This window comes from Oryctolagus cuniculus, chromosome 8, assembly GCF_964237555.1.
Source record: "Oryctolagus cuniculus chromosome 8, mOryCun1.1, whole genome shotgun sequence".
Classification (NCBI taxonomy): Eukaryota; Metazoa; Chordata; class Mammalia; order Lagomorpha; family Leporidae; genus Oryctolagus; species Oryctolagus cuniculus.
Genome location: NC_091439.1, coordinates 100977624 through 101049712, shown reverse-complemented (window position 1 = coordinate 101049712; position 72089 = coordinate 100977624). Strand labels below are relative to the sequence as shown.

At 36.6% G+C, this 72089-nt stretch overlaps 1 long non-coding RNA gene across 1 annotated transcript; it reads left to right on the top strand.

Annotated features, from left to right (window-relative positions):
- Positions 1–15571: 15571 nt before the first annotated feature.
- LOC138843288 (uncharacterized) lies at positions 15572–37722 on the top strand. Its single transcript, XR_011377992.1, has 3 exons — positions 15572–15643; positions 20609–20780; positions 37390–37722. It is a non-coding gene; the product is annotated as an uncharacterized lncRNA (long non-coding RNA).
- The last annotated feature ends 34367 nt before the right edge of the window (positions 37723–72089 follow it).

Genomic DNA, 72089 nt, shown 5'->3' with positions numbered 1-72089 from the left:
ACAGGCACATGAAAAAATGTTCAAGGTCATTGGCAATCAGGGAAATGCAAATCAAAACCACAATGAGGTTTCACCTCACCCCGGTTAGAATGGCTCACATGCAGAAATCTACCAACAACAGATGCTGGCAATGATGTGGGGAAAAAGGAACACTAACCCACTGTTGGTGGGAATGCAAACTGGTCAAGCCACTATGGAAGTCAGTCCGGAGATTCCTCAGAAACCTGAAGATAACCCTACCGTTCGACCCAGCCATCCCACTCCTTGGAATTTACCCAAAGGAATTTAAATTGTCAAACAAAAAAGCGGTCTGCACCCTAATGTTTATTGCAGCTCAATTCACAATAGCCAAGACCTGGAACCAACCTAAATGCCCATCAACGGTAGACTGGATAAAGAAATTATGGGATATATACTCTTTAGAATACTATACCGCAGTAAGAAACAACGAAATCCAGTCATTTGCAACAAAATGGAGGATTCTGGAACACATCATGCTGAGTGAAATAAGCAAGTCCCAAAGGGACAAATACCATATGTTCTCCCTGATCGGTGACAACTGACTGAACACCAAAAAGGAAACCTGTTGAAGTGAAATGGACACTATGAGAAACGGTGACTTGATCAGCATAGCCCTGACTGTTAATGAACAACTTAATACATTATCCCTCTTAGTAGTTTTTTTGTCTGTTCTACTTAATATGACTGGTTTAATTCTGTAATTAATACACAGTTATTCTTAAGTGTTGAAAATTAACTGAAATGTGATCCCTGTTAAACATAAGAGTGGGAATAAGAGAGGGAAGAGATGTACAATTTGGGACATGCTCAAGCTGACTTGCCCCAATTGGTAGAGTTAGAAACATACCAGGGGATTCCAATTCAATCCCATCAAGTTGGCATGTACCAATGCCATCTCACTATTCCAAGTGATCAATTTCAGTTCACACTTGATCATAATGAAAGGACTAAGAGTCAAAGGGAGCACATAAACAAGTCTAGCACCTGCTAACACTAACCAATAGAATAAATAAAGGGGAGAGTGATCCAACATGGGAAGTGAGATACTCAGCAGACTCATAGAATGGCAGATGTCCTAAATAGCACTCTGGCCTCAGAATCAGCCCTAAAGGCATTCGGATCTGGCTGAAAAGCCCATAAGAGTATTTCAGGCATGGAAAGCCAAGACACGCTGGCAAAAGATCTCTGCGAGTGAGATCCCAGTGGAAAGAACAGGTCTTCAAAGAAGGAGGTACGTTTCTCTGAAGGGAGGAGAGAACCTCCACTTTGACTATGACCTTGTCTAAACAAGATAAGAGTCGGAGAACTCAAGGGGCTTCCATAGCCTTGGAAACTGATGACCGGAGCATAGGGAGATTACTGATGCCATAGACAGGAGTGTCAATTGGTAAAGTCAACAACAGGAGTCACTGTGCACTTACTCCTCATGTAGGATCTCTGTCCTTAATGTGCTGTGCGTTGAGATTTAATGCTATAACGAGTACTCAAACAATATATTTCACTTTGTGTTTCTATGGGGGTGCAAACTGTTGAAATCTTTACTTAATGCATACTAAACTGATCCTCAGTAAAAAAAGAGAAGAAATTAGCAATTCCCAACTTGACTCTCACTGGGATTAAACATGACAATAGGTCTGATCTGATTTCATCATCATTTAAAAAAATCATCTATTATTTTTCACTTTATGTTTCTGTGTGGGAGCAAACTGTTGAAATCCTTACTTAATGTATACTAAGCTGATCTTCTGTATATTAAGATAATCGAAAATGAATCTTGATGTGCATGAAAGGGGAGAGGCAGTGGGAAAGGGGAGGGTTGTGGGTGGGAGGGACGGTATGGGGGGGAAGCCATTGTAATCCATAAATGGTACTTTGGAAATTTATATTCATTAAATAAAAGTTAAAAAAAAAGAATAAACAGAAAAAAAAATAACATTTGGGATTGCATCAAATTGAGAAGTTTCTGTACTTCAAAAGAACAGTCAGGAAAATGAAGAGGTAACTGACAGAATGGGAAAAAGTATTTGCCAACTATGCAACAGATAAAGGCTTGATAACCAGAATCTACAAAGAAATCAAGAAACTCCACAACATCAAAACAAATAACCCACTGAAGAGATGGGCCAAGGACCTCAATAGACATTTTTCAAAAGAGGAAATCCAAATGCCCAACAGACACATGAAAAAATGTTCAAGATCACTAGCAATCAGGGAAATGCAAATCAAAACCACAATGAGGTTTCACCTCAACCCGGTTAGAATGGCTCACATGCAGAAATCTACCAACAACAGATGCTGGCGAGGATGTGGGGAAAAAGGGACACTAACCCACTGTTGGTGGGAATGCAAACTGGTCAAGCCACTATGGAAGTCAGTCTGGAGATTCCTCAGAAACCTGAAGATAACCCTACCTTTCGACCCAGCCATCCCACTCCTTGGAATTTACCCAAAGGAAATGAAATTGTCAAACAAACAAGCTGTCTGCACCCTAATGTTTATTGCAGCTCAATTCACAATAGCTAAGACCTGGAATCAACCCAAATGTCCATCAACAGTAGACTGGATAAAGAAATTATGGGTCTCTTGACTCTTCTCTCTCGGTTCTTCTCTCTAGCCTCCTCCTCTGGTGTTCTGGCTCTTGGTTTTTCTCTCTTGGCTCTGCTCTCCTCTCTCCTCTTCTCTGCTCTATCTTCTCTCCTTGCTAGCTCCTCTCCTCTCTGTCTCTCTTTCTTACAGTCTCCCTCTCTTTTTCCTTTGCCACCCCTTCACTCCAGTCTGTAGGGTGTTCCCCAAGAAACCCTTTCCCTTAAAAAAAAAGCAATTATGGGACATGTACTCTGTCGAATAATATACAGCAGTCAAAAACAATGAAATCCGGTCATTTGAAAAAAATTGGAGCAATCTGAAAAGCATTATGCTGAGTGAATTAAGCCAGTCCCAAAGGGACAAATATCATATGTTCTTCCTGATAGGTGACAACTAACTGAGCACCAAAGGGGAAACCTGTTGAAGTGAAATGGACGCTATGAGAAACAGTGACTTGATCAGCTCTTATCCTGACTGTTGATATACAATGTAATACTTTATCCCTTTTAGTATTTTTTTATTCTAGTATTATGGGTTGAACTCTTTAATTAACACACAATTATGCTTAGGTGTTTAAACTTTAACTGAAAAGTGATCCCTGTTAAATATAAGAGTGGGAATAAGAGAGGGAAGAGATGGATAATTTGGGACATGCTCAATCGGACTTTCCCCAAATGGTGGAGTTAGAAACGTGCCAGGGGATTCCAATACAATCCCATCAAGGTGGCATGTACCAATGCCATCTCACTAGTCCAAGTGATCAGTTTCAGTTCACAATTGATCACACTGATAGGTCTAAGAGTCAGAGGGAGCACACAAACAAGAATAATATCTGCGAATACTAACTGAATCAAAAAGGGAGAGAACGATCCAACATGGGAAGCGGGATACACAGCAGACTCATAGAATGGCAGATGTCCTAAATGGCACTCTGGTCTCAGAATCAGCCCTTAAGGCATTTGGATCTGGGTGAAGAGCCCATGAGAGTATTTTAGGCATGGAAAGCCATGAGACTCTGGAAAAAAAAAGAAAAAAAAAAAAACCTAAACGAAAGATCCATAGCCTTGGCAACTCATGACTAGAGCCTAGGGAGATTACTGACGCCATAAACAAGAGTGTCAAATTGTTAAGTCAACAACAGGAGTCACTGTGCACTTACTCCTCATGTAGGATCTCTGTCCTTAATGTGCTGTCCAATGTGAAGTAATGCTATAACTAGTACTGAAACAGTATTTTACACTCTGTGTTTCTGTGTGGGTGCAAACTGATGAAATCTTTACTTAATATATACTAAATTGATCTTCTGTATATAAAGATAATTGAAAATGAATCTTGATGTGAATGGAATAGGAGAGGGATCGGGAGATGGGAGTGGTGCGAGTGGGAGGGAAGTTATGGGTGGTGGAAATCCATTGTAATCCATTAAGTGTACTTTGGAAATTTGTATTTACCAAATAAACATTAAAAAATAATAAAAAAAATGCAAGTGGATTTTCTTGTAAAAATCATTTCCAAAATATGACAATTAATTCTAAAACTGTTGCTTTTAGGATGTTCTGCTTGCACATTTAAAATATACTCAAGTTACATTCTTTCATCCTTACACTTCAGTGACAAAATATAAAGATCCTTTAACATTACTTATCTCTGTAAGAGTGCTCCTAGTACAATAGCATCTGAAACCAAAAGTGTCTGAGTAAAACAGGAGAAAAATAAGTTGTGCCCAACATACTGTTTGCCAACTCACAAGTCATGCTTGGACATTAAGATATAATCAATTAATTGTGGCAAACTGGCTTTTGTAAAAAACTATTTTATTTATTTGAAATGCAGAATTGGAGGGGGTGGAGAGAGAGAGAGAGAGAGAGAGAGACATCTTCCATCCACTGGTTCTCTCCCCAAATGGCCACCATGGCCAGAGCTGGGCCAGTCTGAAGTCAGGAGCCAGGAGCTCCTTCAGGATTTTCCCTTCTTCCGCTGTTTTCCCAGGCACATTAGCAGGGAGCTGAATTGGAACTGGAGCAGCTGGGACTTGAACCAGCACTCATATGGGTTGTTGGCTCCACAGGGGGTGGCTTTATCTGTTATACCACAGCACCAGCCCCCAATTGGCAATATTTATACAACAGAGAGTGTTGTGGAATTCTACGACGTTAATGAATGATGTAAAGCAATCTTTATTAAGATTTATTTTCTTGAAAGGCAGAGAGTGAGAGAGAGAGAGGGAGATAGAGAGAAAGCATCTTTTATATAATGATTCACTCCTCAAATACCCACAAGAACACGAACTGGACCAGGCTGAATCCAGGAGTCCAGAATTCAATCCAAGTCTTCTACACAGGTGACAAAGAGGCAACAACTAGTTATCACCTACTGCCTCCAAGGGTACACATTAGCAAGAGATTAGAAAATGAAGTGGAATCAGACTGTAACCTATGCATTCTGATATTGGGTGTGAGCCTCCCAAGAAGCATCTTAACTGTGTGCCAAAAGCCCATTCCCTAAAACAATCTTTTCATTAAAGTGGATGCACTGAAATGCAATAAGACGATGTACAGAAATATTATCACTACTTATTTGAGTCATGTTTGGTATAATTACAAATTTATATTTAAGTAATTATATATGTATATATTTTTTTCAAACTAACAGAAACGTGAGAATAGTATAAGAATCTCCTTATTACATGTAATCATCCATTCACCAATAATTCCCATTTCCCCATCTTTTTACCTTATTAATTTTATGTCTTTGCCTATTTGTTTCTTTCTGTCTCTCTCCATCTCATTATCTGTGTCACTCTGTTGTTCTCTCATTACGGTAACAATTTGAATTTTAATAGTGACTAATAATGTTTAACATCTATTCTTTGGTTCACTTGCAATATTTTTTGTCCAAAAATCTTTTAGACATTATTTATTGTGTTGCTTCCTTTCTTCTAATATAATATAATTTTGAAATATTTTCACACATTCTTCACACAAATCTCTCAGTACCTCTAAAAGTAAAGCAATCAGATTGCTGAGTTTAAAAAAATTACATGAAGAATACTGTTAAATATTCTCTTGCTTAATATATTTTAATTAATATATCTATATTTTATGTTTCCTGCTTTTTTTCCACTTGATAGTCTATTTTAGTTTGATTTTTAGAAAAACTACTCATAAAGATTAATAACCTGAGACTTTGAAAAACAGAATAAGTATGAAATTAAAGTGGTCAGAATCTGTTTTAAAGTTTCAAACAGATTGAAGACTTTCTATAATTTTGAAGACTTTTATAATTTTGAAGACTTTCTATTTCTAAACTGTCAACATTTTATTGTATATTAACTATGTATTTATCAGAATAAATAAAGTAAATATAAGAAATGTACTTAAAAGCTATAATTGTTGAAGCATTTTTATTTTAATTAAATATTTTAACATATCTAGGAGCCTGGTGTGTAGCTTCTCAATTTAGGTTGTATAGCAAAATGGCCAATTTATTCATTCAGATAAACACATGCATTGTGTGTATTTTAGTATAAGAAATAGATATAGCTGAGGCATCATTCAATAAGTATTAATGAAAATCTACCACTGAGATATATTTGGAACAAATATTCATGATATATTTGGCTTGCCATTATAGATCATATTTCTCAAATTTACAATGTTTACATTATTATACAGTATTTTTCATGATGTCAATATCCCAACATAATAGGCATTTGTTTAGGATTTATGGAAAAACAATGGAATTATAAAATTTTTTTCTCTTTTCTCACACAAAGAAAGCTCTGACCACTTCACATGAAGATCCATAGAAAGCTCTTAGGTCAAAGATTTTTTTAAACATTTACCTTTTTTATTTTTTTAATATTTATCTGTCTTTTGAAAGGCAGGGTTACAGAGGGAGAAGGAGAGACAGAAAAGACGTAAAGATCTTCCATCTGCTGTTTCACTCCCCATATGGCCACAACTACCAAAGCTGGGCCTGTATGAAGCCAAGAGCCAGGAGCTTCATCCAGGTCTCCCACATAGGTGCCGGGGCCCATCAGCACATCAGGGCCATCTCCTGCTGTGTTCTCAGGCGCATTAGCAGGTAGCTGGATTGGACATGGAGCAGCCGGAACTGGAACTAGGGCCCATATAGAATGCTGACACTGCATTACCCACTCTGTCACAATGCCAGCTCAGCGTTTACCTTTTTATAATGAAACAACATGACATTTGATTTTAGATTCTAGGCTATGAATAAAATGCATTAATGAGACAATTGGAAAATTTGTAGGCTGTATATGTTAGTATAACATCGTGTCAATATTAACTTTTGATTCTATTAAGTGTTTTATGATTTTGTGAGATTTTCTTGTTTTAAAATATACTTATTGGAGATTAACAATGCAATTTAGGTCTATGTGTCTGAATGTTAATGCGACAGAAAAGTAAGGGAGAAAAGTGAGATGTGATAAATTATAAATCAATGCAGTAAATATATCACTTGGGGAATTTCTGTATAAAAGTTATATATAAACATTTGTATTTATTTTAAAACTATCAGGGCTAATTCAAAGATATGTTTTTAATGAATAACAAATATTTCAAACATTTTAACTGAAATGATAATGAAAATTAAAAAAAAAACCCTTCAAATTAAATCCCATCATAATTCAAGGACCAAAGCAAGATGCTTGTAGATGATATGTGACATGTGCATGCATATTCAATAAAAATATAAGAACCTACATTCTTTTTACAGCCTTCATATGCTCAATCCCCTAACTAACCTTTTCTCTCTTTCTCTAGTGTTAGTGGATTTTAAATTTATGTATCCTTTGATGTGCTTGCCCTGTACTAAATGTTCTCTGGCAAATTATTTACAAATGTTAATGTTCCACTTTAGATGAGGTGATGTTTTAATTTGTTTGATTTACTTTTTATTTATTTCAACAGTGCCTCTACATTCTTACCTCAGGGATCAGATCAAATTTTAAAAGCTAAACCAAGACAAACACATAACAGAAGGTGAAATATGAGCTAGTTCTCTAAACTAGTGAAGTGCTGTATTAAGAACGCATAGTTCATAACTGGCTACACTCAGTTGAATTTAGTTCATCTGATATTTTCCAGTTATTGCTCATCTGTGCTTGTAACATTCAATAAAAACAGTAAAACAATTATACAGTCATCATCAAAGAAAGTTGGAATAAAAAGGCAACTAATATTGATAAGGAAATTTTACCCTATTCCATTACAGCATGTTTTTAGAGATGAGGGGTAATTTTGATGCTAAAGAAAAGATAATTTACATTAATGCTCTGACTTATTTTGTAAGGGGTAAGTCTAAATTGCTGCATTCTCTTTTTCTGGAAGATTAGATATCCTTAAAATCCTAATTTCATACCAACAAGGAGTCCTGGGGTAAGTGAGGAAATTCTCTTATTACACTCAGGAAGGAAGTCTTTCTCATGAATCTTATTTTACTGTCGCTTCCATTCCTCTCAAATATAATTAAAGGTGTGACCATTTTTTTTGGTAATTTACTGAGATTACAATGGAATCACTGGCTTGCTGCTATATCGTTTTCAGAAGCCCAGTTCAATTACATTTAATATTGTTTACTAGGGATTAAATATACTACTTTATTTTCCCCATTTAACCTCTTCATTATTTATTTATTTATCTATGTATTCTGTTCTTTTGCTGAGTGCTATCCAGCCCCATTATTTGCTTAGAATTTATGTTTTCCTTTACAATTAAACTTTACAAAAGAAGTTACTAAATGTCTTCATATACATTGAATAAAAAAAAACTAACATAGTTTCTGAAAAATGAAGTTCTTAAGTAAAAATTGAAGATGAATATTGAAAATATTCAATAATAAAATATTAAGATTCAAATTCTATAATTTATAATAATTTTAGCTAATTGAAAAGTGTATTAGTATGCCCAAATGTGTCCTTATATTTTTGGCAACCACTCACAACGACATAAAAATCAATAACTTTGTAACCAACAGTGTAGCATTTAGACTGGAAAGGACAGCTGCAACCATCTGTTTACTGTTTATAGAAAGTGACCAGATGTTGAAGTATCAAGCATTACTGTTGGGCTCTCCAAGCATCATTCCAAAACACTGTCAGACTTTGAAGTCTCCCATATTTCTACCAGTGTCTCAGTGCCCCTGGCACCTGGTTGCTCTGAAGGTGATGAATTGGGTGTCCTCAATTAGAAATGACCTCAGAATTGAATGTTTGCCTAACACAGAAGAAATATGATCTGTAGAAGTAGCAATTTCGTGGTCAGTGGTCAACAGATGGCAGGATACTCAATTGTTTCTTTACATAAAATTGTTGAAGCCAAGTCTCTCTCCAAGGATATTTGTATAAAAGGCATGGGACTGGCAGATTCAGTCTTCCTCCAAGGGTGCACATCAATAGGAAGCTAGAATCAGGAGCAAAGCCAGGACTCAAACTCAGGAACTCCAATATGGGGTTTGGGCATTCCAACTGGCATCTTCACTATGAAGCCAAATACCAGCACCACATTTGCTCAAAAATTTTTGAAGATTTATTTATTTGTTTGAAACTCAGCATTAGAGAGAGAGAGAGAGAGAGAGAGAAAGAGAGAGAGAGAGAGAGAGAGATCTTCCATTTGCTGATTCACTCCCCAAATGGCTGCAAAGACTGGGATTGGGCCAGGTTGAAGACAATAGCCAGTAGCTTTTTCTATGGCTCCCCTGTGGGGACAGGGGCCCATGGACTTTGGCCATCACCCACTGCTTTAGCCGGATGCATTTGCAGAAAGCTGGATTAGAAGTGGAGCAGCTGGGACTAAATGGGATGCCACTACAGCAGGCAGTGGCTTAATCTGCTGTGCCATAGCACGGACCCCATAACTTTCTCAATTTTTAATGACTATGTTGAATCTAGGAAGAATATTGGAACAGAACTGAGATATTTCACAGTATTAGAAAATGTATATTGGGGCTGGCCTCATGGCTCACGTGGTTAATCCTCCACCTGAGGTGCCGGCATCCCATATGGGCACCGCGTTCTAGTCCCGTCTGCTCCTCTTCCAGTCCAGCTCTCTGCTGTGGCCCAGGAGGGCAGTGGAGAATGGCCCAAGTGCTTGGGCCCCTACACCCACGTGGGAGACCAGGAGGAAGCACCTGGCTCCTGGCTTCTGATCGGCACAGTTCTGACCATGGCAGCCATTTGGGGAATGAACCAATGGAAGGAAGAACTTTCTATCTCTCTCACTGTGTATAACTCTGTCAAAAATAAATAAATAATTTTCTCAAAGTCCTTTCTAAATGTTTATAAAAAAAAGAAAATGTATATTAAAATTGCATAATAAAGTGTAATGGGTCTCCTAATTCATGTACATGATAAGCCCCCTAATTTATTTGGTGTTTTTAAATTTGCTAAATAATACATTTATTTACTATGTAGAGTTATGGTGTATTTTTATATATTTATTTAAGAACATTTTTAATGATTCTATGACTATTGTGAAGGCCATATTCCAAAAACCTGTATTATAACTGCTCCCTGTTACTGGACATCAGTGAAATTTCTTTATACACTGTCTTTGTGTGGTATGAATTAAATTATATTTTCTGAAGTTCTATAATAAAATGACACTTTATATAATCAGAATATCTTATTCACTAAATTTTTAAACTTTTAAATTTATTTGATGTAATGATACTGGAAAATTATTTGATTATTGAACATTGAACTTGTGATACTACTTTTTTATTCTCAATTTTAAAAAGGTTGAGATATTGTGGAGTTTTGTAGATATGTTTCATTAGAAACTTCTATTATTTTTACAGTTTTCAAAGGATTTCTCATCATTGATCAGGTATTTTGATGTTTTTATATCTATTTAATAATCATAATACATGTGCTGATAGAATTAATTTTTGAAAAAATAATCAAGCAATTTTATTTCTCAATAAATTCCACTAATGTCTTACTTTATCTTGTATTAAAGTTAACTCTTTTGTGGTATAAAATAGGTACACCACCTGTCTTTGGCTATTTTGTGGTTTATATTGTGTCCATCCTTCCACTTGTACAGTGTTATTCTTACTTTTAGATTGTGTATTTATTAAAGCAGCAAACAGTCTCAAATACTGATTTCTTAATGGAACAACGTAGCATTCTTAAAATACAATGGAAAGTGTGTAGCATTTGGATTCAATTACTTAATCATTCATTTTCAATTTATCCTACTCTGTCCTTTTCCATTGACTCATCTTTTGGTCATCTAATAAATTAGTTACATTTGTATTATGTTACACACACAATATAATGTAATTTTACATTATTTTACTATTGTTTACTCAGTACCCTAGAAATTTTTATATACATCCTTTCATATTCTACTATAAATTATTATTTTACCATCCCTTGAATAATGCAAGAAAATGGTTACCTCAATAATCTTCCTCCAATCACTTTAGCAATGTTTGTTATATATATTTTATTCACATGCGTATTTAAATTCCAGAAGACAATATTACTATTGCGCTGGGCTATTTATATTAATATAAATTAACCCATACATTTTCCTTTTGCGAATGTGCTGCTTTCATTTCTAATTCACATTGTGTTTACTGAAAATCTAACTTTTCTCCTTGCTTTCACATTTATAATTTTTCTTTGTTTAGAGTTCCTAAGTTTTATATGTATAATATCCCAGGTGTTATTTCCTGCAAATTTGTCTCATTTGTAAAGCTTTCACAATCTGGCATACTGTCTTCTCAGAGTTTTGAAAAAAAAAAAACAACTCAATTTTTACTTACCTAGAATACATTTACTTAAGATGCACAAACCCCATGCATTTCATAAATACAAATTTAGAAACATAGTGATTCTTTCCACCCTGTGCTCCTGCCAACCTGACTTGCCATATTCTTCCTCCTCCCTCTCCTGTTCCTCTTCTTATTTTTTACAAAGATCTATTTTCAGTAAACCTTATACTCATAATTTGACCCTACTCTAAGTAAAGAATTCAGCAAATAGTATGGAAAAAAAAAAAAACACACTGTTCCTCAATATTCGAGACATGGGTTGTTCAAAATCATCACATCTCAAGAGTGTCACTTTCACTTCTATAGATTACCTTTTAGGTATTCTATTATTTAACTTGGATCAGGCAAAATATATGATATCTGTTTTTGGTACTTGCACATTTCACTAAATATAATGGTTTCCAGTTGTATTCATCTTGTTGCAAAAGAAAGGATTTCATATTTTATGCAGTTGAATAGAACTCCATAGTGTATATATACAATGACTTCTATATCCAGTCAACAGTTGATGAATATCTGGGTTGATTCCATTTCTTAGCTATTGTGCATTGTGCTGCAGTGAACATGGGGTAGATAACTTAAATATTCTGATTTCTTTTGGTTAAGATAAATTCTCAGGAATTGTAAGGCTGAATCATATAGTAGATCTATATTCAAATTTCTGAGGTGTCTCCATACTGTTTTCAACAGTGCATTTACCAGTTAACATTCCTACAAATAGTGGACCATGGCACCATTTTCCCCACATCCTCGCCAGCATTAGTTGTTTGTTGATTTCTGTATGTCAGCCATTCTAATTAGAGTAAAGTGAAACATCATTGTGGCTTTGATTTGCATTTTCCTGATTGCTAGTAATCTGAGCATTTCTCAAGTGATTGTTGGCCATTTTAATTTCCTCTATAGTGGATCTTTGGGATCTCTTGTGTTTCCATATGAAATCTGGCATCATTTTTTTTCTATATCTGAGAAGAATGTCATTGGTTTATTGATTGTAATCACATTGAATGTGTAAAGTGCTTTTCGTAATATGGATATTTATATGAGATTGATTCTTCCAATCCATGACCCTAGAAGATTTTTTTTTCATTTTAATGTCTTTTTCTCTTACTTTCTTTAATATTTTGTAATTTTAAATGCAGAAATATTTTACATCCTTGGTTCAATTTATTCTAAGCTATCTAATTTTTTGCTGTTGTAAATGGGATTGATCTTAGAAGTTCTTCCTCAGCCATGGCACTGTCTGAATATAATGGCTATTTATTTTAGTGTGTTACTTTTATATCCTGCCACTTTATCAAACTCTTTTATGAGTTCCAAATGGAGTCTTTTTTATCATCCAAATATAGAATATGTCATCTGTAAATAGGGACAATTTGACTTCCTCCTCCCCAATTTGTATCAGTTTGACTTATTATCTTTGCCTAATGGCTCTGGATAAAACTTCCAGGATTATATTGAATAGTAATGGTGAGAGTGGGCATTCTTTTCTAGTTCTGGATCTTAGTGGGAATGCTTTCAACATTTCCTCATTCAATAAGATGCTGGATGTGGGTTTGTCATAGATTGCTTTAATTTTGTTGGGGAATGTTCCTTCTGTACCAAATTTGCTTAAGGTTTTCATCATGAAAAGCTGTTGAATTTTATCAAATGCTTTCTCTGCATCTATTGAGATATCCATATGGATTTTGTTCTTCAGTTTGTTAATGTAATGTTTCACATTTATTAGTTTGCGAATGTTGAACCACCCTGAATACCTGGGATAAATCACACTTGGTCTGGATGAATAAGATTTCTTATGTGTTGTTGGATTCTGTTGGCCAGCATTTTATTGAGGGTTTTTGGGTATATGTTCTTCAGGGATATTAGTCTATAGTTCTCTTTCTGTGTTGTATCTTTTTCTGGTTTTGGAAATACATTGGTGTTAGCTTCATAGAAGGAGTTTGGGAGGATTCTCTCCCTTTCATTTGCTTAGAACAGCTTGAGAAGAATTGAAATTAATTTGTTCTTCTGTAAATGTATGTAGAAGTCAGCACTAAAACTGCCCCGTCTTACTTGTGTGTATTTTTAAATCTGTGTGTGTGTGTATTTTTTGGGGGGTGTCTTTATTACTGATTCAATCTCTATCTAGGGTATATGTGTCTGATTAGGTGTTCTATGTCTTCATGACTCAATTTTGTTAAGTTGTATGTTCCAGGAATCTTTCCATTTCTTCTAGGTTGCCCAATTTATTGGCATACAGTTCTTTGCAGCAATTCCTAAAGATTCTTTTTATTTGTGTGATATCTGTTGTTGAATTTCTTTGTTCATCCCTGATTTCATTGATTTGTGTCTTCTCCCTCTTTTTTTTTGTTAGATAGGCCAATGGTGTATCCATTTTGTTTATTTTTTTTTCAAACAAACAAACAAACAAACAAACAGGTCTTTATTTCACTGATCATTCGTATTGTTTTTTTGGTTTCAATTTTCATTATTTCTTTAATTTTTACTCTCCACTGTTCATTCCAGAGCATGCTGTTCAGTCTCAATGTGTTTGCATATGTTCTAGAGATTCTTGAATTGTTGATTTCTTGCTTCATTCCATTGTGGTCAGTGAAGATGTATGGTATGATTTTCATTTTTTTTTAATTTGCTGAGACTTCTCTTATAGTTTAGCATACAGTCTATCCTAGAGAAAATCCCATACACTGGTAAGAAAATGTGTATTCTGCAACTGTGGGGTAAAAAGTTCTGTAGATGTAAGTAATGTCTATTTGGTCAATAGTGTCAATTAACTTTCTTATTTCCTTTTTGATTTTCTGTCTGGTTAATCTGTCTATTGTTCAAAGTGGGGTATTGAAGTCCCTCATTACTATTGTTTTGGAGTCTATTCCTCCCTTCTGATCCATTAACATTTCTTTTACATAATCAAGTGCTCTGTAATTGGGTGCATATATGTTTATTATTGTCATATTTTCCTTTGAATTGATTCCTTAATCTTTACACAATGTACTTCTTTGTCTCTTTTAACAGTTTTTGTGTTAAATTATATTTTGTCTGATATTAGGATGGCTACACCTGCAATTTTTTTTTTGTTTCTGTTAGCACGGATTATCTTTTTTTCATCCTTTCACTTTCAGTCTGTAGGTGTCTTTGTTGGTGACATGTATTTCTTATAGGCAGTAAATATATGGGTCTTATTTCTTTAATCCATTCAGCCAGTCTGCATCCTTTTTTAAGTTTTTTTTTTTTTTATTTGAAAGATAAAGTTATAAAGAGAGAGAGGGAGAGGGAGGAGTTCTTCCATCCACTGACTCACTCCTAAAAAAGCCACAATGGCTGGAAATGAGCTGATCCAAAGCCAGAAACCAGGATCCAGGAGCTTCTTCTAGTCTGCCACATGGTTGCACAGGCTCAAGCAGTTGGGCCATCCTCCCCTGCTTTCCTAGTTGTATTAGCAGGGAGCTGGATCAAAAGTGGAACAGCTGGGAGTAGAACTTGAGCCCATATGTGATTCTGGAGCTACAGCAAATCCAAATGAAGTAATTTCTACTTCTTTCTCTGTGATGTTTATTATTATTATTATTATTGTGAGAGGCTGATAGAGAGGAAGAGAGAGAAAGAGAGAGAGAGAGAGAGAGAGAAATAGAGTGACAAACTCCTTCTGCTGATTCACACTTGAAATTCCCATAACAGCAGGGCCCAGGTTGAGTAAAAGTCAAGAGCTGACACTGAATTCTTGTATTGCATGCTGAGATCAGTAACCCAAAAACTTGAACTATCATCTAACATCTTCAAGGTTTACAATGACATGAAGCTTGTGTCAGGAGGCAGAATCAGAATCAAACCCAAGCACTCTGATTTGCTGTGGGGAACCGCAGGCTGGCCACCTGTGGGAACTTCCTCACTTTGCTGTTTGCATGGCCTGTTTTAACAACTTGTGCAAAACAAGTTAAGGAAGTGCTGGCTGCTGAGCAAAACAAGTCAAGGAAGTGCTAACCACAGGATGTCCTGAAGACACAAACAACCCCGATGGAGCAAGATGGACTTTCGTCCTGAGGCACTATGTGCCCTTTGACTTCATTGGACTGTGCCTGCATGGACTGCATGTGAACAGACTTGCCATTGGCTGGAAGCATCCTGCTAGGGGAACCTAGGGTATATAATGGGGATAGTATTGTGTAGGGAGATGAGGGCTTGGCTTCTTTTCTTTCGCTTTGCATCTGGATGAATAAAGTTCCATGAGAACTGAGTAAGCAGCAATCTGTCTTTACTACGCTGGACTCTCACGGGCGGGCGTCTGACAATTTGCAACATAAACACCTGCTCTCTTTTAATGCTTTCATATGAATATTTTCTTCTGTTTTATGAATTATATCTTATCACATTTTGTTTGCTATATATTGGTGTACAGCATGATGCTTTGTAAATTTAAAATAGTATTTGAATGCATTTGTTGAATTCTAATATGATTTATTGACTTTTTTCATTTCCACAATGGAATTTGATTTTAATAGTTTAAAGTTACATGATGAATCTCTCTATTGCTTTCTAATCTTTTGAATACATTACCGATTGTAAACACAAATCTTAATCATCAGTCTATTTTGTTTCTAGTGTTACTCTTATTCTCTTGAATTGTTATAAATACTTTGTCTTTTGGAAGTTCCATCATTTTTATTAAGTGACAAATGTTTTTCAAGAAAAATCCTATAAATAATTCGTGCTTCTGTTGTGGTTATCTTCTTCTAGAGGAACAGATTAATGCTGTCTCTGGAAGACAGTTAAATTATTGCTAGAATGTTCTAAAACAGTTGGACAGAGTTTAACAGAGATTGATTTTGCTGCTTGTGAAAGTTAATCTATTTCTGATTCATATTTATTGGTAAATACAGATTTTAAAGGATTAATCAACAAGAAGTTGAGCTGCTTAGCCAGGCTCCTCCTAAAGGATGACACTAGTTCCCAAATTTTATCACTGGCCGGTGAAACTTGGTGTAGCTCCCCTTAAAACACAAGATTCTCCTTAATGAAATTCTTCTCAGATTCCTACTATTTTAGTTGTACTTTTTGGACCAGCTATTGTCTTAAGAGGGAAACCAGTGTGCAAAATGGAGCTCATGTTAGTGGTTGCATTTCTCAATCTTTCATCTTATTCAACAGTATAACACTTTGGTAACCAGAAAAAAAAATGTGTTGTACACTAGTCAACAATAGCTAGAAGTAGAATTCTTCTTTATGGAGAAAAAGGAAAAACCATAACCTACTCTCACTGCTTCTGGAATCATCTTAAATAGAACATAGACAAATAGCTACATATATCCAAAATAAATATCACATGAATTTTCTTTTTTTACCTGAAGTTTCAAGGCATATGTGTGTTTGATATTCCAGATCAAATATATGATGTATGGAACAACACAACAGCAATGACAATAAAAAATGCATTTTAACACTCATGCAGCATTTCAGTTTGTACAGTTTTGTCATTGTGTCCCTTTAAATGATTTTTACTGTAGACCTACACTTCTTTCTGCTATGACTATAAATGTCACCACGTTTTGTTTTTCCTACAATATCCCTTATTAGAGAGTTAACAGAGCTTACATTTGTGTTCTCAAAGTGCTTAGCACACACCTCCAGCTCCATATCTATCATGTTGGATCATAGCTGTCTCTTTCCAGTCTGCTTTCTTTCTACCAGATTCAGAATTCCTCCAGAGTAAGCACTGTTTCTTATCTATCAGAACAGCACTGGCATCTATCATAGTGCAAAATCAGGCAATCAGTATAATCACTGACTCTATTTTTTTTAACTTTTATTTAATGAATATAAATTTCCAAAGTACGACTCATGGGTTACAATGGCTTCCCCCCCATACCGTCCCTCCCACCCACAACCCTCCCCTTTCCCACTCCCTCTCCCCTTCCATTCACATCAAGATTCATTTTCGATTATCTTAATATACAGATCAGCTTAGTATACATTAAGTAAGGATTTCAGCAGATTGCTCCCACACAGAAACATAAAGTGAAAAATAATAGATGATTTTTTTAAATGATGATGAAATCAGATCAGACCTATTGTCATGTTTAATCCCAGTGAGAGTCAAGTTGGGAGTTGATAATTTTTTTTTTTTTTTTTTTTTACAGAGGATCAGTTTAGTATACATTAAGTAAAGATTTCAACAGTTTGCACCCCCATAGAAACACAAAGTGAAATATATTGTTTGAGTACTCGTTATAGCATTAAATCTCAACGCACAGCACATTAAGGACAGAGATCCTACATGAGGAGTAAGTGCACAGTGACTCCTGTTGTTGACTTTACCAATTGACACTCCTGTCTATGGCATCAGTAATCTCCCTATGCTCCGGTCATCAGTTTCCAAGGCTATGGAAGCCCCTTGAGTTCTCCGACTCTTATCTTGTTTAGACAAGGTCATAGTCAAAGTGGAGGTTCTCTCCTCCCTTCAGAGAAAGGTACCTCCTTCTTTGAAGACCTGTTCTTTCCACTGGGATCTCACTCACAGAGATCTTTTTGCCAGAGTGTCTTGGCTTTCCATGCCTGAAATACTCTCATGGGCTTTTCAGCCAGATCCGAATGCCTTTAGGGCTGATTCTGAGGCCAGAGTGCTATTTAGGACATCTGCCATTCTATGAGTCTGCTGAGTATCTCACTTCCCATGTTGGATCACTCTCCCCCTTATTTATTCTATCGGTTAGTGTTAGCAGGTACTAGACTTGTTTATGTGCTCCCTTTGACTCTTAGTCCTTTCATTATGATCAAGTGTGAACTGAAATTGATCACTTGGAATAGTGAGATGGCATTGGTACATGCCACCTTGATGGGATTGAATTGGAATCCCCTGGTATGTTTCTAACTCTACCAATTGGGGCAAGTCAGCTTGAGCATGTCCCAAATTATACATCTCTTCCCTCTCTTATTCCCACTCTTATGTTTAACAGGGATCACATTTCAGTTAAATTTCAACACTTAAGAATAACTGTGTATTAATTACAGAATTAAACCAGTCATATTAAGTAGAACAGATATAAAAAAAAAAAAAAAACTACTAAGAGGGATAATGTATTAAGTTGTTGATTAACAGTCAGGGCTATGCTGATCAAGTCACCGTTTCCCATAGTGTCCATTTCACTTCAGGAGATTTCCTTTTAGGTGTTCAGTCAGTTGTCACCGATCAGGGAGAACATATGGTATTTGTCCCTTTGGGATTGGCTTATTTCACTCAGCATGATGTGTTCCAGATTCCACCATTTTGTTGCAAATGACTGGATTTCGTTGTTTCTTACTGCGGTATAGTATTCTAAAGAGTACATATCCCATAATTTCTTTATCCAGTCTACCGTTGATGGGCATTTAGGTTGGTTCCAGGTCTTAGCTATTGTGAATTGAGCTGCAATAAACATTAGGCTGCAGACCGCTTTTTTGTTTGCCAATTTAAATTCCTTTGGGTAAATTCCAAGGAGTGGGATGGCTGGGTCGAACGGTAGGGTTATCTTCAGGTTTCTGAGGAATCTCCAGACTGACTTCCATAGTGGCTTGACCAGATTGCATTCCCACCAACAGTGGGTTAGTGTCCCTTTTTCCCCACATCCTCGCCAGCATCTGTTGTTGGTAGATTTCTGAATGTGAGCCATTCTAACCGGGGTGAGGTGAAACCTCATTGTGGTTTTGATTTGCATTTCCCTGATTGCTAATGACCTTGAACATTTTTTCATGTGCCTGTTGGCCATTTGGATTTCCTCTTTTGAAAAATGTTTATTGAGGTCCTTGGCCCATCTCTTAATTGGGTTGTTGGTTTCGTTTTTGTGGAGTTTCTTGGTCTCTTTGTAGATTCTGGTTATTAACCCTTTATCTGTTGCATAGTTTGCAAATATTTTTTCCCATTCTGTCGGGTGTCTCTTCACTCTCCTGACTGTTTCTTTTGCAGTACAGAAACTTCTCAATTTGAGGCAATCCCAATAGTTGATTTTGGCTTTGACTGCCTGTGCCTCCCGGGTCTTTTCCAGAAATTCTTTGCCTGTGCCAATATCTTGAAGGGTTTCTCCAATGTTCTCTAATAACTTGATGGTGTCAGGTCGTAGATTTCGGTCTTTAATCCATGTTGAGTGGATTTTTGTGCAAGGTGTAAGGTAGGGGTCTTGCTTCATGATTCTGCACGTGGAAATCCAATTTTCCCAGCACCATTTATTGAATAGACTGTCCTTGCTCCGGGAATTAGTTTTAGATCCTTGATCAAATATAAGTTGGCTGTAGATGTTTGGGTTGATTTCTGGTATTTCAATTCTGTTCCATTGGTCTATCCATCTGTTTCTGTACCAGTACCATGCTGTTTTGATTACAACTGCCCTGTAGTATGTCCTGAAATCTGGTATTGTGATGCCTCTGGCTTCGTTTTCGTTGTACAAGATTGCTTTAGCTATTCGAGGTCTCTTGTGCCTCCATATGAATTTCAGCACCATTTTTTCCATGATCACTGACTCTTAACACAGGATTCACAGTGAGCATTCAAAAAATCTGGAGAACAGTGAATACATGATTTTGGTAAAAAAAAAATATATATATATATATAATTTTATATTTATTTGAAATCCAAAAGAAATTTAGCATTGTGTTTGACAGTATATTCAGTCAGCAAGCCACATTAGTGATAGCTATATCTAGTATTTGTGACTGTAATTATTAAAAATCTGAGAAAATTCCTTTGAAATTACAGTTTTTGTAGATATCTTGGAATTATATTTAAGGTTTTGGCTTTTTGTGATACTCATTAATTGACTCACTACAGTCTTTATTTACTACGTTAATAGAGAAGGTATATAGGTACAGATGATTGTACTTCAATAACTTTTTATAATCCTGACTAATACATTTCCCTTGCTTGAAAAAATGATTCTGAGAAGTTAATAACTTGAATTATCAAAAATGACAAAAAGACCTATGGCAGAAAATATTTAAGTGTGCCTGATAAACATCTCTCTCCCTCTCTCTTTCTCTCTCTCTCTCTCTCTCACTTTCTCTCTTTCAGACCTATTTCTTCATTTGAAAAGCAGTGTGAAAGAGAAAGATGGAAGGAATGGGGGTGGTGAAAAGGGAGAGATCTATCCACTGGTTCATTCCACAGATGGCACAATGGCTGGGGCTGGGCCAGGCTGAAGTCGGGAGTCTGAACTCCATCTGATCTCCCACATAGGTGACAGGCCCCAAGTACCTGGACCATCGCTCACTGCTTTCCCTGGAGCATTCATTAGTAGGAAGCTTTATTAGAAGTAGAGCAGCTGTGATTGATCTGAACCTGCACTTCCATATGGGATGCTGGCTTATCAAGCAATGGCTTTACTCACTGGGCCACAACACTCACTCAGGTAAACATCTCTTTGAAGGAGAAGAATGTAGTAAGTATATTATTAATGCTAGAAAATATTTTACAGTTAAATTTTATTTTTATGAGTTTTGAATTTACATCTTAGCAGACTGCTTAATTTGGACAAATAAAAGTTGACTCTAACATCTCAGTTTTTCTTGTTTTAAAGGCAGAAAACTTGGGCACTAGCATTTATTTTCTTAAGAATGGTATGATTGAATATTTAAAATGGCAACTTTAAGCAAAGTTCCAGAAAGTTTCATTTGCATGTTTATTCATTTTTTTCTAATTTTGAAGAAATATTAACCCGATGGTGAAAATCTCTCTCTCAAAGTATACCATTTATAAAACTAGAAAAGGAAGAAACTAAAAGCAACATATCAGAAATACTGTCCCTATCTTTCTCTTTTTATGATATTATTGATAGTGTTACTTCAGATCTTTTACCATATTTAAAGAAATATTTAACCACAATAACAATTATCAACAAGCAAAAAAATATTCAGTGCATTCAAATTAAACCACAAAGAAAATGATCCAGAAAATAACTCACTTCTGAATGCAATATTCACTGAATATGCATACACAAACAAGAAGAGGAAGATGGAAAAAAGAACCGAGATAATAAAAAACAGAAAGAACGAAAACAAGAAAGAAGGAAAGGGAGAAAGAAGGGAAAAAAAAACCTACTGTAACTAATTGTTAATTATGTGTGATATATTGAAGTTCACTATCTGAATCCACCTTGGATGCCTTTCACTGTAAGAATAGAGAGCAGAGCCCTTTCCTAAATTCAGTTGTCTTTTATTAGTGGGTTAATAAGAAGCTTATTAACATTTTCTGTTCCTTGGAGGCATTCTTAAAAACTAAGACATAATAGTCAGAATGCATGCCCTAGGATGATGATGAAAAACTCTACTAAGTCAAAAAAGACAGGACTCAGATTTATAGGTAGCAAATATTTCCCGAAGATATTAGAATTCAAATGTACATTGTGCTTATAGGTAAGGCTGAAGGCTGAATTGTTACATGCGAAGTCCCTTTTTCCATTATAATATCTTATCTACAAATTGGATATGGTCATGTGTCACATAAATTTTGGAATAAGAAGCTAGAATGCCAGTTTTATCAAAGTTCCATCTGATCATAATGCAGAATAGCCTTAAGCAGAGGTCTTTGAGGGCCCTGCTTCAACTAATAGAGATATGGATAAATTATAAGCTTGCTGGCTGCTGAGCCCATAAGTTATGCTGCAGCCACTTCTGTAACTGAAGCAATGGAATGGAAATGAGATTTCATAAGCTGAACATTTTTTAAATATATCAAGGTCATTATACTATATATGAAACTCATGAAAAATTAATAATCAACTTGTAATCAAATCATTTATTCAATTAAACAATTGATTATATTTGAGGCAGTTGATATTAAGTTAAATATTATCAATGGGCATAAAATCATAAAGACAGTAATAAAATGGTTAGAGACTTTGATGTTGCTAATTTGAATTCACACTCCCATTCAAATCATTGGAGCAAAGTCTCCCTGAACAAAATTTTTACTTATTTATTTGAAAGGTAAAGTTAGAGAGAGACAGAGGCACAGAGAGAGAGAGAGAGAGAGAGAGAGAGAGAGAGAAAATATAGCTGGGCGGCAGGCCAGGCGGTGGCTCAGTAGAGAGGCAGAGGGCTGAGGGTGCAATCTGCTTGAGGCCAGGGGTTTCTAAGGGGATGGGTCTTGCCTTCTGCCTCTTCTCCTCCTGGAACAAAGGACTTTTGGATGTAAATATGAAAAATTCCTTTCTGAGTTTCCCCCCTGAAGTTATCAAACAGGAGGAAGCCTGGCTGGCAATGTCCCAGGTTAGAGGAAGGATGGTTATCAGGTAGAAGGGGCAAGAGAGATAGAGAGAGTCTTCCATTCCCTGGTACACTCCCCAAATGGTCACAATGGCAGGAATTAACCAATGTGAAGCAAGGAGCCAGGAGCTTCCTCCGGGTCTCCCACGTGGGTGTAGGGGCCCAAAGACTGGGGCCATCTTCTGCTGCTTTCCCAGTCCTATAGCAGAGAGCTGAATCAGAAGTGGAGCAGCCAGGACTCAGACAGGAACCTACACGGGATGCTGGTACTACAGGCTGTGGCTTTACCTTCCAGGTGATAGCACCAGACCCCATAATGTCTCTTTATTCTTTTCCAAGATCTATTTTAAAGACTTCACAGTTAGTAGAATAGTAAACACTTTCTTCTATACTCAAAGATTAAATAGAGTCAAGCCTAAAATTGAAAAAAGATCATTAATGTTTGAAGAGACTTGTGACTCCCTTATTCTAGTAAATGAATGTGTTTGGACCTGGCATTGTTCAGTAGCAGGTAAAGATGCAGCTGGCAATGCAAGCATCTTTTATGGGTGCTGGCTCGAGTCCCAACTGCTGTACTTCTGATCTAGCTCCCTGATACTGTCTTGAGAAAAGCAGCAGAAGATAGCCCAAGTGTTTGGAGACCAATCACCCACATGGGAGACCCAGATGTATTTCCTGGCTCCTGCCTTCAGCCTGGTCCTGCCCTGGCCATTGCAGACCTTCTAGGAGTGAACCAGCCAATGGAAGACCTCTCTGTGTTTTCCTCTCAATATATTACTCTCTCAAATAAATGAACTTTTAAAAAAATTTTAAAAGGTAAGGAATGTGTTTTATTGAGTCAAGTCATACGAAGAAACATAATTTTTATCCAATTCTTCAGTAATTGTCATAAATACAAAAAAACAAATAAAAGTATTTACTTTTTATATGATTCTAGAAAATATTAATCTGAAACCATAAACTGATATGTATCTAGTCTTTGTCTCATTTCCATACATTTGCCAAATTATATAGGAAATGACTATTTCAAAGAGGGATCACTAAAATTAAAACATTGATATTACAGCTACTGATAATAAGCTTTCTACTGAGTAGACAGCAGGTCTCTACAATATCAGTAAATCCTAGCCCAACAGGATCTAATTTTGCTTCCAGGAGTTATCAAAATCTCTTTGTCATAGGGTTGCTCCCTTCTGTTGCTGGAGCTATCGCCCTGGTAGGATGGTCAGTGTCTCATTACTCACTACAGGAATACAGAAAGACTTCCTTTAGAAAGTTCACACTGTCAGAAAATGCATTTTCATTATGAACCATATACCCTGTACTAAAATAACATCCTCAAAAAATTGTCCACTACTTTTAAATTAATAATATTTTAAATTGACATCTCATAATTACATATATTTATGTGGTACAATGTGATGTTTTGACATCTCATACTTCAAAGAATGAGCACATAAATCATAAACAGTATTTTTATTACGTTGTATGTGATAAATAATATGTATAACTCCGGCCGGCGCCACGGCTCAATAGGCTAATCCTCCGCCTAGCGGCACCGGCACACCGGGTTCTAGTCCCAGTCGGGGTGCCAGATACTGTCCCGGTTGCCCCTCTTCCAGGCCACCTCTCTGCTGTGGCCAGGGAGTGCAGTGGAAGATGGCCCAAGTGCTTGGGTCCTGCACCCCATGGGAGACCAAGATAAGCACCTGGCTCCTGCCATCGGATCAGTGCGGTGTGCCGGCAGCAGTGCTCCGGCTGCGGCTGCCATTGGAGGGTGAACCAACGGCAAAGGAAGATCTTTCTCTCTGTCTCTCTCTCTCTCACTGTCCACTCTGCCTGTAAAAAAAAAAAAAAAAGGAAAACTCCATACGATTTATTTCATTTGTTAATTTTATATTATCCATTTTAGGCTTTTTCTATTTTTTAATATTTATTGTGTTCATTTGTAAGGCACAGTGACACAGAAATTGAAATTTAAAACAGCAGAAAAAGAGATATTCCATCTGATGGTTCACTCTCCATATGACCATAACTGCCAGGGATGGGACAGGCCAAAGCCAAGAGCCTGGAACCCCATGCAAGTCTCCCACATAGTTGGCAGGGTCAAAGTACTTGAGCTATCTTCTGCTACTATCCCAGGCATATTAGCAATGAGTTGGATTGGAAGTAAAGCAACCTGGACTCCAATGAGCAACCATATGGTTTGTTAGCATTGTAGGTTCCTGCTTAACACACTGTGCAGAGTGCTCACGTCAGGACTCATGTGTGTGTGTGTAGGGGGGTGGCTAAAAATATATTTATTTTATTCATTCTTTTTACTTATACAAAGGGAACAAATTTTATATTTATAATTTTAAAAACATAATGATATTTCCACCATATATTCCCTAACTTTCTCAGCCCCACGCTCTCTCTTCATTTCTTTCTTATTTTTCTTTCCTTATAAATGACATGCTTTCAATTTGCTTTTATAGTCACAAGATTAACCTTCCTCTAAAAAATTCAACAAGTACAGTAGGTAGAAAAATGACTGTTCTTCAGGAGTATAGACAAGGGCTATAAACAGTAAATGAATCTGAAAATATCAATTTCTCTCATATGAATTATATTTTTTGTACTCTGTGTATTAGTTACCATAAATCAGGGAAAACATGATATTTGTTTTTTGAGGACTATCTTATTTCAGTAAGCATGATGGTCTCCAATTGCATTCATTTTGTTGCAAAAGACAGGATGCCATTCTTTTCATAGCTGAATAATATTCCATCTCATTTACATAGTAAAATTTCTTTACCCAGTCATCAATTATTGAACATCTGAGTTGATTTCATATCTTAGCTATTGTGAGTTGAACTTCATAATCGTGAGGTAGAGGTAACTGATATTTTGAACAAAGGAGAAGTTAACGCTTTTCATAATCAACTTATCATGTCCAGCAAACTATTAAAAATATGAGTCCTATTGGACTCATAACTGTCCCTTTGTTAAAAAAATCTGAGAATTTAACTATGGAGGCTTTATAAGACAGAAATGTAACAAAATAAAAGCAATTTTGATTCTCATAGTTAATATTACCCACACAACCTATCTGTAACCAATCCCTTTCAAATATGTCCAATCCCGTTGTTTTCCTCCCACAAGAAGCAATGCTCGGGGCTGACTGGGAAATCTGGAGGACTTTCCAACCAATAAAAGGAAAAGAGTTTGAATAAAGGCACCTTGAGCATTTCTGATTTATTCCTGGGAGAATTGTGAATGAAGGCTTAGTGAAATCATAGACTGCAGAAAAAGGTGAATAGATGTTTATACTAATGACAGGAGGACCTAGTTATTACATAGCGAGTTTGAGCTGCAATACCAGGTCTACATTGTTCTGTCCCTGGACTCATTATCGCATAATCAAAATAAAGTATTATCTGCTATTGGTATCCCTGGTGGATTACATACCTGACATTTGCTTTAAAGGTTCACTTTCATTTTTGCATGTAATAGATTTTCGTGTCAATTTTAATGAAAATCTAGTGAATTGCAAAATCACACAAATTATAATCATTAAATGTGAAAAATTGTGTTTACTACAACCATGTGATACCTCTAGTATAGCTTACATAAAATGACATAGCCATAATACTTTAAATTCTTTAACATAACACTTCCTGTCATTTTAACTGTCAGCAGTAGCAATTATCACATGGTAGCTTTTATATACAAAAATCATCAAATCACATAAATTACCATTTATTCATTTTAATATACTCAGATCCTCATTATACCAATATACTTTATTATTTTGTAACCAATAGACATGAAAAATATAAGAAGTTTAAATATATGGTACATTATTATTATAAATATTATAAAGCAATCAGTTCTATATTAATTGTTTAATCAAATAATATCTAAAATATTCAATGTGATGAATGATACTTCATAGAATTTTCAGGTAATTAAAAAATTGGCCAGCAGTTACAGAAGAATCTTATTCTTTATTTTGCTCCTGGACATTTTCATGAAACTGCCAGCACGTTGGGCTAAATCATTGGCAGCATTCGTGTTCATTCATCTTCGTCCTGCCACTCATCCTGTGGCAGCAAGGAGCACACTGTGTAATTGAATTTGGTTGAAATCTAATATAAGAGCAAACTGCAATATGGTAACTCTCATCGGTTTGATTCACAAATTTGAGCACACGTTTTTGATAGCTGCTGTCTGGTGTCCTATAATGGCCCACAAATGAGAGCTCTGGGGAAAAGGCTCACAAGCTGCTTTGGGACACACCAAGAGTTCATGGACTCTCAGCTGAGAAATTACCCGCAGTCAGAGAAAAGGCATAATGAGCACACTACAGTATTCACAGAAAGGGAATGAAGCCTAATGTCTAAAAATTTTTCTAGGTTATATAAACAAAATAGTGTCTTAATGTTTTCTTTCTCTGTAATGTATTGTCACTAGTCTGTAATATTTTCTATTTCTATAATATATTGTCATATTTTAAGGAAATGTATATAATTCAGTAAAATTGTGTTATAAATTTGAAGGATGTAAAATTATATATACATCCATGATCATCTATCTAAAATCTTTAGCTGTATCTCGAGCTACATATACGTAACTCAACAATAGGCAAGAAGTCATGAAAGGTAGTTAAGACTTAGGGCTATATTTTCCCCATAAAATGATGTTCGTCATCCCTTACATGGAACGCTGAAAGAGTCCAGTTCTTGTTTTTGATGCCACTGCAGGGACACTTTGTGTTATCAAAGGGGCCTGGTGCATCGCAAGACCAGTTCATCAAAGGCTTTTTATTTGTGTATTATAACTTGTTTCCTTTTATTTATTTGATAGGTGTAGAAACAGAGAGGTAGATAGACACAGATATCTCACTCTCTGGCTCTCTCTAGAGAGTAAAAGAAAAAGAGTTTACATTTGCCAGTTCACTCTTGACATGTCTGCAAAAGGTGGCAGTTGGACTGGGGCCAACGGTTGGGTACTCAAGCTCTCAGCCCAGGATTTCTGCATGGGTGACGAAATCCAATTCTGGGAGCCCTCACTGCTGCCTACCAGTAGCCTCATTGGTAGGAAGCTGTAGTCAGGAGCCAGAGAAGGGTATGTAACTGAAATATTCCTGGAAGATATATGGATATATGAGGGCTATTTTGTTAAGATTTATTTATTTATTTATTTATTTATTTATTTATTCTTAGAGAAGCTTTTCTTTTTTTAATTTTTATTTATCTATTTGAGTAATAGAGTTACAGAGAGAGAGGGAGAGAGAGAGAGAAAGGTCTTCCATCTCCTGGTTCACTCCCCAAATGGCTGCAATGGCCAGAGCTCAGCCAATCTGAAGCAAGGAGCCAGGAGCTTCTTCTGGGTCTCCCATGTGGATACAGGGGCCCAAGCACTTAGGCTATCTTCAACTGCTTTCCCAGGCCATAATCAAAGAGCTGAATTGGAAGAGGAGCAACTGGAACATGAATTGGTGCCCATATGGGATGCTGGTGTCACAAGCAGAGGCTTAGCCTTCTAGGCCTCAACATCAACCCCTTATTTATTTATTTAAAAGTCAAAGTTACAGAGAGAGAGAGAGAGAAATTCACTCCCCAGATAGCCTTATTGGTCAGGTCTGAGCCAGGCTGAAGCCGGTGGAGCTTCATCTGGGGCTCCCTCATATGTGGCAGGCACCCAAGTTCTTGGGCCATCCTCTGTTGCTTTCCCAAGCATTGGGAAAGAGCTGAGTTAGAAGTGGACCTGGGCCATGAACTGGCACCCACATGGGATGTAACGACTGCAGGTGGAAACTTTACCTACTAAAACACAATGTGGGCCCAATGAGAGGGTATTAACTCAAATGCTAACCACTATGCCCATGCCCGTGCCCTAAAGAGGCTTTATTAATTGTGATCAGGACACTCTTCCACAGCGTCAGTTCATCTAAAACAGGAGGGTTTCAGTTACCTCCCAGGATGCAGATGCTGGATCCTCACCCTGTGAACTGAAGTTTGCGTTTTGTTGGTGTGCACCATGGTATTAGGAATGTTGGCATAGTTTATCACGGACAATATATGAATGCCAATGTGTCAGCGTTCTCACTTTGTCAGGTGATCGGTGTTGGCTGTGGGTTGGGGGAGCCTAATGAAAGCATTGTGCTTGCTGGCATCAGCTGCCTTGCCCCGTGGAAAACCAAGCTCAACAGGTACCAGCACCACTCTCATTCATGCATGTAGCCCAGATGTTCCCTACCTATCACAACGGAGTTGAGCTAAGTTGGGATAGCAGTGCAATTGGTTTGTCCTGGTGCTAATGTTACTTACAAACCTACTGACACAAATTTCTGCCCTTGTTTGTTGATGCAGGTCTTTTGGCTCTAGTTATTAAGTTCAGAAAAGAAGTCACATCCTATACAAACTCCCCAACTTTGATACTTCTATCCTTCAGACTGTTAGAATCAGATGTGTGCAGTGCTACCAGAGGGATCTTAGCCCCCTAATATTCTTTGGTGCCATCCCTCACTCCTGTGGGAACACAGAGAGGGGAGGTGCTCAGAGAAATTATCTCCTCCAGATGAGAGCCAGGGGTTCTGTCTAGGTTAATATAGCACTGAGAAGGATGAAGAGATGGAGGGAGGGGGAAAGTAGGAGGAAGAGGGGGAGTGAGAGGGAGAGGGAGAGAGGGAGAGGGAGGGGAAGGAGAGGGAGGGGGGATAGGGATGGAGGGGGGAGAGGAAAGAAATGCCTATGTGATTCAGTTTTGCTGCAAATACAGTGTTTGACCAAACTTTGCTGTAAATCCTTGTGAAACAAATTTATAGGAATACTATACTACAATAGTTTTATTGGTTTTGTTACTATTTTGTAATTTATATGGGTGAATTTGAACATCTAATTTGATTATCATGTATAGAATCTTTGCCTATTTTTCTGTTTGACTAATGTCTTTTTGCTTTTTATTTGTTGATTTATTCATTTAGGAGAGCCATTATGCTTTTGAATATAATGGAAATTAAAAATATGCTGTCAAAATAAATGAAATATTAAGTTGAATTAAATAAAAATAAAGGGGTGGCACTGTGGCATAGCAAGCAAAACTGCCACTTATGATACTGGCAACCCATGTGGGCACTGGCTGATCCACTTCCAATCCAGCTCATTGATACTTTGCATGAAAAAGCAGCAGAAGATGGAACATGTTCTTGGGCTCCTGCATCGATTTGGAAGATGGGGAAGAAGCTCCTGACTCTTTGACTTTGACCGGGCCCAACACTGGCCATTGTTGTAGCTATATGGGGAGTAAATCAAAGGACGGAAGATCTCTCTCTCTCTCTCTCTCTCTCTCTCTCTCTCTCTCTTTCTCCCTCCCTCCCTCCCTCCCTCCCTCCCTCTCTATAACTGTGCCTTTCAAATCAATAAAAATAAATCTTTAAAAGTAAATTTCTAAAAAATAGAAAAGAGGAAAAATAATCGTTGGGAACACTAAGAGCATGATTGCTCAGGCCCTGCCAGTTCATGGAGTTTCCTCTTTAAATTCTACATTACTAGTGTTTCTCAATGCTCTGCAGCCACGCCCCCTTTGTGTTGGAGTGTGGTGTTTGTTTTCATATTGCCGTGATCAGAGGGGGTTGGAGGTAGCACCCCTCTAGCTGATCATCCTGAGTTTCATTTATCAGCTCCATTGTGAGTCAGAAGTTCTGTCCTTCAAAGGATCTTTTGGTCTGCAAAATATGAGGAATGCCATTGTGTTCCCTGAGAATGTGTCCTGTATGTTGCTTGGGCATGTTTCTTGATTACAGTAAAGTCTCATGGAGTATCCAAATAAATGATATGCTTCTTTCCATCATGACTATAGCAGTACTTGTTTACACATAAGTGACATAGTTTGTCCTATTGTGGCAAAGAGCCTTAGTTATAGTCCTTGTACGCACACAGGGGATCCCTTAATATTCCATTCATTCCACTGCCATTCTTCTAAACCAATGGCTAGGATATTGGCAATAAATATGAGTAAGTGAAAACATAACAAGATGTGATGCTACAGGTGCTACAGGTGTCACCACTACATATTACATTCATTGGAATTCTCAGTGAAAAGGTAGCTATCCACTGGGTAGTTGACACCCACAAACAGTGGAATCTGTCTTGCTTCTGAGTCTTTTGCTGCAGCAGCCAACATATTCCCTATAGATTGCATGGTACCTTCTGATAAACCAATCATTCATTCATTGGCCTATTGGTCCCTGGGTATCTTGGCTGTAAACAATCTTAATGGTACCAATTCTGGTTGATCACCCGACGCACAGCGCATTCTCTCCCTATACCAAGTTATCACATTCCCTGGAATGAGCATGAACAAGGCCTAGACTTTTGCAGGCAGTTTGACCTTAACTCAGGAGATTGCATTTCCTGGACATTCTAAAGTTAGTCTTGAGAACTACAAGCAAGGAAACAGGGAGAATTGCATTGGTCAAAGCCATCTGAAGAACTGTCCCGTGTTTCTCCATTCCACTTCCAGTCCATAGTAAAGAGTATTTCAGCATGTATGTTCTGCATTTTACTCAATAAATTGAGTGCACATTCTGGATTATATTTAATTTTTAATTTTAATTTTGAATATCATCTTATCACTATAAATTTCCTTTAAATAGACAATTTATTAATGTATTAATATTAAAATTATGAAGAACACACTCTGAAAAAGATACTCAGACAAGAAATATTTCTTGTGGCTGAGATTGAATAAAAATAATTTTATATGAATACTTCTCCCTTGATTGCCACCATTTATTAATAAAAATAGAATCTATGATATGAATCGATTTTCTTTAACTGTAGCCACTGACACTTTCTGTTAGTTCTTTCTTTCTTAAAATTATGCAAATCATCAAATTTTTAAATTATACAAAATAAAATTAAAATTTATAACATGTTAATCACCAAATTTTATTGTATACCTACTAAGAGTAAAATTTCATTGTTTTGTGAAAAGACATAATTTTAAGTGTCTCTCAGTCTTAACATTCTATGATACCATATCTATATAAAATAAATTACCTCATTTATTTCATAGTGATTACTTCTAGAAATTACTTGCTTTATAACTTAGCAATATTTATCTGAACATATTGTGGTAGATTTTTTATTTTATTTCTTTAAGTGTACGGAATAATTAGCTATTTATCAATGTCAAATAACTTTAATTCTAGTCATTCAGTTTTTTGTGTAGTACAATGGAAGAATAGAGCTTCCAAGTACATATTTGTTTTCCTTTCCTTTCTATAAAGAGCTATTAAATACAAGGTGTGTCTACCATCCCTACCTACTATCGCCTCTTACCCCACATACTGTGTGGTTAAAGATTGGAAGTGGAAAGGTAGACACACAAAGTTCTTTATCCCAGATGCTGGCACTGGACAAGACCTTGAGATAACTACTTAGACTCAGTAGATTGTGCTATTATGTTTGTTTTAGTCTATTGTGTTTTAATTTCCACTTGGATATGATGCAGAAATCTCCACTTTTATAAAACAAACAAAAATATTCTTCAGAATCTCATTAGATGACTCATATATTTTCAACACATCAACTTCTATCGGATTTTAAAATAGATTAGCATGGCAATTAATATTCTGAAATAAAACTTGTTGTGTAAAAAAAATACAAGAAGCTCTTGTTCCCAGAAAACAAGTGTAATGATAACTTTACATTAATAATGAGTTTATTTGTTGTACACTATATTATTTAATTCATTTCAGACATGGTTCAGTACAAATTTACTGATGTTTGTAAATTTGATTGGCAATGCTAAGGGATGTTCGCCAACTCTTGCCTATTTGTAGATTATTTTGACTTATAAAGGACTACATGGTGATTTTTTTCTGAACTTAGTCCAGATCTATCTGCAGTGATTGGATATGCACCACATGAAATTTATACTAAAATTTAACAAAAATGTTACTAATGTAACATTCTTACTTACTCCATTTCAAACTCATTAAAATAAATTGATTGAAGTATATTGTATTACTTCTTAGTCTTTTGACTGAAATCACATATTCTTATCAGTTTGAAACACACTGTAGGGAACTGTCTTTGGAAGGGAACTAGAACAGTGTGTAGAAGCTGATGTGTGAGGTATGAGGCATAAAAGCAAAAGCATGTGTAAGCTGAGCTCTGTGTAAATGCCCAGTATAATGGACCATAAAGGTAATTTGAATAAATATGAAAATCTAAAATCAAACAAATTACCTGATCACAACGGCACTAAATTATGAAACAATAATTATAAAACACACGAGAAAATCTTGGACACATGGAAATGAAAATACACAATTCAAAATAGTAGTTAAATAAATAAATGTTCCATTTCTTGGACCAAGTTGTAAGTAATGAGATTTTATAGTATATTTAAGCCATATCATGTGTAAATAAACTTGTACATTTTATATTTTTATTAAATTTTTTATAATGAGGTAAATTGGATTACTTTGTTTTAAAATTTCTATACTTAACAAAATATAATCAAATCCAGGCATATTTTACATAGTAGGATAGCTCAATGATATAAAGTTCAAAGAAGAATTTATGAAGGAACAAATTCTAGTTTGTGGCATAGTTTGTCACAATGCTTCACGCTGTTCCTCAGAACAGTGATGACAATTGGGTTTTCATGGTGAGAGAAAATTTCTAGAAAGCCAACTGAGACTCCATAGGTAGGTGAACTGAGAATATCATTGAACATTTTAAATACAAATCCTATAGTATACCACAGTTCAGAAGATTCTGTATGGTGCTGTAGCATCTCAAAGATACAAGGAATAGTCATAAGTATTGCTGTTTTCTGAAGACTATTTCCATCTACAAAAATACTCTGTATTATTGATATCATGTACTTAATGTACAGAAAAAGGAGAGGAAGCAAAGGGGAAATAGTAGAGATGGGAAGATGAAGATCCAAGGTGTATTAGTCAAATTTCTCTAGGGAGAAAAGAGCCAATAGGGTGAGTGTGTGCATATGTGTGTGTGTGTGTATGTTCATGTATATACACATTATACATATGTGCTTGTGCCCATACATATCTCATTTTGTTTTAGAGAGAGAAGGTTTGTTTTTAAAACTTGGTCACAGGATTGCAGGGCTGGCAAATCTGTAATATCCAGAACAAGCTGTCAAGCTGCCCTCCTGGGTGCCTTGACCCTGCTGGCTGTCAGCTAGCCCAGATCTGTGGCTGGTGGTTTGCAGTGAAATAAACTGGTCTTCCTACTTCCCAGTTCTACGCCTTCAACATATTTCCTAGACTTTCAGCCTTTGTCAATCGGGTTCATCAGCAAATGTGAAGATGAATCCTGAAGCAGCACACTCTTTCAAAGCCTTGTGTTCAGTTCGGGCCAGGTTTGGGTGTACCCACATCCCAGCACCTTTGTCCCTCCTGAGCTTGGTGCCATGCTGTTTAGGGTGGAGAGTTGCCACTGCTTCCCTTTGGGAGCCTGAAGGCTCATCTGGCCTTAGTCTCATGTTCTAGCCACCAGGAATTACTGGTCATTCACCCCTAAAAATGAAACTGCCTCCATCTTCCTGCTGGTGGATGATTCTACAGCACACCTTCATCCTTGCCCCACTCCCAAAAGTGAACTTGTTAGGTTAGTGGTCACGCAGTATCGGGGATGACTGCCATGACTAAAGATAATTATCCTCTGTGTTTTATTGGTACCTCTTTCCCGCCCATTGATCTTCAACTTCCTGATGCTGAGTCATGTGCTGCTCCGTGGTGGCCCACTTAAGAATCCCACATGTATTGTGAAGTTTGTTTCACTCTCTTTCCTACCCATTAAAAATAAAATTCAGTGTTCCACTAGATTATGAATCTGCAGTTCTTTTGTCTCACAGCACTAAAATACACGTATAAATTATTAAAATGTGGAGAGATAAGCTGGAATGGCTAAAGACAGGTTCAACATGTGGAAGACTGAGCTTGAGATACTCATGTACTTGGGTAAACATACGAGAGAAACGATGATCAGCCTGACTGTGAAAGGAAGCTGAGTTCAAGTGTGGAGACCAAATAAAGACATAACATTTGAAAAGCACATTAGGAGAAATGGAAGGAGTTGTTATCTTGACACATAATAAACTGTTCCAAATACAAGAGATGTATCTTTTAAGAACTTATCACTTGTGTGGTGTCAATCAGGAAAAAAATCAAAATCTGACAGCCAAATATCCAAGTCTTGATTGTATTCTTCATAAGTATTCAAGTTTGGGGACTCAAAATTCATATAGATTGCCTAGAGTTTTTACTTTGTGAATCTACAATAGAAAATGAATTTTTATGTGTGCTATTTCAACATTTGGGGAATATGTGAAATAAATCATTACCATACATTTCTTTTTGAACTTTATCTGTTATTATAAAATTACCTCTCAAATTTTTATTTTACAAAATAGTTACTATTATAGCCCTTAAGTTCAAAAGCTTTTAGAATAATGCTTTATAAATATTTATGTATTTATTTAAAAGTCAGAGTTACAGAGAGAGAGAGGAGAGGCAGAGAGAGAGAAGTCTTCCACCTGCTGGTTCACTCCCCAGATGGCCTCAAAGACTAGAGCTGTGCCAATCCGAAGCCAAGAGCCAGGAGCTTCTTCCAGATCTCCCATGCAGGTACAGGGGCCCAAGGACTTGAGCCATCTTATACGGCTTTCCTAGGCCATAGCAGAGAGCTGCATTGGAAGTGGAGCAGCTGCGACTTGAACTGAAGCCCATATGGGATACTGCCACTGCAGGCGGCGGCTTTACCCATGATGCTACAGCGCTGGCCCCAGAATAATTCTTTACAGAATCAAGTAACATGATCGTTATGGCTGTGATATAATGTTACATCAAATAGTTGTCAAAATAGTTGTCAGTCATAGATTTTAAAATACATCCTATATATATATATATATATATATAATATATATATATTATTTTGGGTATTGTTCGAAACATTTAGCTAATTAAAGATAGAAGGAAACAAAAAGAATAAGTTTACCAACCCTTTGTTTTGTCTTATATCACTGATTGGGATGCCATTCTAAAATTAAATTTATTTCATTATGACAATGCATTTGTAAATTGCAAAAGTACAGGCAGTAAAGAACAAAGCACCTGTGATGTGGGAACTAAAATAAAAAAAATAAAGAAAAGAAATCAAGAAACAAAAACAAAAAAAGAAGATTTTTATTAAACTGTTCTATACCTTTGTCAAAGATGTTTCTTTTTTTTTGCTACTATAATTTTTACTTTAGAATTTGCTGCATATGTGTGAAATGGTCATTTTTCCTTTCAATTATTCCTTGTTGTCATTGCCTGCATTCCCACTAAAGGAGGTCTTTTTGTTTTACGTTATTAAACTTTTTATTTGATGAAGCATTAAGCCTTTTTATTATAATGTAATCTTACAATATTTTACCTCAAAAACAGAAAGGAACAAAGGAAGGAAAGGAGAAAGGAAGGAGAGAAGGAAGAAAAAAGAAAGCAAGCAGGGGGAGAGAGGTTGGGAGGGAGACGAGGAGGTTAGGAGGAAATGAGGGTAGATGTATATTCTTAGAACTCTATCTATGAAGTGTATTGACTCTATTGAAAACAAATTAATTTTTTTAAAAAAGAGTCACTTTGTCTCTGTCCCCATATCCTGGTTTGAGGCTATATTAATTTTTTTCATTAAACTCAATTTGAAAAGTAATGGAAAATGAAGCAAATAGGTGTAATTCTATTCAGAAGACTCAGAGCATCAAAAAGTGACATATTTAATTTTTTTTTAAATTTTTAAAGATTTGTTTATTTATTTAAAAGGCAGAGTTACAGAGAGGCAGAGGCAGAGAGAGAGAGAGATTGAAAAAGAGAGGGGGAGGGGGTCGTTCATCTGCTGGTTCACTACCCAGATGGCTGCAATGGCCAGAGATGCTCTGATCTGAAGCCAGGAGCCAGGAAATTCTTTCAGGTCTCCCACAAGTGTGCAAGGTCCAAGGAATTAGGCCACTTTGTACCACTTTCTCAGGCCATAGCATAGAGCTAGATCAGAAGTGGAGCAGCCAGGACTTGAACGGAAGCCCAAATGGGATGCCAGCACTGCAGGCAGCAAACTCACAGGCTATGCATAGCACCAGCCCTGAAACATTTTAGAAACAACATATTGAGAATAAATTTTGGAAAACAAGAATAAAATTAACTGGTTTATTTTTTAAAAAAAGATGGGCAAGGGATAGATTGTGGTGGGATTCTCAATGGCTTAAATCTAGTAATATGAAAGAAGCAATACATAAAATTAGAAGTATGCTTATAAAATCATGCTCTCTGAAAGCTGCTAAGCTTATTTGTGGAAACAAAGGAAGAAATGAAGAAATGTCCTCTTTAAATGATGTGACTTGCTGCAGCCCTGGTGGCAATTCTTTGAAAGTTTCCAAGCACACCATGTGGGATTTGAAGCTAAAATTTCAGTAAAAGCAGTGGTTTTCATGGGAGCCAACTTTTGTTTTTTTGTGTGTGTGTTGTATACCTACAGACATAATCAAACAGAAACTATTCTGTAAGAATCATTTAAGAAGAATAATTTAAAAAAACTTATTCAAGGCTTTGAAATGTGGAAGTTTGTCATAGAAACATAATTATAGTTTGGCATGCTTTGAACAAAGGTAATGTTAGCAATATAAGGAATGTAATTAGTTATTTTTAAAGGAGAACCCATTATTCTCTATTTCATGATGCATTAAAACCAAATACAGGTGCTCACATTGTGGCCTAATGGGTAAAGCCACCGCCTGCTGGTTCCAGCATCCCGTATGGGCACTGTTTCGAGTCCTGGCTGCTCCACTTCCGATCCAGCTCTCTACTATGGCCTGGGAAAGCAGTGGAAGATGGCCCAAGTCCTTGGGCCCCTGTACCCACATGGGAGACCTGGAAGAAGCTCCTGGCTCCTGGCTTCGGATCTGTGCAGCTCTAGTCTTTGAGGCCATCTGGGGAGTGAACCAGCGGATGGAAGACCTCTCTCTCTGCCTCTCCTTCTCTCTGTGTAAATCTGACTTTCAAGTAAATAAATAAATTAAAAAAAAAAAAAACACAAACAGTATTTCTTGATCAAACTACCAAGAAGCTAAGACTTCTGTCAGGGAGAATTTAAGTCATCATCTGTCGCTCCCCCATTTGCGGAGGAACAACACTAGACCCTGCGCTGTTCTTTTATCTGCTCGGCCCTTCCCGGGTTAGCTGCCGTTCCCTCATTCGTGGAGGAACGATGCTGTCCCGGGTTAGCTGCCGTCCCCTCCACCTCCGTGGAGGGGTGGCATCCCCCGCTGCTTTCCCCGCTTCTGTGGAGGAGCAGCACACCGCCGGCTGGCTCTCTTGGGGGCTGCTCAGATGTTCCTCAGGTGTTCCTTCAGATGTTCCTGGTGCATGTTGTCTCTCTTCCTTTATAGTCCTCTTCCACCAATCCCAACTCTGCTGCCCACACGCCGAGCACACTGCTCTCCTCCAATCAGGAGCAGGATCAGCTCCTGCAGCTTATCAAACTGATGAGGCAGCTGTGTAGAGGTTGTTTGGTCTCCCTCTCAGCGCCATATTGTGGGAGAGCAGATGCATAGAATAAGTCTTAATTCCAGTAATTTAGTCTAGTCTCAGTTGCTCCCCACAATGATCTTTCCAAAATGATTTTTTTTAAGGAAAATAAGAATTTAAGTAACTCAGAGCTTGTGGATTCAGAGGATTAATTTTAGAACACATGCATCATCACATAGATATTTTATTTCCTGAAGAAAAAAATTGGAGAGCATTCTTAGATTATTTTGACAGAAACTTTGTAGGCTTTCATGTTTTTGCACCAGGCCATCAAAACAATTTTATGGATAAAGTGCAAGAAACACAGTTTTTTGATCAAAATTCTTTTCTGAAAGGAAATAGAGAGACCATAAAATTTCCAACCTTCTCACACATTCTGTTGTTGATATGACAAAAATCATCTGACATTAAAAAAAAAAAACACATTTTCAAAGGGAAGAAACCCCTCAACTCTAGAAAACATAAATAACTCATTTAAAGCAAATCTCAATTATATAATAAAATAATTATATATGTATACGTATGTGTTACAAACTCATAAGTAGTCATTGAACAGAGATTACCGATAATGAAACGATTAACTGAAGATCATAAATACAAATAATAGAATGCTAACTGATTTTTATTTGACAAAGAATAGTTTTTGTTCAACAAACCAAGTAAGTCATTACTTTTAAATTCTTTACTCTTTTTTATTTTCATATATCAGGGTGGTTTTGTTTCAATTTTCCTAAGATGATGTTGACTGTTAAATATGACATGATTTTTCTTCTTATTAAATAATTGCTACCATACACAGTTACTGGAAAAGGTTTCCTAAGATTTTTTTAAATCAATCTTTTAAAAGTGAAATATGCAGGGAAAATGGAACATAAGTATTTCCACATAAAGGTATGCTTGTATAACATGAAGGTATAAGTTAATAAAGAAGTTTATATTTGATGTAATGTTTGGAAATTATTGTAGGTAGTTGTTTAAGTAAATTTTCTGGTCTGATTCCATATTTTTGACTACACAGTACATGATAATAAAAACTATTGAATTCAAGAAAGGATCAATCACATATAATCTTTATTTGCTTTCAGACATATTATTTCTGGATATCATAATATCACTTTGGAAAGATAATCTTGAATTTATCTAGTACTTAAATATCAACAGATCTGTAATTATGAGGTACTGTGCTTAAATGGCGAGTAAATTTCAAATGAATGACAATGTGTTTGCTCTGTCTAAATTTAAAGAAAGAGCAAAGGCTGTTTAATAAATTGAAATATAATTTATAAACACTATCCTCCATTTTTACTGACAAGCTTACCCATTTGAACTAACTTTTCTTTAGGTTTCATTCAGTGCCTCTTCTAATCTGACCTGGTGTTTGAGCTTTTATAATATGCAAAATAAATTATAGTATCATCATTAAATGTTAAGGACACAAGCTTTTAATTTACTGACCCAAGTATTATTGGTTAAATTTTTAGAGATTTGATACTGTATTAACATTACAAAATATCAGTATTCTGACTTTTGTACTTTCAATAAAGATTGATGTATTTAATAAACTAAAATTATGTTTAATCTTTTTAACTTCCAATCTTATTTTTGGTTAACAAATTAATTAAGCATTATGACAGAACAAATTTCACTTCTTTTAGAAAATGATTAATTGTTTCTTAGGTTTCACTCAACCCTATTTTCATTTTCAGTAACCGATTTAACCTTATGATGTTTAAATTATCTGGTAACAAAGAAATATTACGTGGCCGGCACCGTGGCTCACTAGGCTAATCCTCCGCCTTGCGGCGCCGGCACACCGGGTTCTAGTCCCGGTCGGGGTGCCGGATTCTGTCCCGGTTGCCTCTCTTCCAGGCCAGCCCTCTGCTGTGGCTAGGGAGTGCAGTGGAGGATGGCCCAAGTGCTTGGGCCCTGCACCCCATGGGAGACCAGGAGAAGCACCTGGCTACTGCCATCGGATCAGCGTGGTGTGCTGGCTGCAGCGCGCAGGCCACGACGGCCATTGGAGGGTGAGCCAACGGCAAAGGATGATCTTTCTCTCTGTCTCTCTCTCTCACTATCCACTCTGCTTGTCAAAAAAAAAAAAAAAAAAAAAGAAAAGAAAAGAAATATTATCTATATTTTAATTAAAATATTTTTATTTTATGAGTGAAATTATTTAGATGAAGAAGTATATATGAGTGATTAAAAGAATAATTTTCAAATTTATTAATTAGCTTTTACCTTACTAATGCATTTTTTGTTTGCTTTTATTGTAACTTAATACTTACACATATGTTTCCAGTATAGTGTGATATTTTGCTACATATGTATGCTGTATACTGACTAAATTAGGATAATTAGCATACTTAATGTTTGTTTTGGAGGAAAAGATTTCAGATTTCACAATAATCCATATAAAATGCACAATGCAGGGAAGGGAAATATTTAAAAGCAGAACCAGCATCCCATATGTGTGCCCGTTCAAGTCCTGGCTGCTCTACTGCTGATCCAGCCCCCAACTAATGAGCCTGGGAAAGCAGTGGAAGACTGACAAGTCCCTGGGCCCCTAAGACCATATGGGAGATCTGGAGAAGCTCTTGGCTCCGGGCATAAGTCTGGCTCACCCCTAGCTATTGGTGAATGGAGGATCTCTCTCGCTCTCTCTCTCTCTCTCTGTGTGTCTCCTTCTCTCTGTAACTCTACTTTTCAAGTAAATAAGTAAATTAAAAAAACAAAAGCTTTAAAAGACTTTTTTTTTTGCCTTAGTGTATAGATCATTTAATTAGAAAACAGTTACCTGAATATTTAACAACTCTTTAAAATATCAGTACTGTACTACATGTATTTGATAATTCATTTTGTGCAACAAAATTGTTAATGGCTTTATTTTATTTATATATTGGCTCATAAAGTTGTCAGTTTAGATATAGATATATTAACATAAGATAGTAAAACGTGTTAAATATGGGGGCATAAATCAAGTTAACTTATGTAGGATAATTTTCTTCTGGAAATGATTGTGTACAAATAAATCTTCTACTACAAAAAGATGAAGATAGATGTTATAACGTCAAACATCATAATGTCTACTAAAAGAAATGAAATAGATTTAAATATAGAATTATAACACTGTTTTAATATGAAAATAATCAGGTGTTTGGATAATTTTTTTCTTCATGTATTTTTAATATATTTTATGTACAAATATTATAAGGGGCAATTTAAATACAAACAAGAGGCAAAATGCATCTTTAACATCAAGAAAATTATAGCGAAGAACACTTTGCAATAAGAATTATGCTGATTGGGACCATGTTTTGTAAGATGGTTTAAGACACACTTTGTGATCCCCACTGACATAGCATATGGGTGTCCTGGCTGCTCCACTTCTGATCCAGCTCTCTGCTAACGTGCCTAGGAAAGAAAGCAACAGAGGAGGGCCAAAGTCCTTGGGTCCCTGCACCCAGTGGTAGACCTGAATGGAATTTCAAATCCTGGCTTTGTCTTGGCCCATCACTGGACACTGTTTTACTCTAATTTCACCATTTTATACGATGATTATAGTTCATTCTTGTGGAATTTCACAACAGCTTTCTCTTAATTCTGTCTCTGTCTCTTCCAGTCCAAGCAAGCAGCATTTCTTCTGATATAACAATCTCAAAAACCCTCTGGTCTACAGTTCATGGAAGAGAGGTCCCTATCATTTGTTAATAAGGACAGAAGTCAAGGCTCCGCTGCATCTGGGTTCCTCTGGAGGTTTGAAGGGAGCACCCTTGCTGGCTTCTCCCAGATTCTGCTGACTGCCAGTGTTCCTTATCTTGCGTCTTTGTAATTCGGACTCTGTCACCATCTTCACAGGACCTCCTCACTTCTCCATGTGCGTCTCCACTGCACGCCTTCCACAAGGGCACTTGTCATTTTGTTTAAGCTCTCCAGAATAATCTAGAATGATCTCATTTCAAGATCATTAATTACTTTCACCACTTTTATTTCCTCAAAAATAGTGTCACGCTCACAGGTTCTAGACTTTGCATGTATCTTCTTGGGAGCTACCATTCAACTACACCAGTTTCAGTGATAGCATTCTTATTCTACCATGTATATAAGGTTTCTAATAGTAAGAAAACTCATTTTTCCTTCTTTGCTCCAGACTTTGTATCTGAAAACATGAAAAATTACATAGTTCAGAGCTAGGAATCATGCCTAAATTCAGAGGACTAACTATTTCTGAATACTCAGCATTTTTTATTGTTTTAGACATTTTAATTACATTTAATTGTACTTTATTTTTCTAGGCAAATGTGAATTTTATGCATTTACCTCTAGAACATGATATGTTGAAATATGTATACATGTTGAAGTGGCTCAAAGATCCAATTGAAGCACTGATTACATTGTATGTACTCATCGTTAGTTGGTGATGAGAACACTTAAAATTAACTCTCAGTTGTTTTCAAAACATTATTGAAATTAATTCTTATCTTATGAGGTGCACACTGGACATTGAGGTCAAGACATTGCTTGTGATGCCTGAATCTCATATCACAGTGTTGAGATTCCGGTTCCAGCTCTGCTTCTGATTCCATTTTCCTGCTATTGCACACCTTATCAGACAGGAGAAAACAGATCATGTACTCAAGTCCCTGACAATAGTGTGGAAGACCCAGGTTCACTATTGGGCTCCCAGTTTAGGTCTATCTTAGCCACTGCTGTTGCAAATATTCAGGAAATTAATGAGAAGATGAAGACCTCTCCTTGTCTGTCTATCAATATCTGCCTTTCAAAAATAATTATTTTAACAAAATATTTTTAATTGTAACTGTTACCTTGAGTTTAGAGTCAAGTGATATAGATTTGTCATCTGTCACCAGCTATGAGAATTAGGCAAGCTAACTATATGCTTGCAATTAGTATTTCTCTTTCTTTTTTTTTTCTTTTTCTTTTTTGACAGGCAGAGTGGACAGTGAGAGAGAGAGAGAGAGAGAAAGAGAAAGGTCTTCCTTTGCCGTTGGTTCACCCTTCAATGGCTGCGGCCAGCGCACTGCAGCCTGCGCACCGCGCTGATCTGAAGCCAGGAGCCAGGTGCTTCTCCTGGTCTCCCATGGGGTGCAGGGTCCAAGCACTTGGGCCATCCTCCACTGCACTCCCTAGCCACAGCAGAGGGCTGGCCTGGAAGAGGGGCATCCGGGACAGAATCCGGCACCCCGACCGGGACTAGAACCAGGTGAGCTGGCGCCACAGGTGGAGGATTAGCCTATTGAGCCACAGCACTGGCCAGTATTTCTCTTTCTTAATGGAAAACACTTAACGAAATAACTTGAGGATTATTGTGCAAAATCATATGAAAATGCAATGCTGTAAACAGTACCATGGAAATCTCTATTAAAATTATTACATGTGTTATATTTAGCCTCTAGAGAAAAGCAACCTAACCTAAGTATTCTTTTTTTTTTCACCCATCAAAATTAATATCAATATAGATTTTCATTGAAACACTTTTAATACAAGGACAGTAGCCTATTTCTTTGATTTGAGAAAGATTCCTGAGACCATGGAAATAAGGGTGCATCAGTGATTCAAATGAATCTTTACTTCCAAGTAATTCAGATAGTTACATAATCTTCATCCATCTATGAGGTCTTCACTGACAGTGCTCATCTTCTTCCTAGCATTTGAAGGGAAGTTTGTAGTCAGTGTGGCATACTTCCATATTCTCAAATATCACTATTATCCAAAACATCTTGGTGTGTCACCCAAAGATTTCTGTGCTGGAAGATTGGTCACCAGTGACATGGTGTTGAAGTTGTGAAAGTCTGAGGAGGTAATACCAGTGCAATGAACTTAAGGGCAGTTTGCAAAGATCATAGAAAATGCACATAATTTTAGTTGTATTTTTTCATGAACTATTTGAAGTAACTTTGTATATGTCAAGGGAGTGCTACTCTCAGATGATATTGATGCTGGTCTCATAGAAGTGGATGGTTTCCAAGGGAGCAAGTTGGTATTAGTAAGATGGTCCTCTAACCAATCTCTTGCTTCCTGTCACAGGCTGTGATCTCTTCCACATGTGTTCCCAAACACTGAGATATCATCCACCATGAGAAATTCACCAAAGCTGAGTTCTTGAATCTCCAGTTCTGGGAGCTAAATAAACTTGCTTCTTTATAGAGTACCCAGACTTGGGATATTATATTAAAGCAATACCAAATACACACTTTAATTTCTCTTTAGTTAGTAATACTAAAAGAAAAATATAATTGGAGTAAATTAAAATCTAGTATTTATGTAAGAAGAGCTAATTTAGCTGTACAAATGGAATCTTTCAAAACCAATGATATCTAAAAATGTTTCTCATGCGAAATTGGTCCTGGAAGAAATGTCTTACATCACATTTCCATTAAAAATGTTGTGCATATTTTAGGTCTTAAATATTTATTCTGAAATAATCGTTTCAGCAACAATCACTTGAATCAGGGTGGATTAATATTTGCATTTTGTGAATAATGTTATAGTGTAAATACAGTTTGTACTACTCTCACAATAGCTTGTTGAGGTAGATGTTGATTCGAAAACATGTTCAGTTCATTTAAATCTTACACACTTGGCTTGTGGATATTTTATTGCTTTCATCGTTCCTGTTCTCATTAGTTTTAGTAGCTTCAGTTATCATGGTAAAATTATTCAAGTGCCCTAAGCAGTGAAAGGAGCTGTGCTTCAATACCATCATTATATGGCATCTGAGATTGATGATGCTGCTCCTACCAATTCTTTAAGTCTGTCACTTTGGGATTCTCAGGATGATTAGGAACTACTCTTCTGTGGCTGTTGTTTGGAAAGAGCATCTAAGCAGAGCATATAGCACTTAGTGGAGCAGAGAAGACGGATCAGAAAGTAAGGATTCAAACATTCTCAAAGGCAGAATTTTCTTGATGTTATAAAAATGTTATAAAAATGCTTTTCCTGCACATATATTTAGAAACTTATGTTTCTAGTAGCAAATGTAAAGATGATTCAAAATTAATATTTTTGACAATAAATATGGAAGTTTTCCGAGACTCTCATATTAATTAAACCTGTATAACTGCTTGTTTTACGCTAAGCTGGGCTTTAGGTCTTATTCAGACTAAAGTGTTGAATTCTGAGTAGAATGCAGGTTAGCTAGGGAAGGTATAATTAGACATAGAAAAGAGTATCCGTGAACCAAGAAATCTGAGACTGGGGGATGGGAGGGGGATGATGTAACTAATCAAAAGTTAAAAGTATATTGGCCCTGATCTTCCAGTTCCAAGGCCCAGAGACCCTGGGAGGCAGCTCTGCTGCTATTGGGAGACTCTGAGGGTAACTCAGCATCTACCGTTTTTTGAGCTTCTCTCCCCACAGAACACTGCTCACCTCAGAAATCTAGAAATGTTTTCTTAGAGCAAAGGAAACAATGAGTCTCCATCATACCACAACAAGTGTCCTTCTCTGCTTTTGGAATCGAAGTAATATTGTCTTCATAACATAATTTGGGGGAGATCCAAGATGGCTCAATGAGGTCTAGCCACACTAACTTAAACTGCTCTGGGATATGAAAAGAAAAAAGGAAGGACTACATTTCCAGGAGTCTGATTGATGGAAATATTCAATGGAGAAGTGAGAAATAAAATTAAATACAGCTATGGTACAGCTTGCTGCCAACTGTGAGCCGCCATGTTAACACACCAAGGTAGGAAGAAATTGCCGTGTGCTCTGCTGCTCACAGTTTTAGATGACAGGGAATTGCACAGTCACCCACTGACTGGTACTTCAGCCTGGAGAGCTGACCCGGTTCTGAGCAACTGCCAGGTTTAGTGAAGGGAAGCTGCCTTGCTTCCTTCCCCTCACCCACTTCATTCAGAATGCTATAGTTGGCAGCAAAAAGTCACGCAATACCCCAGTGTTTTGCTGCTACCAGCATCATAGTCAGAGTCAGGGCAACATGTAGGGCAAAGGACAGATCCCCTGAATCCTGCAGCTCTGGGAATTGTTGGGCGTTAGACCCAGAGCTATGCTCATGTACTGGATGTGAGCAAGGGGATTCACCAGAGTCTTTATCTAAGAGTGAAAGAAGCCCATAAAAAGTCTGCTCCTACCTTGGGAGATCTGGGTATCGATCCTAATACACCCAGCAATACCATTACTGTATCAATTTATTCTAAATTTCTCAGTGCCAGTGGAATCTACCCAAAGGAAAAGGGAAGAACTTATCTGTATTTCCACCTCTCTGGACTCATGCCCTCCACAATAAGATCTCCTGTATACCTTGTAGTCACCCTGTAAGATTGAAATAAGGTCCTGTTCACACCACCTAGTCCTAGGACTAAGGCTATTGGTATTATAAGCCACAATTACTAATTTAATTGGACTCTCCTAACAGGACCTCTGGAAGGGTCCATCCATATCACACACTCCTAGAGTTACAATTATTGCCCCAAGCCCTGGCATCACTCAGGCTTCCCTGTAGGACAAAGGGGTCAGCCACCCTGTACCACTCAGTACCAAGAACAAGGACCGGGCTGACACATTTGTCAGGGAGACTAACACTGAACTCTCTATACCAAATATACACACCCAAGGAAAACTTAATTCATCTCAAACCACACTTCTCTTCTTATGAACTGCAGCAGACTAGTCCACTGTGCTACTTCTAGACACAGCTGGCATTGATTAAGACAAAACAAGTAACTCAGAGACTACACAAGCCAAAGCAACAAGCCAAGTGATATCCTACTTTCCAGCTCAACCATCAACTCTTTTACAATAAAATCATCCCAGAAATAAGGGGGAAATACACCAGATTGGTAGATGTCAACCCAGAGACACAGGAGACACGAAGAAGTAAGGTAGCATGATGTCTGCAAAAGAATACAGAATTAGATCCTGAACTGAAGGGAATCTGTGAAATGATGAATATAGAATACAAAATAATGATTGTAAGGAAACTCAACAAGATGCACAAGAATACAGATAAATTAAAGAAATGAGGAAATGAATGATTACTATGACTAAGGGGATAGAATTCATTGGGATGAACCAAAGAGAAATTTTGGAGATGAAATCTTCAATCAATAGAAACACTACAGGCCAGAAGAGAATGGGATGTTATATTCAAAGTCTTAAAGTAAAAAAATAATACAGCCAAAAATATTATATTCAGCAAAAAATATCCTTTAAAAGTAAAGGAGAAATAAAGTATTTTCCAGATAAGCAAAAACAGAAAATTCACCACTACCAGACCAGCCTTACAAGAAATTCTGAAAGGTGTCCTGCATTAGAAGAAAATATCATGAAAACACATGAAACCTTCAAATCCACTAGCAGAGCAGGTAGAATCATTTCTACTCAATCAAATGAAAAGTCTTAGTTCTTACTGTAAATACTAACTTTGAATATAGATAGACTAAATTTACCAACCAAAAGACTTAGGTTGGCTGAATGGTTAAAAAACCATGATCCCACTGTACGCTACCTACAAGAAACTCTCTTCACAAACAAGGATACACACAGACTGAAAGTGGAGGGTTGGAAAATGGATACTAGGCAAGTTGAAATCAAAGGCAAGCAATCATAGCTAACCTAACATCAGATCAAAGTTTTTAAATCGAAAAGTACAAAAAGAGGTAAAGAAGGACATTATGTTTTGGTAAAAGATTTGATTCAGCAAGAAGACATAGCAATCATAAATGCACCTAACCACAAGACCACCCAGATAACTACAGGAAACACTACCAAACCAAAAAGGAGAGACAGACCCGAATACAATAATGGTGGGTGACATGAACACAATAATGGTGGGTGATATCAATACTCCACTGTCATCAATGAACAAATCATCTGGACAAAAAAATCGGTAAAGATATATACTATCGAGCAAATGGACCTAACAGATATTTACAGGGTATTTCACCATACAGGTAAAGAATACACATTGTTCTTATTGGTACATGGGATATTTTCTAGGATAGACCACATAGTAAGCTACAAATGAAATCTCAGCAAATTTAAGAAGAATGAAATCATACCATGTGTCATCTTAGATCATAAAATTATAAAACTGGAAAATAATAACAAAAGAATAATAAAACACTCACAAATATTTAGAACTTAATATGCCATGGTCAAAGTGGAAGTTCTCTCCTCCCTTCAGAGAAAGGTACCTCCTTCTTTGATGACCCGTTCTTTCCACTGGGATCTCACTCACGGAGATCTTTCATTTAGGTTTTTTTTTCCCCCAGAGTGTCTTGGCTTTCCATGCCTGAAATACTCTCATGGGCTTTTCAGCCAGATCCGCATGACTTAAGGGCTGATTATGAGGCCAGAGTGCTGTTAGGACATTTGCCATTCTATGGGTCTGCTGTGTATCTCACTTCCCATGTTGGACCATTCTCTCCCTTTTTTCTTCTATCAGCTAGTATTTGCAGACACTATTCTTGTTTATGTGATCCCTTAGGTTCTTAGTCCTATCATTACGATCAATTGTGAACAGAAATTGATCACTGGGACTAGTGAGATGGCATTGGTACATGCCACCTCGATGGGATTGAATTCGAATCCCCTGGCATGTTTCTAACTCCACTGTTTGAGGTAAGTCAGCTTGAGCATGTCCCGAATTGCACATCTCTTCCCTCTCTTATTCCCACTCTTATATTTAACAGCGATCACTTTTCAGTTAAGGAAATTTATATTTTCTAAATAAAAGTTAAAAAAAGAGGAAAGTTTATAGCAAAACATCCTTACATTAAAAGAAAAATATCTCAAATCAAAGTAGGGAAATTTGAAATAGTGTGTTGCTCTGGTTTATTACCTTGCTTTTAAGATATATAAGGAAGGCTTTAAAAATTTGTATGCATTAATGGACAGGTGTTTAGTGTGGCAGTTAAGATGTAAATTGCCAGAGTTTCTTGGCTTTCCATGCCTGAAATACTCTCATGGGCTTTTCAGCCAGATCGGAATGCCTTTAGGGCTAATTCTGAGGCCAGAGTGCTGTTTAGGACATCCACCATTCTGTGAGTCTGCTGAGTATCTCGCTTCCCATGTTGGATCACTCTCCCCTTTATTTATTCTATCAGTTAGTATTAGCAGGTACTAGACTTGTTTATGTGCTTCCTTTGACTCTCAGTCCTTTCATTATGATCAATTGTGAACTGAAATTGATCACTTTTCCAAGACACTCTGAAAAGAAAAAAAAAAAACCTAAATGAAAGATCTCTGTGAGTGAGATCCCAGTGGAAAGAACAGGTCTTCAAAGAAGGAGGTACCTTTCTCTGAAGGGAGGAGAGAACCTCCACTTTGACTATAACCTTGTCTAAACAAGATAAGAGTCGGAGAACTCAGAGGGCTTCCATAGCCTTGGAAACTCATGACTGGTGCATAGGGAGATTACTGATGCCATAAACAGGAGTGTCAATTGGTAAAGTCAACAACAGGAGTCACTGTACACTTACTCCTCATGTAGGATCTCTGTCCTTAATGTGCTGTACATTGAGACTTAATGCTATAATGAGTACTCAAACAGTATATTTCGCTTTGTGTTTCTATGGGGGTGGAAACTGTTGAAAGCTTTACTTAATGTATACTAAACTGATCTTCTGTAAAAAAAAAAAAAAGAAAAGAAAAGAAATTATCAATTCCCAACTTGACTCTCACTGGGATTAAACATGACAATAGGTCTGATCTGATTTCATCATCATTTAAAAAATCATCTATTATTTTTCACTTTATGTTTGTGTGGGAGCAAACTGTTGAAATCTTTACTTAATGTATGCTAAACTGATCTGTAGATAAAGAGAATCAAAAATGAATCCTCATGTGAATGGAAGGGGAGAGGGAGTGGGAAAGGGAGGAATGCGGGTGGGAGAGACAATATGGGGGGGGGAAGCCATTGTAATCCATAAGCTGTACTTTGGAAATTTATATTCATTAAATAAAAGTTAAAAAAAAAAAACAAAGATGTAAATTGAAACACTGACATCCCATCTCAGAGAGCCTGGATTGAAGTCCTGGATGCATCTCCTGATTCCAGGTTTCTGCTGATGGACACCCAAGGATGCAGTGTTTATGAATCAAGAAATTGAGTTCTTGCCACACATATGGAAGACCTGGGTGATATTTCCTACTCAACTCTATTCAACCTGGCCTAGCCACAGGCATTTTATATGAGCTCTTAGTCTGTCTCTCACTTTCTGTTTCTATGCCTAATAGAAGAAGGTATGGAGATTCTTTAGAAAGCTCTAAATAGGTCTACCATATTACCCAGCCATCTCACTCCTGGGCATTTGCCTAAATGAAATGGAATGGAATCAGCATATGGGTTATCTGTACCCGCATGTTCTTTGCAGCTCCATATATATACACTATGGAATACTACTCAGCAGTACAAAAAATAATGAAATCCTGATTTTTGCACCAAAATTGTTGCAACTGGAAACCATAACACTTAGTTAAATAAACCAGTCCCCAAAAGGTAAATAACATGTGTTTTCTCTGATCTGCGGTAACTAGTAGAGTACCAAAAATGTAATTTGTAAGAGTGAAATTGACATTCTGAGACTTGATTAATGTTTAGGGCCCTTGTCTGTGCTGATGAACAGTGTTTTATTCTTCTTACTATTTGTTGAATTCTTTACTTAGTAGAAGATTAGGGTTATAATTATAAAATAAACTGAAAGTATGTCATTGTGAAAAATTAGAGAAAAAATAAAAATGGAAGGAGGAGAGAAGGTGTGAGTGTGAATGAGAGGGAGTGTAGAGTGGGAAGCATCACTGGGGTCCTAAATCTGTATATTTGAAATATGTGAAATTTGTTCACCTTACATAAATAAAAAAGAATTGTATGCGTTGCAGATAATTTATTTTCACCTGGCACCATTTTGAAATATGATACACAATTTATATTTAATATACTTTGGAATATTGTATCCATTTGCTGTAATGTAAATATACAGTATTTCCCCATAGGTGATAGTGTTTCTATACAGTTTATATTCTTTTTTTATCCTAATTTGGACAAAATAAATGTTTTGTTCTGAGGAACAGAAATACAAATGATGAAGATTTGATTCTAATCTTATGCATTTTTTTTTGACAGGCAGAGTGGACAGTGAGTGAGAGAGACAGAGAGAAAGGTCTTCCTTTTGCCGTTGGTTCACCCTCCAATGGCCGCCGTGGCCGGTGCACCGCGCTGATCCGAAGGCAGGAGCCAGGTGCTTCTCCTGTTCTCCCATGGGGTGCAGGGCCCAAGCACTTGGGCCATCCTCCACCACACTCCTGGGCCATAGCCCAGAGCTGGCCTGGAAGAGGGGCAACCGGGACAGAATCCAGCGCCCCGACCGGGACTAGAATCCGGTGTGCCGGTGCCGCTAGGCAGAGGATTAGCCTGTTGAGCCATGGCGCCGGCCTAATCTTATGCATTTTTATAGCTTTTTATCAGCATGGCAAAAATTAATATCTGTGATATGAATCATATTGGCATAAATGTACTACACATATTAATATTTCAATTAATTTAACCTCTACTATATACTTTTCTTTTGTAAAGTACTTATTCAGACTACATGGGACAGTATTTGTTAAGTTCTTGGTCTATCACAAATATTTTTGAGAAGCATTGTGTACTTAGGACTATTTATGTTACTGAAGCCTGAAATGAATATATCTTCATTATTCTTATATAAACCTGTTTTGTTAGTTTGTATAGTTAGTTTTATATAGTTAGTTTACAAAGCTGTATGCTTAAGCTAACAGTAGAAACTTTAAATACTGTCTATCAGATTCAAATCTCAGTGGAACATTACTAGTAATAAATATCCCAGGGAGCTCTAATTACCTCCTACTGCACTCATGTTTTAGGGGAATGGTTCTATCCACTCAGGTCATGCTGTGTAACATATTAATTACTTAATTTCTATGCTAATAAGACTTTGTATAGTAAGAAAATCAAGATAAAACAAAAAGAACATAATGCTTTATGTAAAACAACGGCAGAAGAATGGTTCCTAGTTTTGGAGAAAAGTCATCTCCAATTTGCAAAAACCATAGCAATGAGCATTACACCTTCCTTAGTATTCTGTTTAGAAACAAACAGGCAAAGACGCATTTGGTCAACACTAAGGCCATTTTATTTGTTTATCTTCTTTTCAAGTTAAGGTACTATACTTTTGTAAATTTGAAAAAAAAAATACTTTAACCAAATACAAATCCATTTCCAGTGTTGTACTGCTCTTTTCCACTGTTACCACATGAGTGCTTTACATTAGAATGCATAAAGTGTCATTTATTCCTGGAGATATTTGCAAATTTATAAAGTGAAAAACTCAAATGTGTTGATTTTTCATAATGTAGGAATCTTATTTGTTTCTCTAAAAGATAATTTGGAGGAAAAACACATGACATTTAGATTTTTGTAATTCAAAAATAGCTTTAGAACTTTAAAATGTTGAGGACCACTTTTCTTTATATTTTTATATTTTATCTGCATGAAAAGAATTCAAAGTACTCAATAGTTATGTTTAAAATTCTTTTAGCCATCTATTTTTAAGAACAGCATAAGAGGATTTTATTTTGCCACTGCATTAATGGAACTAATCTGTAAGTTAGGAAATCTCCTTGCATTGGGAACACTGCACAATCATTCAAGTCTTTATCCCAGGATTTTAAGCAGCTAAGTGTTCTGCTGGTCATTTGAATTTCACTTGATTGTTACCTGCTTTTCTTTAGCAATTGATTTATTATAATTATTTAGAAGGTAAAGAAAGGAAAGAGAGTGCTCCCATCTGCTGGTTCAGTCCCCAAATTTTCAAAATGGTGGCAGAGTGAGCCTGAAATCAGTAACCAGGAACTCAATCCATGTCTCCTACATGTGTGGCAGAGACCCAATTACCTCAGCTGTGTTCCAGATGTGCCTCAACTAGAACTTGAAATCAGGACTTAAACCCAGAAACCCCCATGCAGAATGCAGGTGTCCCAAGTGGAGTCCCAACTGCCAAATCAAACACTCAAGCTTTGTCTTAATATTTCTCTATCTACTGTAACCTCTACACTACTCCCTCCAAAACTATGATGTAGTTCGAACTTCAAAATATGTTTTTGGTATTGTTATGCATCTCAATAAAATTATTCACTTTCTCTGATTGTACTTCTTCATTTACTTAATGTATTCATTATATGAAAATACAATTCATTTCCAGGACTCTGTCCCCTGCTAGATGATTATCAGCTTGAAGGCACACAGTGTCTGCTTTCTTCTTTGACATGTAACACAGTGTCCACGGTGTCAATTTGGTCGTTTAAATTTGCATAAGCTTATGTGACACCATAGGCCAAACTCAAAACACCAAATATTTTTCTTCAAAAACAGTATAGTACAATAGATTCCTTGTTCATTCTTTTATAAAATAGTCATAGCTTCCATCTTGTGATTTGATTGTTGCCTATAACACTTGTCTCTACCCCTGCGCAGAGGTGGTCTATCTACCTTTTTCTTAAAAGGCTCTATGTTTAGAGGAGTACTCAGCCTGTGAATATAAAATAAATTGAAAGCACGTTATTATAAAACATTAAAAGAGGGGGGAAAAAGAAAGAAAAGAAGGAGGAGAGATGCAAGAAAATATTGTTGTATTCTTGGAATTGTATATATGAAATTCATGGCATCTGTTCTCTGTATATTAATAAAAAATAACAATATGAAAAAACTGAAAAACAAAAATGTCTGTGTCCATTATTGCTCAATTTAGAAATTCAATTTTTTTTTTCTTTAAACATATTAGCTTCCAAGTTAACTTGAGCCATAGGGGGATTTAAGGAGTTCTGTTCCTTGCAGTCTATGTTCTTGATTGCATGAATCAATGATGTCTAAGTCCCTTACTTTGATGGTATTGGTTTTCAAGGTGCTTGCTTAAGATTACACATGATACTAATGGATTATCACTTACATTAGACAGGAAACAAAACAGTTCTCTCAGTATTCGAGGGCCCTGTGTCCCTCCTGAGTACCTCAGGGTCGGCAAATACATTTTATAACAAAGACCCGGACTCTGATCAATCTCATGAACTTGCCTTGCTAGAACATACCACATGATCTGTTCCTTTTTCTTCTACCCTTCCCCACGTGCCTGCTCATTGCATGTACATGCACACAAGCATACATGCGCACAGGCACACACCCGGTTACCTGTCCACACACAGCTGTCACTTTCTTTCACACTCCTCAGCAATCCTGCTTTAGTCTTCTATAATGTCAAAAGTGGTTTATTCATCCATTAAATTTGATATCAAAATCACTAACAAAAGAAAATTGTTTTCTATATTCCCTGAGGATGAGGACAATGTTTTAGCAAAACTTCGAAAAAATTTACTGTAATAAATTAGAAATAAAAAACAACAGTTTCAAATAAAACATTGGTTATAGAAGCTTAATTTAAGGAATTATGAGAATTTAGTTGATTTTAATACATGACTATTGGCACAATAAATAGAAGTGATGTATATGCCATCAATTAAAATTCACTATGAAGATCAGTATGCACCCTAAAAAGTTAGGAGTACATAAACTATTTTTGAGAAATTTTATGTAGTGAACATGGAAAGCGATCACCTTTGTGTAAAATAACTGCCGATCTTCAGATAAGGTAAATCAAGAGTTTTACTTTGAGTTTTATGTATACAATATATTTGTTTATATAATATATTGGAATGTGACTGTCACACACACACACACACACACAAAGATATCTTCACTGAGAACTGTGAAAAAAAGAGCTTGTTTGAAAAGAAACAAAACAAAAACAAAAATTCAGTATTTTCTCAATGAAGCTAATGATCTTGAAATGAGATCAATATAAATTAATTTGGACCCTGAATCCAATGGCAAGTGAAGTTCACTTAACATGAGCTAGAGAAGGAAGGGCAGGTGAAGACAAAGGAGCCTTAATGATTTCTCAAATGCCCAGGAAGTGCAAAGATATCTGATAGCCACCAGAAGCCAGGACAGAGAAATGGAGTGGTTTCTCTCTCATGGCTTCAGAAAATATCCATGCTGCTACCACACTGATTTCAGACTTCTGGCCTCTTGTACTTTCACAGAATAACATCTCCTTATTTTTAAGCCATGAAGTTTATGGAAATTTATTACATCAGTCCTGGGAAATTAATACACTACTGTATTAATTACATACTGTAATGGTAAAAAATGCTTAATTCATGGAAATATGTGACTTGGATTTTTATTTTGAAAAAATAAATATTTTATTATGTTTGATTGGCATTTGTATCTCTATTGAACAAAACACTCCAAAAGTTGGACAGCTAAAAATGTTGCTATCTATGAAGAGTGAACCTATAGATGGGTTTAAAATTTAAACTTTATACTTCTAGCATAATTACTAGTACTACTAGTAATAGTGTTTGTTTATTTTCCCTTATTAGCATGTGTGCAATAATATATTGTTAAACACACTTGTAAGGGGAAAACTTCCTACCCTACCGTCCCTCCTGCCCATACTCCAAACCTTATTTCCTCCTCCCTTTCCTATTCCCACTCTTAATTTTTACATACATCTATTTTCAGTTTATTTTATATCCACAAAGTTAACCCTATACTAAATAAAGAGTTCAACAAACAGTATGAAGAAAAAAGCACTGTTTTTTCTGCAGATAAGGGCCATAAACAATCATCAAATCTCAAAATGTTCATTTCACTCCAATACATTACATTTTAGGTATTAGTTACCCCAGATTAGGGAAAACATACAATATCTGTTTTGGGGGACTGGCTTATTTCACCAATTTTAAGGGTTTCCAGTTGCATCCATTTTGTGGCGGAAGAGGATTTCAGGGCCGGCACTGTGCCTTTTTGGGTTAAGCCTCCACCTGCAGTGCTGGCATCCCATAGGGGCACCAATTCATGTCCTGGCTTCTCCTCTTCTGATCCAGCTGTCTGCTTTGGTGTGGGAAAGCAGTAGAAGATGGACCAAGTGCTTGGGCCCATGTACCCAAATGGTAGGCTTAGAAGAAGTTCCTGGCTCCTGGCTTAGGATTGGCTCAGCTCTGCCCAATGACAGGATTTCATTTTTTTGTTTGTTTATAGCAGAGTAGTACTCCATAGTATATATTTTACATAATTTTTTCCAGTCATCAGTTGATGGACATTGGGGTCAATTCTACCTCTTAACTATTGTGCATTGAGCTGCTATAAACATGGAGTACGTAAGAACTTGTATATGCTGATTTCTTTTAATTTGGGTAAATTCCATGAAGCTAAAAATGCTGCACTGTGCACTTGAAAATCTGTTCAGAGTGGAACTATTGTTGACTGTTCTTGTAATGAAAAAACAAAAAAATGGATTGGAAGGGAGGCATCTTTTTCCATGTTTCTGTTAATCTAAAGTGCTAGCATTTTTAGTGAAGATAATGTGAAGTAATGTATTCAAAGAATTAAAAGAGCCAATAATTGATTAAGATTCTAATTATTATTTCAAAATGTAATGGGGAGAAAATAATGATAAAAGGTAAATTCATTACTAGTTTAAATGAAAGCTTAATTTTTCCTTTTATTGAGTAATATTTGAATTTGAAGATCCACTTTAGATAATTAAATAAAATGTGCAGCTATTCAATTTATTCACAATCTATACAAGTAAACAACAAAAATCTACTTCACTGCTATTTAAATAAATAGGATAGTCTCATTGAACACATGCAGTGTTTGATCAAAGTAGTGATTGAATTAGAAAGATTTGGTATGGAAGTTTACATTGCTCGTTTGTTCATATGTTTTATATATATATGTGTGTGTGTGTGTGTGTGTGTGTGTGTGTAATTGTCAGAATGGATTTCTGAATAATGAGTAATAATTTAGAGTACACAAACAAGAATCAACAAATTCTCGTATATGATCTTGGCATGCAGATGGATCTGATTTTTAAATCAGTTTTCTACATTTTCCATTAGAACAAATTTTGAGGGTAAGATTATAGAAAATTCCATCAGTTTTAAAGAAAAGTACAGATCAAATTAATACATAATCAGTGTTCTTGCTAATGTAGGTTTTATTTTTCCTGTTAGAAAATAATCCTTTTACATACAAAACCTAGTTAATTTTTAAAGATTATCAATTAATTAGATGAAAATAAAAGTATAATTGAAGATAGGAAAGAAATGATATAATGGTGTGCACATACACCGAGATACACCTTTTTGTGTATGAGGAGTCATCAAAAATTCGTGAAAATTGGGGCCAGCACTGTGACACTTGTGTTCCAGCATTCTGTATCAGAGTTTGTTTTCAGTCTAGCTCCCTGCCAACTTGCCTGGGAAGGGATTGGGCTATGGCCCAATGCCTGAAACCCTGACACCCATTTGGGAAAGCAGAATGGAACTCCTGGCTCCTGGATTTGCCTTAGACCACCCAGACTTTTGCTGCCATTTGAGAGTGAACCAACTGATGGAATGTCTCTCTCTCTCTCTCTCTCTCTCTCTTTCTCTCTCTCTCTCTCTCTCCCTTTCCTGCCTTTCAAATAAATACATCTTTACATCTTTTAAAAAGATTTATGAAAATGCACTTATTTACCATATAGGCATACATAGATTATGCATCCACACACACACAAACACACACACATATATATATATATATATATATGCAGAAATATACAACCTTGGAATAATCAGATAAGGACACATTTCTCAGAATGTATTCCTATCATTAACTGACACATGTTTGTGTTATGATTATTATTGAATAACTCTAATCATGTGTATATTGATTCACAGCTATGCATATGAACATATCTACCATTGCTCTAATAATAAGTAAATTAGAGATTTAAACTAAGATCTCCAAATATTTACTGAGATGACATATCCCACAATTGATTTCCTTCATTCAAGTTATGCATGTTTTGCTAAATGAGGTACCATGGATGGCATGCAGGCCTGTAGCCAACTGTTTCTCCCATACCATACTGCCTAGAAATACTCAGCCTGAACAGCATATGAACGGCTCGTTAGGGATCACACCTCAGCAAGTCTGGGTGCAATCCTCAGAAAACAGCTCATTCACCGAAACAGGATGATATACACTGGGCAAGAAAGGTTGGCCCCTGAGTTCATCATTCCCGCTGTCCACAAGTCATTTCTCTTTCCCTCTGCAGGTTTTGTGTATTATTGTTCAGTAACATTAACTCCTTGAATCCACCTACCCATGCACTTCAGGAAGAATACACTTTGTTGTTTACTGCTGTTGAGCTTGACACTGCAATGCAATGACCTTTAAGAGTATGCCTTCCTATACTTTGACTTTAGCTTCAGAAAACTAATTTGCTTTTGCCATTGATACAGTGGTGCAGATGCTACAAGCAGCCAAAAATGAAAACAGAAATAAATGAAACAAAATCTCAGGTTAGTGATTGACTGTCCTAATTAGTCTCTGCTCAAATTTTAAACTTAAAAAAATTGAAGTAAATAGACAAAACAAAACTATTTCTTATGATTTTTCTACTCTATTTTCTATGACAGCATTCCAAGGAAATTGGATATTCGAAAAAAAGAAAGAACAATGAATTTATTGTATTTGGCAAAATCATGCAACAATCTAGCTAAACATATTGTAACATCAAATACAAGAGCAGACACTATACTGACCTTTTTTTTTTTTTTGCTGATTTTAAACTATATTCACTGTTGTTGTAAAACACAAGTCAGCTTTAAAAGTGCCAACACAGCTAAACCAATAAATACGCCATATCTTCACATTACAGTAAGTGCTGAAAAATTCATGAGTTGCTAACATCGTAGTAGGAAATGTATTATTTATTTCTACTAACAAAAATTAAAAAAGGAATAATCAGTTTAATTATATGAGTTTTGTAGTTCTTCCTTTAAAATCTGGAAGAAAAATATTATTATTTGTAATTTATTCACCTTACTGCAAAATGTGAAAGTGAATTTCAGACTTCATCTTGAAATGCGAAGCAGCGAAGCTTCAAGTTATCACAGCTAATGACAAGCATTTAGAACTTCTGTTGCTAGCTCTCACTTCATTCTAAACATGTTCCGAAAAGTTGGCATGTCAGAAGACTATCTCCGGCTCTGTCTGCCCAGAATATTTACTAGAATTATTTATTTTTTTGAGTGAGGAACTTAGAGTCAAACTGAAACCAATAGGAAATGTAAATGCTGCAATTGATATGGTATACTATCTTTTAAACAATTAAAAAATCTTATTGAACATAAGCGGATCAAATCTAAATTTATGCAAAATATTTCCAACTTTAATCACCCAGTCATTCTCTCTAGTCCCAAGAAATTGATCTTTTGTCTATCTCCAGTAGGTCACTTGACTCACGCTAGTGCTAATGTAATGTTTCATGCAGAAAAAGGATAAGTGTCTTCCATTTTTCGCATTTATTGCAAGGAAAAAAGTTTGTTAAGAACATTGCAAATGCTAACATTGGACCTATAAATTGAATTTAAAATATATATTTGCTGTGAATCTGCATTCCTACAGGGAGTATTTTATAATGTTGAAAAAGTGTTTCATGTTAAATTTTTTGAGTTAAAATGCCCACAAGTCAAATAGGAAATTCCATTATTTTATTTTAGTGAGTATTTAGGGCAAAGCTCATGTTAAAATGCTTTATAGTCATGTTCTAGTTATTTAGAAGATATATTTCAGTGCATTTCAGATGAATTATAGCCGATTTTCCACTATTATAATGAAATACCTAAGCCTGTACACTTTGTAAACAAAAGATATTTGCTTAGCTCACTGGCAAAGTGGCAGTGGACTCCTGTGAAGTCCCTGTGGCAGGTGGTAGCACAATAATGAGAGTCTGTACAAGAGAACCAGAGTGGGAGCAAGAGCGAGAGCGAGAGAGAGAGAGAGAGAGAGAGAGCTCACAGAGAAAGTGAGGAAGGCAGAGCAGCTTTGGAACAGCCAGCCTTGCCCTTTTATAACTACTCTCTAACTCTAGAAGATTCCACCATCTCAACATCACCACACTAGGGACCCAGTTTCCAATACATTAATGCTCAGGGAATAAACAGAACCCAAATCAAAGCAACATGGGATATTGTTATAAAAGTATTCATAATACATATAATTATCTAATAAATAAATGGTACAGTTTAATATATAATGAAAAAAGGCTGGCACCGCGGCTCACTAGGCTAATCCTCCGCCAGTGACGCCGGCACTCGGGGTTCTAGTACCGGTTGGGGCGCTGGTTCTGTCCCAGTTGCTCCTCTCCCAGTCTAGCTCTCTGCTGTGACCCGGGAAGGTAGTGGAGGATGGCCCAAGTGCTTGGGCCCTGCACCTGCATGGGAGACCAGGAAGAAGCACCTGGCTCCTGGCTACGGATTGGCACAGTGCGCTGGCCATAGGCCATAGCGGCCTTTTGGGGTGTGAACCAATGGAAGGAAGACATTTCTCTCTATCTCTCTCTCTCACTGCCTAACTCTGCCTGTCAAATATATATATATATATATATATATATATATATAGAAAATAAAATGATAGAATACTATAATAAAACTTTGCATTTATAAATTTGTAATATTGGGGCTGGCACTGTGGTATAATGGGACACCTGTTGTGCTGGCATCCCCTATGGGCACCTGTTCGAATCCTGGGTGCTCCACTTCCTATCCAGCACTCTGCTAAGGCCTAGGAAAGCAGTAGAAGACAGCCCAAGCACTTGGGCCCCTGCACCTGCATGGGAGTCCTGGAAGAAGCTCCTGGCTCCTGGCTTCAGATCAGCGCAGCTCCAGCCATTGAGGCCATTTGGGGAATGAACCAGTGAATTGAAGACCTATCTCTCTCTCTCTCTCTCTCTCTCTCTCTCCCTCTCCTCTCTGTATGTAACTCTGGAAAGTAAAATAAATAAATCTTTAAAAAAGTCATATTAAAATCTTTTGTAGAAGTTCACATAGTTTCTTCCTAGTGCAATATAAGTGTGCATTTGTATGTTTGTATGTATTTGTGTGTCTGAAGTAATAGTGGCCTGGTTCAATGCCTTTGAATTGTGATGAATATTCAATCCCTTTTCCCATACTTGCAGCATTATGTTTGTTGTTTCAGATAGCTAAGGAATAAAAAATTAGCTTATATTCCGACAAGGTAGTTATTTTTAATTTAGAAATTTATAATGATCAGTTTTCTGTAGAAACATATCAGAAAATCAAAATATGGAAAGGATATCCAGAATGAAAAAGATGGATCCAGAAAAGCATATTGAAAAGGTAAGCTATTTCTAAAATAGAAAGTACTACAGGAAGTTATTTTGAAAGATTTATGAAAGCAGCAGCAATCTTTCACAAGTATGACAAGGTCACCATGTGCTGCTCAGGGCTGGAGGTTAGGGCCCAGAAAGAACACATAAAGCATGCAAGACAGCTCCAATGTGTGCTCCAATTAATTGAATCCTGGACCACAATGATAGCTCCACAAAACAAAACATTTGTTGTTATTCACAATCTTTTTTTTTAAAGAAAGAAAATTATTTTCATTTATTCGAAAGGCAGAGTTACAGAGAGAGAGGGAGAGATCTTCTATCGTCTGGTTTTCTCCCCAGCGACCACAGGGACTGAGGCTAGTCCAGAAGCCAGCAGCCCCATGCGGGTCTCCCATGTGGGTAGCAGGTGCCCAAGCACCTGTGCGATATTCCTGTGCCTTACCTCAGGCCATTATCAAGGAGATGGAACAGATATGGAGCAGCTGGGGCACAAACTGGTGCCTATATGGTATGCTAGCATTGCAGGCTACTACTTAATCTGGATGCCACAACTCTAACATCAATTATTCCCAATCTTTTTCCCATCACCTAGGACATGCTTGGCATGTAGTTAGCACGTGACAAATATAAATGATTGTATGAATGAATGAACTATTTGAATAAACTCACCAATAAGTAAGACAAAAAATTCATCAGGTAAGAAATGAGATTTTAAATATCAAGGTCATAGAATGATAATTTTAATTTCTTTACAACTTAAATGTATAGTTCATTTAAATATGAAATGGACATGGTCAGTATTTTTATCTTACTTTTAATGTTCAGCTTATAAATGAATGAATTTTCAATTGACCTTATACATATAAACACAGATTGTGAAACTTTTATTTTATTTTAAGCAATCACAATTTCGGTGAAAAGATGATCATACTAATATCACATATCAAGAAATGAGACTTAATATGGTGTCTTTTGTTTATGCTATGAAACATAGTAAATACAGCATCTACTCACAATTATAGCAGAAGATAATGAATTATTTGCATGAAGAACTAAATTAGCATGTCAAATTGCTGTTGACCTTAATTATATTGTGCTGTGGATATTTTGCTTGTTTCACTCCGATACTCAGTATTTCTTCAGATAAAATAAAAAGCTCCTGAAAGAAATACTATTTCAAACATAAATTTGTCAATAGATATGCATTTCTACTCCAAATGAAAATGCATTTATATTTTACTCATTTTTATATTCATGGAAGTTTTCATTTCCAGTCTGAAGATAAGCACAACTTAACTTCAATTTTCTGTGTTCCAAACCTATTTCAATGAAAAGTGAGCTGAAGTGTTTTTATTGTCTTCTTCAAGGTTGTTTGAAGTTACCATAGGAAGATTTTATAGTCTGTCTTTCTAACAGTCCCATTTAATGGTATATTCAATATGAATACTTCATTTAATATTTAACAGATTTTCAGTAAAAAAAGGAACAAAATAAAAGTGTGGCTTTATTACTTGGAAGTAATTGAGAAATTTGTTTTGTTTACTTTTTTTTTTTTTTAAGATTTATTTTTTTGGAAAGAGTTACATGGAGAGAGAGGGAGAGGGAGACAGAGACAGAGAAGTCTTCTATCCACTCTTGCACTCCTCTAGATGGCCACAAGGCCAGCTGTGGGCCAGGTTGAGCCAGGAATTTTACAAGGACGTACGGGTGACAGGATCTCAAACACTTGGGCCATCATTTGATGCTTTCCCAGCCCATTAGCAGGGAGCTGGACAGGAATTGGAGTAGCCAGGACTTGAAACAGTGCCTATATGGGTTGTTGGCAACACGGGTAATGGTTTTACACACTTCACCAGCATGCTGGCCTGAAAGTACTTTAAATATTCCATATAGGGGCCGGTGCTGTGGCGGAGCGGGTAAAGCTGCCCCCTGCAGTGCCGCATCTCATATGGGCGCTGGTTCGAGTCCCAGCTGCTCCACTTCCTATCTAGCTCTCTTCTGTAGCCTGGGAAAGCAGTGGAAGATGGTACATGTCCTTGGGCCCCTGCTCCCACGTGGGAAACCTGGAAGAAGCTCCTGGCTCCTGGCTATGGATTGGCACAACTACAGCTGTTGCAGTCAGTTGGGAAGTGAACCAACAGAAGGAAGCCCCCCGACCCATGTCTCCTTTTCTCTGCCTCTCCTTCTCTCTGTGTGTAACCCTGACTTTCAAATAAATGAATAAATCTTTAAAAAATGTTCCAAATATTTCTCTAATTATGTAACATTCTTGTAATTTTTCAAAAAAGTCACAAATTGAACACATCGAAGTATTCCTTTAAAATATTTAAAGTGATGGCTGGCACTGTGGAGCAGCGGGTTAAAGCCCTGGCCCAAAGCACTGGCATCCCATATGGGCACCGGTTCTAGTCCCAGCTGCTCCTCTTCCAGTCCAACTCTCTGTTATGGCCTGGGAAAGCAGTAGATGGCCCAAGTTCTTGGGTCCCTGCCCTTACGTGGGAGGCCCGGAGGAAACTCTTGGCTTGTAGCTTTGGATCGGCACAGCTTCAGATGTTGTGGCCATCTGGGGAGTGAACCAGTGGATGGAAGACCTCTTTCTCTGTCTCTACCTATCTCTGTAACTCTGTCTTTCAAATAAATGAAATTAATTTTAAAATATTTATTTAAAGTATGGATCATTTTTACCCTAGTGATGGAGCAATGTCTATGATGCCTGTATCTCACGATGGGGTACCTGAGTTTGATACACAGCTCCAGCTTCTGACCCCAGCTTCCTGCTTATGCAGACACTGAAAGTATAGTGATGGGGCAAGTATAATTTTTAATCATTATTTCCATTTTAAAAACCCATAAAGGTTTTGCAGTTTTCTTTAGTAGTTGGTTTTACACAGCTGCATATTATTGGTATTCTAATCTGCTAATCAACCCAAATGATAACTCAACCCATAAATGCTTGCTTTGACTTAACAGCAGTAATAGAATTGTTATTGATTTTAGGATGTGACAAATACATAGCCATTTCTGTGAGTGTTCTAGTATCTAAAATCTATTTATCTTACAAAAATACATTATCCAAACTGTGTTCAGTCATATTATTGTCCATCAAAATGTTAAAAAATTTGTGTCAATATGCATCCATTTAAGATTGACTAGTGTTATTTTTGCCAGTCTAGAAATTGTCAATTCAAATTCAAACATAAAAAAAGAAAATCCTACAGTGCATAAGGTTTATCTGCTTGCCATATTTTTTTTTTTGTCTTTAAAAATGCATTTGGTGATAATAGCTTTGGTTCTTCACAAGGATAACCTACTAACATGCCCTGAGCATTGAGACACACAGCCAAGGTCATCACAGAGGAGCATACTATTTTAGGGTACTCACTATGCCTTCATATTCAGGTATAAGGGGAACAACACTAGTAAATCTCCATTAAAGGCAAAGTAGTCTGTATGTGTGTGTGTATGCATGTGCAGGTCTGTTTAATGATGCTCCCTTTCGCCTGGTGAGCCAACATCACAGTATGGGAAAGGAAAAACAATCTAACATTAATGTGAATGTGAGATTGCTTTCAAAGTGTTCCACACTATAAATTTCTCTCTCAGCAGAGTCTCAGAATTAGAAACATTCCTCCCTCACTTTTCTGAAATTGGACAAGGTAATGGCAAAGGAAACTTTAACAAACTCCACTGACAAAGGATACAAGAATCAAGAAAGTCATGCAGAAAGATAAAAATTTTAAATGACTTTGTTTCTGGGTGCTATTAATTTAACTTTACTGAAAGGTGCATATGAAAGTCAATAGAAGCAGCCATATCAAAGGAGAAATCTCGAGGCTGCTAACTGTGGATTATATCCATAGATGTCTCAGACAGACATTTTATGAGAAAGGTCCCATCCAAGGCAATTTTGGTGCTGGCTCCTACCAGCATACACCTGGTGCCCTTTCTCCTATTCATGATCAGTTAGTTACATTACATGGGCAGCTTGAATTCAGCAATAGATGTCAACAAAAACACTAAATCAGAATTTTCCCCTAGCAGTCTGATTGACAAGCACTACTGGTTTCATTAGTGCAATATTTTAATGATTCTGACACTGACTCTAAAAGGTAGGACCCCAGATTATTAGCAAATGTTTCACAGGGACATTGTTAAATATTCATATTTTTAATTTTCATTCCAGATCTACTGAAACAGATTATCTGAGAAGTGCCCAGAAATTCATTTTTAAGTATAATCCTTTGAGTGAATGGAACACACACAATTTGTAAGATGCATCTAAAAGAAAATAAAGTTTGTGTGTGTGATTGTGTGTGTGTATGTGACAGATACAGAGAGAAAGGGGAGAGAGGGGGAGAGAGAGAGAGAGAGAGAGACTAACGAAACTAAGAAACTGACAAATAATAATATATTGCTAATTACAATAAAGAAATAAATCATTGTACAAAATTCCCGAGGGATCACTTGTATCATAAAAGAGAGTCTTGAGACAGAAATAACTTAAAGGACAGAATTATATTCTAGTGACCTGTGGTACTATCACAAGCATTTCTCTGTGAATGTGGTTTATTTTTTAATTTTAGCTCTGTTAGTGGGACGTACCACTACTCCAGGTACTATGTCACACTGTAACTGAACTATACAAATTTTAATTTTCTAAATTACTTTTCTAACTTTTAATTATCTAAAAGTTTTCTAAATTCCTTAGTGGTTAAGATTCTAAGTGGAAGGAAGAACCAAAAAGATACTTAAAAACCCACATCCATAATTAAATAACTTGTTGATTGGCAATTCATTCACAAATTAATTTCACGTATAACTAACTGAATTCCTTCTTCTATTCTTTTCAATTAAATTTAGCAGTTTGATCCCAATATCACTTACCAATAAATAAAAATTGGTCTACCAATTCATAACAATTTAAAATTATTGAAAGTCATTACTCAGATGTCAGTAATTTGTATTTATTTCTCTTGGTCTACTTTTTTTTTTAAAATTTTATTTAAGTTATACAGTTTTCATATATTCCATATATACAGATTTAGGAATGTAATGATACTTCCCCCATAACCTCCCTCTCATCCCTACTCCAACCTTTTCCTTCACTTTTCATATTTCCACTCAGTTTTTACAAAGATCTATTTTCCATATACTTAATGATATCAGTTGACCCTACACTAAGTAAAAAAATTCAACAAATAGTATGAAGGGAGGAAAAAAAAATGTCTGATAGAATTCAGTGGTGAAAAACTCCTTGTCTTTTCTATTTTTGGGGGATGGGTGTCTTTAATATTGATTCAATAACTGTCTTGGTTATTGGTATATTTAGATTTTCTATATCTTCAAGACTCAATTTGGTAGATTGTATGTGTCTAGGAATATATATATTTCTTCTAGGTACCACAGTTTGTTGGCATATATCTCTTTTTTTTTGAAATTTTTTTAACTTTTATTTAATGAATATAAATTTCCAAAGTACGGCTTATGGATTACAATGGCTTCCCCCCCATAACGTCCCTCCCACCCACAACCCTCCCCTTTCCCAATCCCTCTCCCCTTCCATTCACATCAAGATTCATTTTTGATTCTCTTTATATACAGAAGATCAGCTTAGCATACATTAAGTAAAGATTTCAACAGTTTGCTCCCACACAAACATAAAGTGAAAAATAATAGATGATTTTTTAAATGATGATGAAATCAGATCAGACCTATTGTCATGTTTAATCCCAGCGAGAGTCAAGTGGGGAATTGATAATTTCTTCTTCTTTTTTTTTTTTTTTTTTCGGAAGATCAGTTTAGTATACATTAAGTAAAGATTTCAAACGTTTGCACCCCCATAGAAACACAAAGTGAAATATACTGTTTGAGTACTAATTATAGCATTAAGCCTCAATGTACAGCACATTAAGGAAAGAGATCCTACATGAGGAGTAAGTGCATAGTGACTCCTGTTGTTGACTTTACAAATTGACACTCCTGTTTATGGCATCAGTAATCTCCCTATGCTCCAGTCATGAGTTTCCAAGACTATGGAAGCCTTTTGAGTTCACCAACTCTTGTCTTGTTTAGACAAGGTCATAGTCAAAGAGGTGGTTCTCTCCTCCATTCAGAGAAAGGTACCTCCTTCTTTGAAGACCTGTTCTTTCCACTGGGATCTCACTCACAGAGATCTTTCATGTAGGTTTTGTTTTTTGTTGTTGTTGTTGTTGTTGTTGTTGTTGTTTTATAATTTTAATTTTTATTTTTTTTTGCCAGAGTGTCTTGGCTTTCCATGCCTGAAATACTCTCATGGGCTTTTCAGCCAGATTGGAATGCCTTTGGGGCTGAATCTGAGGCCAGAGTGCTGTTTAGGACATCTGCCATTCTGAGTCTGCTGAGTATCTCGCTTCCCATGTTGGATCACTCTCCTCTTTATTTATTCTATCGGTTAGTGTTAGCAGGTACTAGACTTGTTTATGTGCTCCCTTTGACTCTTAGTCCTTTCATTATGATCAATTGTGAACTGAAATTGATCACTTGGACTAGTGAGATGGCATTGGTACATGCCACCTTGATGGGATTGAATTGGAGTCCCCTGGTATGTTTCTAACTCTACCATTTGGGGCAAGTCAGCTTGAGCATGTCCCAAATTGTACATCTCTTCCCTCTCTTATTCCCACTCTTATGTTTAACAGGAATCACATTTCAGTTAAATTTCAACACTTAAGAATAACTGTGTATTAATTACAGAATTAAACCAGTCATATTAAGTAGAACACACAAAAAAAACTACTAAGAGGGATAATGTATTGAGTTGTCCATTAACAGTCAGGGCTATGCTGATCAAGTCACCATTTCTCATAGTGTCCATTTCACTTCAACAGGTTTTCCTTTTTGGTGTTCAGTCAGTTGTCACTGATCAGGGAGACCAAGTGGTATTTGTCCCTTTGGGATTGGCTTATTTCACTCAGCATGATGTGTTCCAGAATCCTCCATTTTGTTGCAAATGACTGGATTTCATTGTTTCTTATTGCGGTATAGTATTCTGAAGAGTACATATCCCATAATTTCTTTATCCAGTCTACCGTTGATGGGCATTTAGGTTGGTTCCAGGTCTAGGCTATTGTGAATTGTGCTGAGATAAACATTAGGGTGAAGACTGCTTTTTTGTTTGCCAATTTAAATTCCTTTGGGTAAATTCCAAGGAGTGGGATGGCTGGATCGAACGGTAGGGTTATCTTCAAGTTTCTGAGGAATCTCCAGACTGACTTCCATAGTGGCTTGACCAGTTTGCATTCCCACCAACAGTGGGTTAGTGTCCCTTTTTCCCCACACACTCACCAGCATCTGTTGTTGGTAGATTTCTGCATGTGAGCCATTCTAACCAGGGTGAGGTGAAACCTCATTGTGGTTTTGATTTGCATTTCCCTGATTGCTAGTGACCTTGAACATTTTTTCATGTGCTTGTTGGCCATTTGGATTTCCTCTTTTGAAAAATGTCTATTGAGGTCCTTGGCCCATCTCTTAAGTGGGTTGTTGGTTTTGTTTTTTTGTGGAGTTTCTTGATCTCTTTGTAGATTCTGGTTATTAACCCTTTATATGTTGCATAGTTTGCAAATATTTTTTTCTCATTCTGTCGGTTGTCTCTTCACTCTCCTGACTGTTTCTTTTGCAGTACAGAAACTTCTCAATTTGATGCAATCCCAATAGTTGATTTTGGCTTTGGCTGCCTGTGCCTCCCGGGTCTTTTCCAGAAACTCTTTGCGTGTGCCATTATCTTGAAAGGTTTCTCCAATGTTCTCTAATAACTTGATGGTGTCAGGTCGTAGATTTAAGTCTTTAATCCATGTTGAGTGGATTTTTGTGTAAGGTGTAAGGTAGGGGACTTGCTTCATGCTTCTGCATGTGGAAATCCAATTTTCCCAGCACCATTTATTGAATAGACTGTCCTTGCTCCAGGAATTGGTTTTAGATCCTTGATCAAATATAAGTTGGCTGTAGATGTTTGGGTTGATTTCTGGGGTTTCAGTTATGTTCCATTGGTCTATCCATCTGTTTCTGCACCAGTACCATGTTGTTTTGATTACAACTGCCCTGTAGTATGTCCTGAAATCTGGTATTGTGATGCCTCCAGCTTTGTTTTTGTTGTACAAGATTGTTTAGCTATTCGAGGTCTCTTGTGCCTCCATATGAATTTCAGCATCATTTTTTCTAGATCTGAGAAGAATGTGTTTGGAATCTTGATTGGGATTGCATTGAATCTATAAATTGCTTTTGGGAGAATGGACATTTTGATGATGTTGATTCTTCCGATCCATGAGCATGGAAGATTTTTCCATTTCTTGGTATCCTCTTCTATTTCTTTCTTTAAGATTTTGTAATTCTCATCATAGAGATCTTCAACGTCCTTGGTTAAGTTTATTCCAAGGTATTTGATTGCTTTTGGAGCTATTGTAAATGGGATTGATCTTAGCAGTTCTTTCTCAGCCATGGCATTGCTTGTGTATACAAAGGCTGTTTATTTTTGTGCATTGATTTTATATCCTGCCACTTTGACAAACTGCTCTATGAGTTTTAATAGCCGCTTAGTAGAGTTCTTTGGATCCTCTAAGTAAAGAATCATATCATCTGCAAAGAGGGATAGTTTGACTTCTTCCTTCTCAATTTGTATTCCTTTAATTTCTTTTTCTTGTCTGATGGCTCTGGCAAAAACTTCCAGAACTATGTTAAATAGCAGTGGTGAGAGTGGGCATCCCTGTCTGGTGCCAGATCTCAGTGGAAATGCTTCCAACTTTTCCCCATTCAATAGGATGCTGGCTGTGGGTTTTTTATAAATTGCTTTGATTATATTGAGGAATGTTCCTTCTATACCCAATTTGCTTAGAGTTTTCATCATGAAAGGGTGTTGAATTTTATCAAATTCTTTCTATGCATCAATTGAGATAATCATATGGTTTTTCTTCTGCAGTCTGTTAATGTGGTGAATCACATTGATTGATTTGCGAATGTTGAACCATCCCTGCATACCAGGGATAAATCCCACTTGGTCTGGGTGGATGATTTTCCTGATGTGTTGTTGTATTCTACTGGTGAGAATTTTATTGAGGATTTTTGCATCTATGTTCATCAGGGATATTGGTCTGTAATTTTCTTTCAGTGCTGCATCTTTCTCTGGCTTAGGGATTAAGGTGATGCTGGCTTCATAGAAAGAATTTGGGAGGATTCCTTCTTTTTCGATTGTTCTGAATAGTTTTAGAAGAAATGGGATTAGTTCTTCTTTAAATGTCTGGTAGAATTCAGCAGTGAATCCATCTGGTCCTGGGCTTTTCTTTGTTGGGAGGGCCTTTATTACTGTTTCAATTTCTGTTTCAGTTATGGGTCTGTTTAGGTTTTTCTATGTATTCATGGTTCAATTTAGGTATTGCATGTGTCCAGGAATCTATCCATTCCTGATAGATTTTCTTGTTTGCTTGCATACAAGTCCTTGTAGTAATTTCTGATGATACTTTTTATTTCTGTGGTGTCTGTTGTTACGTTTCCTTTTTCATCTCTGATTTTATTGATTTGGGTCTTTTCTCTTCTTTTTTTAGTTAGTTGGGCCAATGGGGTGTCAATTTTGTTTATTTTTTCAAAAAAACCAGCTCTTCGCTTGGCTGATTTTTTGTAATGTTTTTTGGGATTCAATCCTGTTAATTTCTTCTCTGGTTTTAATTATTTCTCTTCTCCTACTAGATTTGGGTCTGGTTTGCTGCAGTTTTTCTAGGTCCTTGAGATGCACTGAAAGCTCATTTATTTGGTGTCTTTCCAATTTCTTGATATAGGCCCCTATTGCTATAAACTTGCCTCTCAATACTGCTTTTGCCATATCCCATAAGTTTTGATATGTTGTGTTGTTATCCTCATTTACTTCCAGAAAGTTTCTGATTTCTCTTTTGATTTCTTGAATGACCCAGTGTTCATTCAGGAACATGTTGTTTAGTCTCCATGTGTTTGCATACTTTCTAGGGTTTCCTGAGTTGCTAATTTCCAGCTTCATTCCGCTGTGGTCTAAGAAGCTGCATGGTATGATTCTAATTCTTTTAAAGTTGCTGAGACTTGCTTTATGACCTAGTATGTAATCAATCCTAGAGAAGGTTCCATGCAATGCTGAGAAGAATGTAAAGTCTTTAGATGTGGGATTGAAAGTTCTGTAGATATCTGTTAGATCCATTTGGGCAATAGTGTCGATTAAATCTGCTGTTTCCTTGTTGATCTTCTGTCCTGTTGATCTGTCTATTTCTGAGAGTGGAGTATTAAAGTCTCCCAGTACTATTGTATTGGAATCTAAGTCTCCCTTTAAGTCCCTTAACATATCTTTTAAATAGACCAGTGCCCTGTAATTAGGTGCATATACATTTTAATAGTTACATCTTCCTGTTGAATTGAACCCTTAATCTATATATAGTGCCCCTCTTTGTCTCTCTTAACAGTTTTTGTATTTAAGTTTATTTTGTCTGATATTAATATGGCTACACCTGCTTTTCTTTGGTTTCTGTTGGCATGGAATATCTTTTTCCAACCTTTCACTTTCAGTCTGCATGCATCTTTGTTAGAGAGATGTGTTTCTTGTAAGCAACAAATAGTTGGGTGTTGTTCCTTAAGCC